This window comes from Phyllobates terribilis, unplaced genomic scaffold (genome assembly GCF_046119375.1).
Source record: "Phyllobates terribilis strain yellow unplaced genomic scaffold, ASM4611937v1 Scaffold_10__3_contigs__length_209671492, whole genome shotgun sequence".
Lineage (NCBI taxonomy): Eukaryota > Metazoa > Chordata > Amphibia > Anura > Dendrobatidae > Phyllobates > Phyllobates terribilis.
This window is the reverse complement of record NW_027362770.1, coordinates 147,150,209-147,222,297: the sequence shown is the minus strand read 5'-3', so window position 1 is coordinate 147,222,297 and position 72,089 is coordinate 147,150,209. Positions and strand designations below refer to the sequence as shown.

The window sequence follows — 72,089 nt, the reverse complement described above, 5'->3', positions numbered from 1 at the left end:
ATTAGGGTAATAGGATAAATTGCACCATGAAATTTGTTGTACAATTTCTCCTGAACACGCCTCTACCCCATATTTGGAGGCAAACCACTGTTTGGGTGCACGGCAGGGTTCAGAAGGGTAGGAGCGCCATTTGACTTTTTGAATGTAAAATTTGCTTGAATAATTAGCAGACGCCATGTTGCATTTGGGGAGCCCCTGATGTGCTTAAACAGAGGAAACCCCCCACAAGTGACACCATTTTGGAAACTAGACTCCTTAGGGAACTTATCTAGATGTGTGGTGAGCACCTTGAACCCCCAGGTGCTTCACAGAAGTTTATAATATTGAGCTGTAAAAATAAAGTTTTCACATTTTTCCCGCAAAAACGTTTTTCATCCCTTAATTTTGCATTATCATAAGGGTAATAGGATAAATTGCACCATGAAATTTGTTGTACAATTTCTCCTGAACACGCCTCTACCCCATATGTGGAGGCAAACCACTGTTTGGGTGCACGGCAGGGTTTGAAAGGGAAGGAGCGCCATTTGACTTTTTGAATGTAAAATTTGCTTGAATAATTAGCAGACGCCATGTTGCATTTGGGGAGCCCCTGATGTGCCTAAACAGAGGAAACCCCCCACAAGTGACACCATTTTGGAAACTAGACCCTTAGGAAACTTATCTAGATGTGTGGTGAGCACCTTGAACTCCCAGGTGCTTCACAGAAGTTTATAATATTGAGCTGTAAAAATAAAGTTTTCACATTTTTCCCGCAAAAACATTTTTCATCCTTTAATTTTGCACTATCATAAGGGTAATAGGATAATTTGCACCATGAAATTTGTTGTGCAATTTCTCTTGAACACGCCGATACCCCATATGTGAGGGGAAACCACTGTTTGGGCGCACGACAGGGTTTGAAAGGGAAGGAGCGCCATTTGACTTTTTGAATGTAAAATTTGTTTGAATAATTAGCAGACGCCATGTCGCATTTGGGGAGCCCCTAATGTGCCTAAACAGTGGAAACCCCCCACAAGTGCCACCATTTTGGAAATTAGACCCCTTAGGGAACTTATCTAGATGTGTGGTGAGCACCTTGCACCCCCAGGTGCTTCACAGAAGTTTATAATATTGAGCCGTAAAAATAAAATTTTCACATTTTTCCCACAAAAAATGTTTTTCATTCCCTAATTTTGCATTAGCATAAGGGTAATAGGATAAATTGCACCATGAAATTTGTTGTGCAATTTCTCCTGAGTAACTCGATACCCCATATGTGGGGGAAAACCACTGCTTTGGTGTACGGCAGGGTTCGGAAGAGAAAGGAGCGCTATGTTGGCTGCATAGGTTGTAGACACCATGTCACATTTGAAGAGTCGCTGACATGCCGAAACAGCAGAAACCCCCACAAGTGACCCCATTTTGTAAACTACACCTCTCAAGGAATTCATATAGGGAAGTAGTAAGTATCTTTTAATTTTTAAATTTATACCATTGGGCAGTGAAAAAAAACATAATTATATTTTTACCACAAAAAAATGTTTTACCCTCAGATTTTACATTTTCACACAGGGCAATGGGTAAAAATGGTGCCGAAATGTGTCACACAATTTCTTCTAAAAGTGGCAATACCCCATATGTGGCTGTATCGTACTGCTTAGCCATATGTTGAGATCTGGGGGGGACGGAGCGCTATTTGACAATTGGAGAACAAATTATTAAAGAATAGGCATTTGGATTTGGGAGCACAAAATTTTCTGAATTTCTTTTGGGGGGCAAGGGCCATTTCGCTTTTCCGGAGCCTTTCTGCTACCAGTAACTTGGAAGTCCCTTATATTTTTAACAGATGACGGACCTGGGTGGGGACTAGCTTTTTTTGAGGACTGAGTTGAAGCTTTTATTGGGAACATTTTACATAACATTTATCCGGCGCTCTAGGCTGAGCACTTACATCGGGGTTTCCATCTAAATTTCCAAGTGATATAATTCAGATGAAACCCCTGCGGGATCCATTCACTGTAATGAGGCAGCAGAGTTACTCTGGACTCCATCTGGCCTCTGTTTAGCGGTGTCCTTTTTTTCAGAAGTGCACAAAACTGTGGCCAACCGCACTTTTATGCACGCCTAAAAAAACTGACACTGTAGGATCACAGGCCAGATGGCATCCACAGCGGCCTATATCTGCCTCATTACAGGGAATCTTCCGTCATGGGTTCCGTCTGAATCACGTATTTCAGAGATTTACACGGAAACTCTGGTGTAAGTGCTCAGCGCAGAGCGCAGGATAAATGTGAGCAGAGCCTTACTGCGATCTTTGGGAGACATAATAAACAAATCAGTAGCAGGTGAAGAATTGGTTTTATTTATTTTTTACGCCGTTCCTCGTGTGGTATAAGTGATGAGATTACTTTATTCTTCGCGTCGGTGCGATTACAGAGATACCAGATTTATATCGGGTTTTTATGACTGACAGCTGTCACACACTAAGAGACGCTTTTTTTTGCAAAATCTAGTTTTTGCATCGCCATATTTTGAGAGCTATAATTTTTCCATATTTCGGCCGACAGAGTCATGTCATGGCTTGTTTTTTGCGGGACGAGTTGACATTTTTATTGGTACCATTTTTGGGTACGTGACATTTTTTGATCGCTTTCTATTCCGTTTTTTGGGAGGTAAAATTAACAAAAAACAACAATTCAGGAATTGTTTTTTGAGGGTTTTTTTTATGCCGTTCTGCGTGTGGTAAAAGTGATAAGGCAGCATTATTCTTCGGGTCAGTACATTTACAGCGATACTACACTTACTGTATATTTTTTTTATGTTTTGGCGCTTTTACACAATAAAACAATTTTATAGAAAAAATATTTTTTTTGCATCGCTTTATTCTGAGCGCTATAACTTTTTTATTCTTCGGCTGATGGAGCTGTATGGCGGCTTTTTTTTTGCAGAATAAGATGACGTTTTCAGCGGTACCATTTTTATTTCCAGTTTGCTTATTGTTCGCATTTTTTTCCACTTTTTGTTTGGCGATATGATGAAAAAGCATAGTTTTTTGCTCCGTTTTTTATTTATTTTTATTACGATGTGCACATAAGGAGTTGATTAGTGTGACAGTTTTATAGATCGGGTTGTTTCTGACGCGGCGATACCAAATATGTGTACTTTTTTTGTTTTTGCATAAATATATGGATTTATTGGTTTAATATTTTATTTATTTATTTTTATTTATTTATTTTGTGATTTTTTTTTAACAGTTTGAAAACATTTTTTTGACTTTTTTTTTTTTTACATTTTTACTTAGTCCCTGTATGGGACATTAATTTTTATTTTTCTAATCACTGATGTCATGCAATGTAATAGACATGTATTACATGACATGTCATCTTTGCTGACTGTTTCACAGTCAGTGTGTCCTGCCAGGCTTCAGCTACAGACTAAGCCTAGCAGGACACTATATATGGCAGATCTGGAGGCGGTCATGTGACCTCCAGCTGCCATAACAACGGAAGGTTCTGGAAGATATCAGGGGGCCGTCGGAGAGGTAAGTTGACGACCCCCTCTCCTCTCACTATCTTCTATATGCCGCGCTCACTATAGATCGCAGCATATAGAAGATAGCAAAGGGTTAACATCATTGGGACCTGATCCAATCAGGTCCCGATGATGTCCCCTGTCAGAGCTATCACTCTGCACCGGAACCGCCGCACTTGCAGGACCCTGGGGGTCCTGAGCGCTGCGGGACCACCCACCGTTTTTAAACGTCGGCGCTGCACAGAGCCCAGGCAGCGCCGACGTTTATGTACAGTGGGCAGTCCTGAACCGGTTAAACAACTGAATGAACATCATCCAAGCCCGGTGATTCCATAATTTTTGCCAGGGGTTGTAGAATGGAGTTTCTGTACAGAGGACGTCCTTATACACAGTACATTGTGCCTACAAATCATACAAATCATGGACCTCAGTGCAGCAGCTCAATCTTGTCATCTCTGTACTGAGACATATAGATTGGAGTTGCTGCAGGGTGTTTTATTATTTCTTGGCAGACATACAAGATTACAGCCACAATTCATGAAGAAACAAATTTTGCATGTCAGTATTAATAAAAGGTGAGAGGTAGAAAGCTGGGCCACTTTTTTTTTGTTAAATTAAAAAATTAGGTTTTTTTTTATATTATCAGTTTTCATAGTTTAAAAACTTACACAAAGCTCTGATTGTTCATGTTTGACAAAATGTTACTTTTCTTGTCTGCCCACCAGTCCTGGTCAGCACCAGCATTTTGAAGAGCGGGTGGACATTATCATAATTTACATCACAAAAGTGGCAAAAATGATCACATAAATGTTGTCTAGCTCGGCCCACTCTTCAGAAATGTCGGTGCTGTGGCTGGGACTGGTGGAAATACAGTAAAAGTCAAATTCGGGCAAAACTGAACCATCAGTGCTGTGTGTAATTATGTATGTCACAAAAAGTAACAATACATCCATCTGACTCGCCCCCTGGGCCGTGGGGCACTCGGAACCGGGCAATAGGGAGACGATGGGAGTAGTAGTGGCAACCCGGTTCCGTGGCTCAGGGTGGTCAGGCCAGTGGTAGTCCGTTATGTGCTATTGATTATGTCCGACTACGCCACCCGTGGATTTGCGGTCATTAGGAACCGCCGCTGCAAGGCAGACCGCTGGGGCTGATGATGTATGCAGCTGGGATGGTGTGACTCCCCACGGGAAGAGTGCGGCCCCAGGGCAGTGTAGTGGATGTTGGGAGTGATGGCAGTGAGAGTCCCAGTGCTGATAGTGCTGGAGGAGCAAGGAGCACGCAGACAACAGGTTGCAGTCCAGGGTCTTTACTAGAACAGGTAAATTGACCCACAAACAGTCCCAGCTAGGAGGGGACCTGGATGTCTGAGAGCAACGGGGAAATTGGCCCTGGTCAGGGTGAGGGTGTAGGCCTACCGTGCTTTCTGTGCTCCTTCTGGCTATCTCCTCGTTATAGGGTAACAGCCCACGTTTCCGAGCTTTCCGTGTATTCTCGCCTGTATGGCCTGCGACGTGGGTTCCTTTCTGCTCCCAGCCTTGTACGGCTTTGCTGGTCCCTTCTGTTGTGGCAAGGCCTCCAGGCTTCTTAGGCCAAGGAATATACAGTCCCCTGTGGACTGGTTATCTGCTGGAGAATGTGGAATCCTTCCAGCCTCAGACACCAAAGTCTGGTAAATTAAGTCGGTTATCTGCCAAAACAGGCTCTCTTCGCCTCTTGTCTCTGGCTTGTGGCTCTCCTACTGCCACACTTCCTCTTAGGGTGCAATACAACTGTCCCTCTCTGCTCTGGGACCTGAATCCTGAGACAGGTCGTCCAGCTCTCTCTAACCCTGCCCCCAGTACCAGCCTTTATAGGGGCAGCCTGCTCCCCCTACTGGCCTGAGACAGGAGGTACTGCATGCTAATGTTCCCCTGACTAGAGAACCTCCCCCTTGCTCTCAGACACAGCTTTATTACATTTTGTGGCATCCAGGCCAGGGTGACACATTCCCCCCTAGTAAAATTTAGTACTCCAGGACTAAACAGTAAATAAAGAATAACATGCATAACCATAAAACATTATCAGGAAAGTGACGCACAAATTGAGTTCTTAAGGTCACAGTGTGGTCTGTGACCGGGTGTCCATATCACCAGCACAATGGGGAGCCTTAACCAGGTGGGGGTCTGTCCTACCCCAAGTCCTTTACAGTCTTAGTTCATTCCTGGGTTAGGCTCCGAACGCAGTCCATACAAGGTCCCGGTTATAAAAAGTCCATAACCTGTGAGTCCTTACGGTAGCTGCAAGAAACTGAAACACAGAATTACCAAACATGCATGTAACTTGGCAAACATTTCAACATTTGGTAACAGGGTTATTTATAATTTTAGTGCACCCTATATTCTCCAGCGAGCGGGTATCTGCCCCTTTGTGCTCCTGGTTGACCTCCTTAACCCACTGTCTGGTGGTGGAACAACCTGGCTTTCCCCACTAGCGTTAGGGGTACAGCTACCAGCTGGGTGTACAGGTAGGGCAGGCAGCTGTCTGCGGGTCCTTTGGCTTACCGCAGGCATGGCAGGCTCACTGTCAGCAGAGGGTTGACTCTCCTGGGCTGCTGGCGCCGGCTCTTCTGCCTCTGGAACCGCTTGCTCCTCTTCACCTTCCGGCTCTGGTGTTGGTTGTTGTTGTGCCGGTTGCAGGAAATGCAGAACGGGTACCACTATGGCATCATTTATGCGAGTCCAGGACTGAGGGAACTCTCCGAGGACGGTGCTGATCATTTCTTCCTTGTCCTCTGCGGGTTCAAGGTTACTCTGATCCTCTTCTGCACTACGGAGTTGCTCCGGGCACCTTTTGAGGTGGTCTCTGGAGACGACACTAGTGGTTTCTCCCCCGTCCTTGGTGATTACGCACACCTTTGGGTTGACTTGGTCAGCCTGCAGTACGGTGTAGGGTTCCCTTTCCCACTGGTCGTCCAATTTATGTAGCCTTCTCTTCCGCTTCAGGACTTGCTCACCAGGTTCTAGGGGACCAGCAGGGGCGTGTTGGTTGAAGAGTTTTTCTTGCCTCTCTCTCACCTGGGCCAGGCTCTTCTCCACACTCTCCTGTACCTTCTTGTACTGCAGTTGCCTTTCCGTATCCCAGTCTGCATCCGGGGAGGTGTCCTCAGGAGTTAGGACTCCCATCACCAGGTCTACGGGCAGCTTACCTGGTCTGGCTCGCATCAGGTAAGCCAGGGTGCAGTTGGTAGCATTCACCTGGATATGATTGTATAAGTCTATCAGGTCCGGCAGTTTTTCTGGCCACAGGCTGCGTTCCTCCAGGGGCAACGTCTTCAGGAGATCAATAACTATATTGTTCATCTTCTCACACATCCCGTTGGTTTGTGGGTGGTAAGGCGTTGTCCGAATCTTCTTACAGCCATAGAGGTTGCAGAACTCCTGGAAGATTTCAGCCTCGAACGCTGGACCCTGGTCTGTCAGGACCTGTTCCGGATACCCGTGTGGACGGCAGAAGTATTGCTGGAAGGCTCTGGCCGCTGTTTGGGCTGTCAAGTCCTTTACCGGGACCACCACTAGAAAACGGGAATAGTGGTCCACGATTGTCAGGGCATAGATGTATCCGGACCGGCTGGGAGCCAATTTGACATGGTCCAGAGCTACCAGCTCAAGAGGCTGCGTGGTGACGATGGGCCTCAAGGGTGTCTTCTGGCTGGCACGGTCCTTCCTCCTTAGGTGACAAGGGCCACAGTCTCTGCACCATTTTTCTACAGCTCCTCTCATGCCGACCCAAAAGAACCTTCCTCTTAGCAGGAACTCCAGTTTCTTCCAACCAAAGTGTCCCGCTCTGTCATGGTAAGCCCCCAGGACCATAGCTGCATCCCGCCTTGGGACCACGACTTGCCAGGTCAGCTCGTGCGTCCGGTGGTTGACAATCCTTCTGCACAACTTGCCTTCGTAGAGGAACAGCTTGGTCTTCTCTTTCCATAGCTGCTTGGCTTCCTCTGGAGCATCCGGATCTATGCGGGCATCTTCCTGGGTCAGCAGATCTTTGACCAGGCGGATGGCAGGGTCACTATCTTGGGTCTCGGCCCAGCTGTGGTGAGGTAGGGGATTTATCATCACGGTTGTTAGATCCTCCTCCTTCACGCGGTGGGAGTATTGAGCGGCTCCATACCGGTGAAACGCGGGGAGTTCTTCCTCCTCCAGCTCTTCTGGGTCTTCGTCACCTTCAGGTAAGTGAGGCATCCTCGATAGGGCATCAGCGTTGGCATTGGCTTTGCCGGCCCGGTACTTGATCACGAAGTCATAGTTGGAGACACGGGCCATCCACCGCTGTTCCAGGGCACCCAGTCTCGCATTGTCCAGGTGTGTCAACGGGTTGTTGTTCGTGTACACGGTGAACTTTGCGGAGGCCAGGTAATGCTTGAAGCGTTCCGTCACGGCCCACACCACCGCCAAGAATTCAAGCTTGAAGGAGCTGTAATTCTCCGGGTTCCTCTCGGTGGGTCTCAGCTTCCGGCTGGCATACGCGATCACCCTTTCTCTGCCCTGTTGGTTTTGGGACAGTACTGCTCCCAGTCCCACATTACTGGCGTCCGTGTGGAGAATAAAAGGCTGGCCATAGTCAGGGTAGGCCAGAATCTCATCCCCTGTGAGGGCCATCTTTAGCTGGCGGAAGGACTCCTCTTCCGGTTTATCCCACATGAAGGGTGGCTTTTGACTTCTGGACTTAGACTGTCCGATCAGGAGGTCCTGCATAGGAGCTGCCATCTTAGTGAACCCAGGGATGAACCTTCGGTAGTAGCCTACCAACCCGAGGAACTGTCTCACCTCTTTGATGTTCGAGGGGCTTGGCCAGCTCTTGATTGCCGTGACCTTGTCAGGGTCGGGGGCTACTCCTTCCGCACTTACCACGTGCCCTAGGTACTGGACCTTCGGTTTCAGCAGGTGACACTTCGATGGTTTCACCTTCAGGCCATAGCCTGCCAGGGCTTCGAACACCTCGGCCAGGTGCTTTAGATGGTCCTCGTAGGTCTTTGAATAGACGATCACGTCGTCCAGGTAAAGGAGGACCGTCTCGAAGTTTCGGTGCCCTAGACAGCATTCCATCAGCCTCTGGAAGGTCCCTGGTGCATTGCAGAGCCCGAAGGGCATACAGTTGAACTCACTCAGCCCCATCGGGGTGGTGAAGGCGGTCTTCTCCTTGTCAGCCTCTGCCACAGGAACCTGCCAGTACCCGCTAGTAAGGTCCAAAGTAGAAAAGAAGTTAGCTGATTTTAGTGCGGCTAAAGACTCCTCTATTCTAGGCAGCGGATATGCGTCTTTGTGGGTGATACGGTTGATTTATCTATAGTCCACGCACATTCTCATGGTGCCATCTTTCTTTTTTACCAGAACCAGGGGGGCTGCCCAGGGGCTACAGCTATCTCTAATGACCCCAGCTTCTTTCATTTCCCGCAGCATACCCTTGGCATTCTGATAATGTGCAGGCCTGTGTCTCTCTTTTATTGGTGGGTGGCTTCCTGTGGGGATGTGGTGTTCTATCCCCTTTACTCTGCCGAAGTCTAGCGGGTGCTTACTAAAGACTCTCTCGTACTCCTGTACCACTCGGTAGACTCCTTGTTTTTGGTGCAGGGGAGTGGAGTCAGCACCCACATGGAGTTTCTGGCACCAGTCCTCCTTTTGTTTCTGGGAGCCATTACCCTCCGCCTGAGGAGATGGAGGCAAGGGTTCCACGGCCCTGATAGCTTTGTGTTCGACAACAAACAGTTTGGCAAGTGTAGCGTACCTGGGTAAGTGTACCTCTCTCTCCCTGTCTGAGTACACGGGATCTACCATGGCTTGGTAGTCTCTACCTCTCAACCCGATTGCAGTCCGACACCAGATCATCATTTCACTTTTGGGAGGCATGGAAATGGGGAATGGGTCACTCAGTCTTACGCTACCGATCTCACCTCCAGACAGTTCTACCTGCTGCCGTCTCATCAGGGCTTTTATCTCCTTGTTGAGGACTCTCTGTTGGCTGGAACTAGCATTCACCGCCACCTGTTGTAGAATTACAATTACCTCTGAAAGACAATTTTCAATCACGTTAGTACCCACAGTTATTTTAGGGTGACTTTCACGACGGTCAATGTCCACAATAATCACTCCCTGTGCCGGCAGTTCAACTTTACCAATTTTAATGGTCATCTCCTTGAACCCCATCTGCGGCACGGGCAAGCCATTACTGGCGATGATGCTCAAGTTACTGTCTGGATACCATGTGATATCAGCATCAGTCCAATACTGCTTAAAAAGTACATAAGGGATAGTGGTTACTTGCAACCCAGTATCCAGCAAGGCGCTCATGGGGATACCGTCCAGCACCACGGGTAAAACCGGGCGCCCCCCAACGTACTTATCGCGCCAATTATAAGGGCCTGGTGATCTTATGCCTGGGAGTTGGCCCTCTGCCCCAGGTTGGACCCGTTTAAATTACAGTACCTGGAAATGTGTCCGGGCTGGTTGCATCGACGGCAAATGGGCTGTCCATCCTCTGCGTAGCGGTCTGTGGGCCTCCCTCGGAACGACGGGATCCTCCTCTGTCGATGCCACGGGACATCCTTCGGACTTGAAGCCAGCTCGATGGGTCTTGACGGGTCCACTTGTAACGCCTGGACGGTCCTGGTCAACGCCGCGACGCTCCTGGTCAGCTCCTGGACTTGGTGATGCAGGTCTTTCGACGGGGCTTGGTTCAGGGCCTGTGCATCAGCCCCCACGGGGTCCATAGAGGAGGGTGCCGCCTCCTGGTGGTACGTGAGAGCAGGGCGCCGGGGGTTTATAGCGCCACTGGTTGCAGATTCACGGAGCACCCTTATGGCGCTGTCCTTAAATTGGGCAAAGGTCAGGTCGGGGTTCTGAAAGAACATGAGGCGCAGTTGGGCCCTGTGGGTGCTAGACAGCAGACCTTCTATGAATTGTTCTGTTAGCAGCTTATCCGTTTCCTGCACACTGCCAGGGTCAGTTTGTTGAATAGCCCTCAAGGCTTCCTGCAGATTTAGGGCATAGTCTCTGATGCTGTCCTGTGCCCGCTGCTTACATCCATAGAACCTCATTTTAATCTCAGCAGAGGTACGTGTGTCAAAGGTACCCCGCAGCCGGGCCAGAATACCCTTCACAGTCCTTTTCTCCTCAGTGGGCCATGATTTTACCTCCCTTTGGGCTGCGCCAGTTAACTGCGCTGTTAGTATGCTGACCTTCTGTTCCTCTGTCAGGGTGTAGACTTGGAACAAACTGTACAGCCTTTCCTTAAAGTCAGTTAGGGCATGGGGCTCCCCTGAGTACTTTGGCAGCCAGGCCGCTCCAGGGATGTAGGGCAGGGAAAAGGGCATCACCGCTGCTGCAGCTGCGCTGGTGGTAGTGGGCGCCTCTGTGTCCGACATCTTCCTCCCCCCTAGTTAAGCGTGGCTTACCTTCCGACGATCCTCTTCTGTAGGCCGCGGCTCCGCTGCTGCTGCTCTGGACGAGGACCTTGCGTCGCGTCCTAATGACGTCAGCGTCGCTCTCTCTCCCTTCCAGGACCTTGCGCAGCGTCGGTGCGTGGGGCGGAGCTTCGGATCTCGCGCGGTTTGGACGTCCACGCCCCTCTTCTTCCCGCGCGGCGTCCTGAAGATGGCGTCCGATGGCGGGAAAACGGCTGAAGATGGCGGGAACCGATGGAAGATGGCGGGAGATGGCTGGAAATGGCGGGAAACGGCTCCGGATGGCGGGAAACCTCTTTCCAGGTAAGTGCAAAGTCATTTTCAGGCGCGCAATACCCGTTTGTGGCAGGTTGGTTGTAATCCTGCCGACTACGCCAAAGCTGACTCACCCCCTGGGCCGTGGGGCACTCGGAACAGGGCAATAGGGAGACGATGGGAGTAGTAGTGGCAACCCGGTTCCGTGGCTCAGGGTGGTCAGGCCAGTGGTAGTCCGTTATGTGCTATTGATTATGTCCGACTACGCCACCCGTGGATTTGCGGTCATTAGGAACCGCCGCTGCAAGGCAGACCGCTGGGGCTGATGATGTATGCAGCTGGGATGGTGTGACTCCCCACGGTAAGAGTGTGGCCCCAGGGCAGTGTAGTGGATGTTGGGAGTGATGGTAGTGAGAGTCCCAGTGCTGATAGTGCTGGAGGATCAAGGAGCACGCAGACAACAGGTTGCAGTCCAGGGTCTTTACTAGAACAGGTAAATTGACCCACAAACAGTCCCAGCTAGGAGGGGACCTGGATGTGTGAGAGCAACCGGGAAATTGGCCCTGGTCAGGGTGAGGGTGTAGGCCTACCGTGCTTTCTGTGCTCCTTCTGGCTATCTCCTCGTTATAGGGTAACAGCCCACGTTTCCGAGCTTTCCGTGTATTCTCGCCTGTATGGCCTGCGACGTGGGTTCCTTTCTGCTCCCAGCCTTGTACGGCTTTGCTGGTCCCTTCTGTTGTGGCAGGGCCTCCAGGCTTCTTAGGCCAAGGAATATACAGTCCCCTGCGGACTGGTTATCTGCTGGAGAATGTGGAATCCTCCCAGCCTCAGACACCAAAGTCTGGTAAATTAAGTCCGTTATCTGCCAAGACAGGCTCTCTTCGCCTCTTGTCTCTGGCTTGTGGCTCTCCTACTGCCACACTTCCTCTTAGGGTGCAATACAACTGTCCCTCTCTGCTCTGGGACCTGAATCCTGAGACAGGTCGTCCAGCTCTCTCTAACCCTGCCCCCAGTACCAGCCTTTATAGGGGCAGCCTGCTCCCCCTACTGGCCTGAGACAGGAGGTACTGCATGCTAATGTTCCCCTGACTAGAGAACCTCCCCCTTGCTCTCAGACACAGCTTTATTACATTTTGTGGCATCCAGGCCAGGGTGAAACACATCCATTTATAATTCCTATGCCACTAGATTGGAATCTATGAGGAGCTCCTGGAATTAACTCCATTCTGGAGGTTTCAGTCATGAGCCGTCTAGATTGGATTTGATCCTATGAGGACATCGCTCCAGCAACTCCATTCTAGTCAGGTCAGCAATGAACTGTACAGAATAGAGGCTACAGGGAGATCATCTAAAAATCCACTCCGATCTAGACGGCTCACTAGTGAATCAGCTAGAATGCAGTTGCTAAAATAAGGTCCTCAAAAAATCCACTCCGATCCAATGTGGTAAATTATGAGGACTCTCTCGGCTGCGCTGTTACGTTTATCCCTGCGAGGCTCCGCCACTTTTTGAAAAACTGAATTCCAGTCACCTCAGCACCAAACTGTACAGAATGGAGGCTGCAGAGAGATCCTCAAAAAATCCACTCCGATCTAGATGGCTCACTAGTGAATCAGCTAGAATGGAGTTGCTCAAATGAGGTCCTCAAAAAATCCACTCCGATCTACACTGTGTTCCAAATTATTATGCAAAAAGTGTTTATGAGTGATAAGGTAAGAATTTTTTGTTTGTCAGTTAAACTCATGTGTGTCAGGGCTCTTTATATCACTGTAAGCAATTGCAGACACCTGTGCTAATTAGTTTGGCAGGTGTGTCCAATGAAAGGCAAGACTACTTAAGAAGGCTGTCCCACATTATTAAGCAGCCTACATTTTCTGCCAAAATGGGAAAGAAAAAGGATGTGTCGGCTGCTGAGAAGCAACAAATTGTGGAGTGTTTAGGTCAAGGCATGACTACAATCAACCTTGCCAAGACACTTCATCCTGATCATCGCACAATCAAGAAGTATGTAGCTGATTCACAGTACAGACGTGTGCGTGCTGATAAGGGAAAATTGAGGACTCTTTCCTACAGGCAATTACGTCAGGTTAAAAGAGCAGCAGCAAAAAAGCCTTGTCAGACAAGTTTTTGAAGCTGCTGGTGCCTCCAACGTCCCCCGAACAACAAGATGCAAGGTCCTTCAGAGGTTTGCAGCTGTTCGTAAGCCATCCTGTCGACCTCCTCTATCCACTGCACACAAGCAGAAACGGCTCCAGTGGGCCAAACAATACATGAAGACTAACTTCAAAACTGTTTTGTTCACGGATGAGTGCCGTGCAACGCTCGATGGTCCAGATGGATAGAGTGGAGGATGGCTAGTTGATGGACACCCCATGCAAACACGGCTACGGAGCCAACAAGGAGGAGGTGGAGTAATGTTTTGGGCTGGAATCATGGGGAGAGAGATTGTTGGCCCCTTTAGGATCCTTGAAGGGGTAAAGATGAACTCCATAATGTATGTTGAGTTTCTCAAACAGCACTTCCTGCCATGGTTCAAGAAGAAGAACCGTGCATTCCGCAGCAAGATCATTTTCATGCATGATAATGCACCGTCTCATGCTGCACATAACACATCTGCATCTCTGGCTGCTATGGGCATAAAAGGGGACAAACTTATGGTGTGGCCCCCATGCTCCCCTGACCTCAACCCCATTGAGAACTTCTGGAGCATCATCAAAAGGAGTGTCTATGATGGCGGGAGGCAGTTTATATCTAAGCAACAGCTCTGGGAGGGTATTCTTACATAGTTACATAGTTACATAGTTTATAAGGCCGAAAAAAGACAAGCGTCCATCCAGTTCAGCCAATTTCTTGTGCACTGCAGCTATTCCGCAGCGTTGATCCAGGGGAAGGCAACAAAAAAACATGCGGTATAGGCCAATTTACATCATTGAGGAAAAATTCACTTCCCGACACCAATCTGGCAGTCAGATTAAATCCCTGGATTAATTAACTAAGCATAAGATGTAATTTTATTGTTCTCAAGAAAGGCGTCCAGGCCTCTCTTGAACTCATTAAGTGAGTTGGACATCACCACTTCCTCTCCCAGAGAGTTCCAGAGTCTCACGGCTCTGACCGTAAAGAATCCCCTTCTATGCTGGTGCAGGAACCTCCTTTCCTCCAGACGCATAGTGTGCCCCCTCGTCTTTGTCACCATCCTTGGTACAAACAGGTCATGGGAGAGATCTCTGTACTGCCCCCTGATGTATTTATACATGTTTATGAGGTCTCCCCTAAGCCTACTTTTCTCCAACGTAAATAGGCTTAATTTTGACAACCTCTCTGGGTATTCTAGTCCCTCCATTCCCTTTATTACCTTAGTCGTCCTCATGCAAAACAATTGAAGCAGAAACCATCCAAAACCTGACAAATTCAATGGACGAGAGAGTTCAGAAGCTCCTTTCGAACAAGGGGTCCTATGTGCAAATGTAACATCACCTAGAATAAAGTTTTGAGTTGAAAACTGTTTGATTTCAGTTTGTAATAACCTGCTAATGCTTATAATTTCAAAAATGACCATTTTTTTGTTCTTTATTAAAATGAAAATGTTGAAAACTCTGCTGTGCATAATAATTTGGAACATGCATTTTGAGTGCAGTTTGAGTGTTTTATTTTTTTTTAAAATATACTGTTATCATAGGCAGTTTGTACAAAAACCTTTCAATTGTACTCTAATAGTTATTTGACTGGAAAATTACAATGACTGCAATTCATATAGGTAATTTGGGAAAATCCGAGAAAATATTATTTGCATAATAATTTGGAACACAGTGTAGATGGCTCACTAGTGAATCAGCTAGAAAGGAGTTGCTCAAATGAGGACCTCAAAAAATCCACTCCGATCTAGACAGCTCACTAGTGAATCAGCTAGAATGGAGTTGCTCAAATGAGGTCCTCAAAAAATCCACTCCAATACAATGTTGTAAATTATGAGGACTCTGTTGCTGCGCTCTGTTATGTTTCTCCCTGCAAAGCTCCTCTCACTCTTTGAAAAACTCGATTCCAGTCACCTCAGCACCAAACAGTACAGTTTGGAGGCTACAGGGAGATCCTCAAAATACCCACTCAGATCTAGACGGCTCACTAGTGAATCAGCTAGAATGGAGTTGCTCAAATGAGGTCCTCAAAAAATCCACTCCAATACAATGTTGTAAATTATGAGGACTGAGTTGCTGCGCTCTATTACGTTACTCCCCGCGAGGCTCTGCTCACTCTTTGAAAAAAATCGATTCCAGTCACCTCACCAGTGAACCGTCTAGAGTGGCGTTGCTAAAATGAGGTCCTCAAAAACATGTGACTACAGTGAGGCCTCAAAAATTCAACTCCGATCTAGTCACCTCACCAGTGAACCGTCTAGAGTGGAGATGCTGGAATGAGGACCATAAAATATCCACTCCGATCCAGTCACTTCAGTAGTGAGCCGCCTAGTGTGGAGCTGATAAAATGAGGCCTCAAAAAATCACCTCCAAACTAGACAGCTCAATGGTGAATCAGCTAGAATGGAGTTGATTGTTTGAGGACCACAAATAATCAACTCCAAACTAGATGCAACCATGGGAAGAGATTAAGTGTGCACCCGAAAAAATCTTCCCACCACTGCAGGCGGCTGTCAACGAAAGTTCCGCCACTACAGTCACGGCCCATCCCCCTCAGAGGTTACCTGGCGGCCATCTTTGTTAAGGGCAAGATTCATAAAGGACACATTGAATGAAATCATAGCTATAAAAAAACATAGACACCATCTGTATTATCGGGAGAACATAGGAATTAAGTATTAAACAGTGAGGTCGTGTGTTATACCGGTCCGCCAGCCATACTAATGGCTGTATAACATTGTACGCCTGTTAATCACGATGTTGACTTCACCCTTTGTTGCATATTTTGTCGAGAGACGTGAATTGCGTTATGAGGAAAGTGAAAAATGTTATGAAAATTAATATGTAACAATATAGACATCTAATATGAGCTGCAAACGCGAAGAAAGAAAGTTTGGTCCAAATCTTCCCCCGTCCCCACAGCCTCCAGCTGCTGCTCTGTGGATTGTGTCTGGCTGCCACATAGACAGGGAGGGATTGTCTGCAGCAGAGGCTGGGAGGGGGGGTTAATAACCACAGCTGCCATTTTCTGTATCATAGCAACACAGTTTTCTCATTTTTTTTCCAAGTTACACTCGCTTTGTAAACTTTCGAAACTTTTTCAAAACTTCTTTTTTTTAGGATCCCTGTTATCCGGCTGTGATGATGTTGCAGCCGGATGGTCATTCCTATAGGGACAAGATATTTGTATAGATTTACTTATTGCTAAAGAAAATCCCATAATGACGAGTGAAGTGAAGCAAAGGAAGAAAGGAGCTTCTCCGTGCACCAAGGACGCAGCGGGATCGGGGCAGCGGTCTGCGGATGAGAAGGCGAAGAAGGTCGGGGATCACTTTCCAGTTCCGGGCAGCAGATCCTCATATCTTGATTTCCGGACGGCGCTGTGCTCCTTGTGTCTGGCAGTGTGCGTCGCACTAACGTGGTGAGTGTGACGTATACCATGATCCTGCCATAGTCTATCTATAATAATGAGAGGGAGAATGTTTTAAGGCCTTTTTAACTGAGGAACTTAAATTATCAATACCGGGTGCCGCCTCTGGAGACCCCAAATTACTCTCCTGTTGCTCATATTCGGTTTCCAGCCCATCAATCTGCTGTTTGTGTCCTTCTAAGGCGCTTTTCAAATCTGCTTGTAATTTTTCAAAATCAGAAGCCACGCTCGGGAGGACTGCAATGGAAGATTTTAGCTTATCTACATCTTGGAATAACGCTTGTTGAGTTTTTTTCAGTGTCAATAGGGTTTCGGATCCTTCAGGGCTTCCTTGTTCATCAGACGAAGAAAGGGGCTTCAACCCAGTGATACCTTCTTCTACGGCATTCAATCTTCTGTTGAGTTCTTCGAAATTGGGCTGTAAAGTTCCTAGAGAAAACGATTGACTATTCAGCTCCTTCACTGAACCTTCCAGAGGTTTTAATCTCAGCTCAATGCCATCTCTGTTCGTCTTAATTTCTTTAAGTAAATCATTGTTAGCTGAGATGTAGTTACCCTCCATCTCTTTGACGGAAGATGAAATTTGCTCAAATTCATTGAGGACTTTGGCAAGTTCTTCTTTCAGGCTCGAATCTTCATTGCTCATAGTCTTCTCCATCATGTTCTTTACCACCACCATTTGTTCCTCCACATTTCTCTTTAAGTTCTCCTGTTCGTTCTTGAGAATCTGAATTTCATTACTGTTTGCGGTAACAGAGTTTACATTTAAGGCATTTTTCATTAACCAATCGACTCTTTAGATTTAAATGAGGATTTTAATTGAGAGACGAGATCCTTCAAGGCCTTCACATCTTCGTTAATTGCATTTAAGTCTCCTAAAGAAGCTATTTTGGCCTTCACATTGTTAATTTCCTCCTGGCTTGACTTCTGTACCTCGGTAAGATCAGATTGATCATCGTTTATTGAGTGGTTTCATTCTGTAAATTTTTCCTGCAAGGTTTTGTCAAAGAGGTCAAGATCCCGTTCTCCTTGGTCTTTTACATCTTGGATGACATTCGACAGATCTTTCTGCAGCTTCTTAAGGACGACACCAACAACATCCAGTTCCTTTTCGCAATTCTTGATAGAAGTGTCGTGTCTTTGCTGCTTTTCTTGAATATCTTTTGAGATAAATTCAACTCTTCCAACAGTTTTTTCAAGTAAATCGACCTGAAATGAAAAATTTGAGACTGTAAATTTCCTACAACTTGGGCAAAGATTTAATCTGCCCTAGCCCTGTATCTTAACACACTGATCCAGCCTTCCGCTGGTCACCAATACATATACTCTACCGGCCCCAGTTACCTGTGCCTAGGACTATTTTATTTACTTTTTTACTTCTTTTTTTTTTACTATGGGCCTAAAAACTCATAGGCAAATAGTTGCCAACTACCTGCCTGTTCTACCCGGCGTTGGCTCAGAGCGGTCACCAACTGCTCCTGCCAATGATTCAGCTGCTAAATGTCAACAGAATAGCTCTTCCAGTTTGCTCTGTTTACGGGGCATGACTGCCTACCTCATGCTGATTGACAGCCGACGCTCCGCAGTTAGGCAGTGGGGAGCTGGCTGTCAATCATCATGATGTCGGTAGTCACACCCCATAAACAGAGCAGAGTAGAAGAGAAGCCGCTGCTCTGTTGAAATTACGTCTGTGGACAGGTTTGTGACCGCTCTGTGCCGACAGAGATTGGAACCAAACAGATAGATAGCAACTACTGGCCTGTTAGTTCTTAACCCCAAAGTAAAAAAAAAATTAACCAGTCCCAGATAACCTCTTTAAATATTAGATAACAGAGCACAAGAAATGTTTCCACTTTTTTTTTTATTGCAGAAGCAAAATACTAAATTTAGAGTACTTAGCACAAGTTTTTTTTAAGCAACTCCCTAGGGCCTAGGCTCTCCTTTATCGAGGCTAATGTAATATAGTACACTTCTTACCTCTGGCAATGGTTAAAAGAATTAGAAAAATGGTTGCAGGGTTAGGAGATGGACAATAAGTGAATTAGTTTTTTTTTTTTTAATATTCATAGTTTTATACTGAACTGGATTGTCTCATCATGGAATATTGTGTCCCGTTCTGAACACCCCATTTTTAAAAAAAGACATTGAAAAACTGGAGCAAGTTCAGAGAAGAGCTACCAGGATGGTGAGCGGACTGCAAACTATGTCCTACGAGGAACGGGTAAAGGATCTGGGAATATATAGCTTGCAAAAGAGAGGAGACTTAATAAGCTGTCTACAAATTTCTGTATAGACAGTATAGAGGGATCATCCTTCTTCTCATTTGCACACAGACACGAGAAGCAATGGAATGAAACTGAAAGCAAGAAGATACAGATTAGATATTAGAGAAAAAACTTTTTGACAGTGAGGGTGATCAATGAGTGGAACAGGCGGCCACGAAAGGTGGTGAGTTCTCCTTCAATGGAAGTCTTCAAACAGAGGCTGGACAGACATCTGTCTGAGATGGTTTAGTGAATCCTGCATTGAGCAGGGGGTTGGACACGATGACCCTGGAGGTCCCTTCCAACTCTAACATTCTATGTTAAATTGGTAAAATTGGTAAAATTATAAAGGGCTTGTAATAACAAGTAACTATACAATTTATCTGTTATTAAGAATCTTCTCCATTCTCAAGAACAGAGGGATTTTTTCAAATCCTACAGTTTACTACACATTGTTTACTTATGTTTTCGGCCACCTCTGCTGTTATAAGTGTCCGGTCTCTTAGTCAAGGACAGTAGCGCTTGCAAGATCTATGCTTTAGAGGTTGCCCTCAAGCTGACCGGATCAGTCATCTAATTCTGCATGGGCAAAACTGCTACTGTTTGAAGTGTCAGAGACCACAGGGTTCTGGCCAGCAGCTCAGTCAACTGTTAATTATCAGGAGTCCAATGACCCACGGCAAACGGGAAACCAGGAGGCAGGAGAGAGGTGCGATTCTGAAGATGGATAGTGAGGAACATGCTACATTGTAAGAGGTGAAATCCACAGTGCAAGTGTGAAAATCGGCAGCAATGTTGTCTTGTATGGACCATAGCCCCTCACCTACCACCACTGGCAGTCACGAACAGTAGAGGACCCCTGTGCAAGAACAGTATATGAGCTCTTTTGCATTCCAATAGATCAACACAATGCACAATTCCACCTGCTTTGGAGGTGGAAATAGCCCACCTTACTTCTTGGGTCCCCGTGAGACAGCACCAATGATATGTCCGCCCCCCCAGGTCCTTCATACCCATTAGATAACTTGTTTGGCTGGCTAATAGCAGCCATCTTACAATAAACAAATGTTCGGCAGAGCGCTCCCATATTCCCTATGAGAGCGGCGCAACTAGGCTCATCGGCAGCGGCATACCCCCGCGCAGGGCCGTATTTGCCCTTAGGCACTTGTAGGCACGTGCCTAGGGCGCCGGAATTTTTTTTGTGTGTGTGTTTGTTTTTTTTGGTTTGTGCCCCGAGCCGGCCGGGTGGTTCCGCTCCCCCCCGGTCATCGCGCCCATAGGCGGATTATAATGAGGGCAATCCGGGGTGTCTATGGCCGGATTGCCCTCATTATATGTGCGGCGCTGCGACACATACTGGCAGACAGTGGCGGGGGGGCCCCCGGACCGCTCCCCCAGTAGCGGCGCACGGCCGCTGCTTCTTCTTCGGCCGGGCCAGCACTGCAGCAGTTAACTTCCCTGTGTGCTGGCCCGGTCGCGTCACAGCTAGGAGACACGGCCCTGTGCGCGGCCGTGTCTCCTAGCTGTGACGTCACGCAGTGCGCGCCCGGCCTGCAGTGCTGCACCGGAAAGGACTGGAGCCGGGGATGGTGAGTCTGTGTGTGTCTGTGTGTGTGTGAGAGTGTGTGTGTGTATGAGAGAGTGTGTGTGTGAGAGAGTGTGTGTGTGTGAGAGTGAGTGTGTGTATGTGTGATTGAGTGTGTGTGTGTGTGTGCAGGCAGATATCATTGGGTGATGTCTGTTTATATGTATTTTTGTGCTTCAAATGTGTTTATGCGTGTATGTAGATATCTGCATATCTTTGTGTGTGCGTGACTGCGTGCGGCCTCCCGCTGTCTCTGGGGGGGTGCCGTGCGGCCTCCCGCTGTGTATAGATGGCGCTGTGCGGCCTCCTGCTGTGTATAGATGGCGCTGTGCGGCCTCCTGATGTGTATAGATGGCACTGTGCGGCCTCCTGCTGTGTATAGATGGCTACGTGCGGCCTCCCGCTGTGTATAGATGGCTATGTGCGGCCTCCTGCTGTGTATAGATGGCTACGTGCGGCCTCCTGCTGTGTATAGATGGCTACATGTGGCCTCCTGATGTGTGTAGATGGCGCCGTGCGGCCTCCCGCTGTGTATAGATGGCGCCGTGCAGCCTCCTGCCGTGTATAGATGGCGCCGTGCGGCCTCCCGTCGTGTATAGATGGCTACGTGTGCTCAATATTGAGTCATACAATTAATGTAAGGTTATGTGCCCACGATGCAGAAATGCTTTGGATTTTTTTTTAGCGTTTCTGCATCTCCCTGGCAGGAAAAAACGCATGCGGATTGTGCATGCGAATTGAACATGCGGATTTTACATGCGGTTTTCTTGCCAGGGACATGCGGATGTGAAGCGTTCTTCACTTGCAATTCCGCATGTGGGTTGACAAGCGATTTTAGCATCACTTGGAAAGTGCTTGACAACTTGGTCACACTATATAAATCCATGCAGCCGGCATGGATTTATATAGTGTGACCGTAAAAGAATGGTAAAAAATAAAAAATAAATATATAATTACCTTCTGATGGCCTGCCAACGTCAGCGGTCGCGTGACCCGTCACATCACATGGTGTTAGGGAAGTGCCTTACTATGCTGAGCAGCGCAGAGCGGTGACCGGAAGCAGGAAGCAGCGGGACCGGAAGTCGGACCGCGCGGGGAGTGTGCACGTGGGCTGTGGTGAGCGGTGTGCGGCGTGGTCTGACTATGCTCGCGGCCCTCCGGCGAGGGAGCCAGGCGGAGGTGACCGAGTGGACCGGAGGCGACCGGAGGGACGAGCGCTAGAGAGCGCTGTGACAGCGTGCAGCGCCGGCCGGCGGAGGGCGCCAAGTGGTGGTGACCAGGAGGACCGGTAAGAGGCGACCGGAGGGACGAGCGCGCTGTGATAGCGTGCAGCGTCCCTAGAGGAGGTGAGTGAGGGGCAGGAGGCCCTACTGAACCCAGTGTGTGCTGTACTGTATTATATTTGTATCTGTATTGTAATTGTATTGTATTCCCCAGTCCATATTTAATTGATCACCCCCGTCCATATTTAAATTGTTCCCCCTGATCACCCCCCATCCATATTTAACTGATCCCCCTGACCACATTTAAATTGACCCCCCGTCCTCATTTAATTGATCCCCGACCACCCCCCGTCCATATTAAAGTGATCCCCCTGACCACATTTAACTGATTGACCCCCCCAGTCCATAATCGATTGATCCCCCTTGTCCTATTTAATAGATTCCCCTTGTCCACTTTTACTGATCCCCAGTCCCTATCTATTTGCCTTATCCCCGCCATATTTAATTAACCCCTGTCCATAATTAATTGATTGATTTCCCAGTCCACAATTAATTATTTCCCCAGTCCATATTTATTGATATTATTGATACTTAGTGATCCCCAGTCCTTAGTTAATTAACCCACCGTCCATACCTATTTATTTGCTTTACCCCTTATCCTATTTAATTAACCCCCAGACCATAATTAATTGATTGATTCCCTAGTCCACAATTAATTATTTCCCCTGTCCATACTTATTGATCCCCAGTCCATAGTTAATTGACACACCGTCCATACTTAATTAATCCACCTGACCCACTCAGCTGATTTCCCCGTCCATACTTAATTGATACTTAATTGATCCCCCGTCCATACTTAACTGATCCCGCGCCGATATCTAATCAATACACTTGAACATCCCTAATTGATCCCCGTCCATACACCTATATAAAAATAATTGTGTTTTGTACTTGTACATATATAATGACTGTATCCCCATATTTAGAATGACGTCCATGTTGGCCGGAGCCGTGCAGTGTACATCTTGCGCAATGTATGCATTCCCTGAGCTACCGCTCAGGGATCCATACCGCTGCGAGAGATGTGAGCATATCGTGCACTTGGAAGCCCAAATCCTGGATCTAAGTGCTCAGATAGCGGTACTGAGGAGCATCGACAACATGGAACGGACTTTGCTGCTCACCGAGCAGACACTCAATGGGTCAACACTGGGGGTGGAGCATAGTGGGGAAGTGCAGGCTGAACAGGCAGGGAGCTGGGTAACAGTTAGAAGGGATAGAGGGAAGAAGTATAGGAAGGCTGGTTCAGAACCGGCATTATTGGAGCACGACAGATCCTCTGACCGCCGGGGGAGTGTATGCTCCAGTAATGAGGGGGAGGGGGGAAGTGTAGGGCAGGCTAGACAGGTCCTGGTAGTGGGTGACTCTATTATTAGGGTGACAGCCAGGGCAATCTGTCACAAAGACCGGGATTGCCGAACGGTGTGCTGCCTCCCTGGCGCTCGAGTCCGGCACATCGCGGATCGGGTTGACAGGTTACTGGGAGGGGCTGGCGAAGACCCAGCGGTCATGGTCCACATTGGCACCAATGACAAAGTGAGTGGTAGATGGAGGGTCCTTAAAAATGATTTCAGGGATCTAGGTAGGAAGCTTAGGGCAAGGACCTCCAAGGTAGTTTTCTCAGAAATACTACCAATCCCGTGAGCCACACAGGAGCGCCAACGGGAGGTGAGGGAGGTGAATAAGTGGCTAAAGAGTTGGTGTAAGGCAGAAGGGATTGGGTTCATGGATAACTGGGCCGACTTCGCGGTCGGCTACAGGCTCTACCGTAGGGACGGGCTGCACCTCAATGGGGAGGGTGCAGCCGTGCTGGGGAAGAAGATGGCTATTTGGTTGGAGGGGTATTTAAACTAGAGACGGGGGGGGGAAACCAAGGAAATAGGTGGGATGTGAGGCAAGCAAGGGGGAAGGGGATAAGTGAATATAATGAGGGTGGAGAGGGGGGTGGGGATAGCACAGTTAGAACATTAGAGAAGAGTAGGATGCTAAATAACCCCAAAATTTTATCTTGCATGCTGACCAACGCAAGAAGCCTGACCAATAAGGCGGATGAGCTACGGGCGCTTATATCGGAGGAGAGGTATGACATCGTAGGTATAACAGAGACTTGGCTAGACGATAGCTACGACTTGGCGGTAAATTTATTAGATTATAGTTTATTTAGAAGGGACCGGAAACAGGGGAAAGGCGGAGGAGTCTGCTTATATGTAAAGTCATATCTAAAGCCCAGACTAAGGGAAGATATAGGAGAGGGAGAAGAGGGGGTCGAGTCCATGTGGGTAGAGATAGAGGGAACTAAAAATGATAATAAAATATTACTGGGGGTCTGCTATAAGCCACCCAATATAACAGAGGAGAATGAGAAACTGCTATTAGGACAAATAGACAAAGTAGCAAAAAATAATGAAGTGATTGTAATGGGGGATTTCAACTACCCGGATATTGACTGGGAAACAGAAACCTGTAGATCTCAGAAAGGAAAAAGGTTCTTGACAAATATTAAGGATAATTATCTCTCCCAACTAGTGCAGGAACCAACGAGAGGGAAGGCCGTGTTGGACTTAATATTGACTAATAGGCCTGATAGAATAACTGAGGTACAGATAGGGGGGCACCTAGGTAATAGCGACCATAATATTATCAATTTCAAAATACCCTTCAGTAGGATGATCAATAAGGGAACAACTAAAACATTAAACTTTAGGAGGGCGAAGTTTGATCAGCTGATAGAAAACCTTCAACTTATTGACTGGGACAAAGTTCTTAATCAATGGAATACGAATAGTAAATGGGAAACCTTCAAAAGAATTCTGAATACTCAGAGCGAGAGATATATACCGTATGGAAATAAAAGGGCCAGAAATAAGAGGAAACCAATATGGTTGAACAAGAACGTAAAAGGGGCGTTAAATAGCAAAAAAGAGGCATTCAAGAGATTAAAACAGGAAAACAGTAAGGAGGCACTAATGTGTTACAAGGAAAAAACGAGAACCTGTAAAAAACAAATAAAAATAGCGAAGGAGGAAACAGAGAGACGTATTGCTAGGGAAAGTAGATCAAATCCCAAACTGTTCTTTACGTATATAAATAGTAAAAGGATTAAATCGGATAATATTGGACCGATAAAAAGTGATGAAGGCAAAATCATAGAGAAAGATGAGGATAAAGCTAATCTATTAAATAAATTTTTTTTGTCAACTTTCACAAAGGAAAAAGAACTAACAGGCGAAATGAGAAGGGACAAGCTTAATCCTCCACTAAGTATGACAAATCTAACCCAAGCTGGGGTACAGAAACGCCTCAGTAACATTAAAATAAACAAATCACCAGGACCTGATGGCATACACCCACGGGTACTAAGGGAACTAAGTAATGTGATAGACAGACCGTTATATCTTATATTTAAGGACTCTGTTGAGACTGGGTCTGTGCCACTTGATTGGCGACAGGCGAATGTAGTGCCAATATTCAAAAAGGGAGCAAAAAAGTGACGCCGGAAACTATCGGCCGGTGAGTCTGACGTCCGTTGTGGGCAAAATTTTTGAAGGCTTTATTAATGAGGAAATTATGGAGCATCTTGATGCTAATAATCTATTAACCCTGAACCAACATGGATTCATGAGGAATCGCTCCTGCCAAACAAACCTGATTGACTTCTACGAGGAGGTTAGCTCTCGAGTAGATCAGGGGGAACCAGTGGATGTCGTGTATCTCGACTTCTCAAAAGCGTTCGATAGCGTGCCACATAATAGGTTGGTATACAAAATGAGAATGATGGGGCTGGGGGAAAATGTCTGCAAGTGGGTAGCTAACTGGCTAAAGGATAGAAGGCAGAGGGTGGTTATAAATGGAATATACTCAGATTGGGTAAGCGTCACTAGTGGGGTACCACAGGGGTCTGTACTAGGCCCAATGTTATTTAATATCTTTATTAACGACATAGTCAACGGGATAAATAGTAAAATATCAATATTTGCAGATGACACAAAGTTATGTAAAACAATTAATACAAAAGAGGACAGTGCAGACCTACAGAGGGATTTGGATAAACTGGGTAGGTGGAGCATTAAATGGCAAATGAGGTTTAACGAGGAGAAATGGAAGGAAAAATGGAAGTCACCAGTACTCACTGAATGGGAAATCATTGGGGAATTCAGAGATGGAGAAGGACTTGGGCATCTTGATTGATAGCAAACTAAATTGGAGTGCCCAAAGTCAGGCCGCTGCTGTAAGGGCAAACAGGGTAATGGGATGTATCAGAAGAGGTATAGCTGCAAAGGATGAGAACATTGTTCTTCCACTGTACAAAGCACTGGTCAGACCACACTTGGAATACTGTGCTCAGTTATGGGCCCCAATATATAGAAAGGATATAAATGAGCTTGAAAAGGTACAAAGGAGGACAACAAAATTAATAAAGGGAACGGAGGGACTGCAATACCCAGAGAGGTTGGCAAAACTAGGACTATTCAGCCTGGAAAAGAGAAGGTTGAGGGGGACATAATAAATGTGTACAAATATGTTAGGGGACAGTATAGAGACCTTGCCCGGGATTTGTTCAAAAGGAGGGATATTACGGTAACAAGAGGGCATTCACTAAGACTGGAAGAGAAAAGGTTTCAGCACCAGCATAGGAAGGGGTTCTTTACGGTAAGAGCAGTGAGAATATGGAATTCACTGAGTGAGGAGACGGTAATGTCGGATTCACTAAACCAGTTCAAGCGGGGACTGGATGCATTTCTAGATACCAGGCAGATTTCAGCATATACTTAAAAATAGAATAAAATAGTAAGTTGATACAGGGATTTATTCTGACTGCTGGTTTCAGAGTCGGGAGGGAATTTTTCCTCAGGTGAAGATTGGCCAAAGGATCAGGCATGTTAAAATCCAACATGTCTGATAATTTATTTATCTAAGATCTGCTGTTAAAAAAAGAGCAGTTGAGAACCCCCCCAAAATTTATGAAAATTAGAGATTTTTGACTATGTACACCCGTGTCAACATCTTACTTTCTAGTTACTCCTCTCTACTTAGAAGGTGTAATTATCACTCTTAGTCTTCTATCTCCCATTTAGTGTGATTTACCGGCTGTAATGCTTAAGGTTTTCCATATTTTCTATATTTCTGTGCGGACAACCAGAAAATATTCCCAAGCCAAACAGTAACCAATAAAAGTCCAAGTTCCGATAACAAATGGGACTACTTAAGGGCCATAGGAAAAATATTGAGGATGTAGTCCTAGTTGCCCCATGAGCACACTCTCGTTATGGGACTATACAGGAAGAGTTGTCCACAGTGGCAGCTTTTAACCAGGCAAGTTCTCTCTCCTTTTGCACAGCTTCGATCCTCAAGGGAGTTCTGTTAGGTCACAGGCTGTTTACGTGCCTTATACTAGTCCAGCTGCTCTCAGAACAATCAGCAGGTTTCCCTGTCCAGCCATGTGGCCACTGCCGCTCACTGCTTTAGTGTGCTCCTTTTTCTTAAATATTCTCCTCTTCCAGCACCACAGCACCCATCGAACACTATGAAGCTCAACACAGCATCAGTGTCAGGCCCATGCTAGCAACTGGCACCTCCTCCATCCACTCTGGAGCTTGGAATTTCAGTTTTCGGGAACTACCGGGCAAGCAAAAGGGAGAGAGAACAGGCTGACAAACACCATGGACATAAAGAACAGGAAAAGGGGTACACAAAGAACATTTCCCTGGCAACAAAGACACGGCTCGTACATAGTTTGGTCTCTTCTGTGATGCAAAACTTGGACGATAAAAAAGCAAGACAACAGAATCGACGCCTTCGAAATGTGGTGCTGGAGAAGGATGTTATCAGCACCATGGATGGTGAGAAGAACAAACAAATCAATATTGGACCAAATCAAGTCAGACATGTCACTCAAAGCAAGGATCACCAAGCTACGACTTGCCTACTTTGGACACATCATAAGAGAGCAATCACTGGAGAAGGACATTATGGTCGGAAGAAGGAACAAGGTGGAGAGGAAGACCAGCAACCCGATGACTTGATACTATCAAGATAACGGCGGCGAAGACCCTGGTGGACCAATCTAGGCTTGCACCAGATCACTCTTCCTACCCAGCGTTCATCCATCGAGTCGCCATGGCTCGAGTTCAAGCCGAAGGCCATTAATAAAGAAAAATGACCGATGACATTCATCACCGGGCTCTTGCTCCTCTATCACAAGCCAACATCTCTCCTTCCTGCCCTTTCCAAGTTATATTTTTTAAAAATGGACAACTATGATACAAGGTTCAAGCAACAAGAAGTATGAAACAGATGCAAAAAAATACTGTAGCTGAAGACGCAAAATAAGAGTTTACTAAGAGGAAGACTGAGGGTAAGATCTAAGTTGTCTCGAAAGCCTTCATCTGTAATCTACACATCTCGCCAATTAAAAACATATCATACAACTGTACCTACTATTTCTAGAGGAAAACTTGCAAATGACATTGGGATTTCTCACTCTGGAGGACCCAGATCCACGCACAATTACTGTCTATTTTAATAAGACTTGTGTAACATTTAATTTCTCCTATGGTGGAGCTGCAGGGGAATTGAACACTTGCTGCCAAGTTTACTGACTTATTAATGCTGATTGATGGCGGTCTCAATTACTGGACACCCAGTAAATATTTTTTTCATAATGGAATGGTCTAAATTTCTAGGGTCATCTACAGAAGAAGCAAGAGCTCTCAAGTCTCTGGAAAGGGTATAGGGCTAGAAAAATGTCCATGACTGCCGAAGTAGCAAGCATAGCCCTTACAAGATATCTTAATAGCCTCCATACCGTACATGTTGATATCCACGGATCCGGTCGACAGTCTAATGCATATGGAGGCTTCCCAACTCTCCCTTGACAGGTGATGCATGAGAAGATAAGGATCCAACATACTCGATTTTGGACTGCCAATCCTTTTGTTCTTTGCAAGATAATCCACTGCCAGAGGAGCCGCTCTCATAGAGGACACAAGAGCGCGCACTCTGGAAAAGTCGAAAGAGATAGCTGAATAATTGCCCGAGCCATCGTTCAGCCGGCTGCCATCTATTATGTGTGGGGTCCCTAAAGATGACTCAGAGTTGACACTGGCCTTGCCATTTCTTAAACCCTAAGATCGTATCTTTAGTGTACGCCATAACTTCATGATTGTCGGGGTCTGGCTTCGGGCACTGACGGCAGTCCCAAGAAGGAAGTAACTGAGGACCCCTTGGTTCTCTGCCCAGTGGGGCTCCCATCCACCAGCTGCAACACAGCCCCATTCAAGTGAATAGACAAGGTGCCAGAGGCTGCTATGCCCCCTTCAGTCTAAGTATTGGTCTAGACCCCATTCATAGTTTCATAGTTATAAGGTCTAAGGTAGACTTAAGTCCATCGAGGTTAACCTATAACCTAACATATTGATCCAGACGAAGGCGAAAGATACATGGGGCAGACAGGAGGTGATCATATGCTATAGTGCTTAGCATAGTGCTTTATGATCTGAATGTAAGAAAGGGGCAAATTAAAAAAGCCATTTATTTTTTCAAAAACATCATATTGCCCATGCCGAGAGTTTGGAAGGTATATTGCCGACATTAGACCAGCTATGATAGAATTTATCTTCACGGCTAGTGGACTATATGGAAATCGTTGAAGTTTCATTTAGTTTGCTACAACCAGAACTTTATAACGATTCACAATCATTTAATTATTATTACCAACTATATCAAATGTAAAAAAGGAAAAACATTTTGCTCTCCTTTTAGTGATCATAATAGGAAAAGATGTAGATGACAGAGGACATCCCGTTGGCCTATGGTCTTTAAACTACTGGAAGGGGGAACTATTTTTTAAACAATGTTTGAGAACAGAAAAATGGTTTGACGTCTAAACTTCTGTGTGTCATGTCAAATCATAAACTGAGATTTTAGGGTTTTTTAACGCTTTGGGGGTGACACATATGTGATAACGTATTTATGAGCTGCCGAGCTAACACTATAAAACCTATAAAATCTGAAATAACCGAATTGATTAGATTTTAGGTTCAGAGAACTTGTGGTGCCAGTTTGATTTTGTTTAATAACCGGACAATAAAAACTTCTGTACAAAAGCAAATTACCTAATGACCAAGGCTGATGGGGTACGTAGCTCACAGGAGAACTATTTAGGTGTATGCGGAAGGAAAAATGACGACGAGAAACTGAGTTTAGTTCTTTGCCGTCTGTGAGCTACAATCAAATTACTAACGGAGGGATTTCTTATTTATAAAATATATCCTAGACAGATAGATAGATGATAGATAGATAGATGATAGATAGATAGATGAAAGATAGATGATAGATAATAGATAGATGATAGATAGATGATAGATAGATAATAGATAGATAGATAGATATATAGATAGATGATAGATAGATAGATAGATGATAGATAGATAGATAGATGATAGATAGATAGATAGATAGATAATAGATAGATAGATATATAGATAGATGATAGATAGATAATAGATAGATAGATAGATGATAGATAGATAGATGATAGATAGATAGATGATAGATAGATGATAGATAGATGATAGATAGATAGATAGATAGATGATAGATAGATAGATGATAGATAATAGATAGATAATAGATGATAGATAGATAGATGATAGATAGATAGATGATAGATAGATGATAGATAGATAATAGATAGATAGATAATAGATAGATGATAGATAGATAATAGATAGATGATAGATAGATAGATATATGATAGATGATAGATAGATATATGATAGATAGATGATAGATAGATAATAGATAGATAGATAATTGATAGATGATAGATGATAGATAGATGATAGATAGATGATAGATAGATAATAGATGATAGATAGATAGATGATAGATAATAGATAGATAATAGATAGATAGATAGATAATAGATAGATAGATAGATAATAGATGATAGATAGATAATAGATAGATGATAGATAAATAATAGATAGATAATAGATAGATGATAGATAGATATATGATAGATAGATAATAGATAGATAGATAATTGATAGATGATAGATGATAGATAGATGAAAGATAGATAATAGATAGATAATAGATAGATGATAGATAATAGATAGAAAGATAATAGATAGATGATAGATAGATAGATAGATAATAGATAGATAGATAGATAATAGATAGATAGATAATAGATGATAGATAGATAATAGATAGATAGATGATAGATAGATGATAGATAGATGATAGATAGATAATAGATAGATAGATAATAAATGATAGATAGATAGATGATAGATAGATAATAGATAGATACTAGATAGATAATGGATAGATAATAGATAGATAATAGATAGATAATAGATAGATAGATAGATGATAGATAGATAATAGATAGATAATAGATAGATAGATGATAGATAGATGATAGATAAATGATAGATAGATAGATAATAGATAGATGATAGATAGATGATAGATAATAGATAGATAATAGATGATAGATAGATGATAGATAGATATGAAATACATAGATGGTGGGGGTGAGTGATCCCGGTAGATGGCACAGAGGATTGCTGGGATGGCCGGCGGTGATTTGTGTATTATCAGCCTCTTGCGCTTTCTTTCCGGTCCGCAGGAATCCGGCATTATGTGAGGACACGCATGCTCAGCTGAATCCCTTTTGTTGTTTTTTATTTCTCACAGAACAGCTCGCCTGGTGATCCTCCGCACAGAACTGCTAACTCAGAATATTCTGCTGTCGCGGATCTCTTTCCTCCACAGTGGTGTCCATGACAACAGGCCAAGGGACAATTGCTATAGTAACGGGCCCCGGCAAACTTTACCCACCGCTTCCAAAACTTCTCCGAATTGCCTTCTTACCATCACCCAACATTGTCCGATGATAAATATAAACGCTGCGCTGTGTGACCCTGCCGAGTTTATTTTGACTTATTTTATTATTATTTTTTTTATCTTAATTCCAAAAAATATAATCCACATATTTAAAGTTTGATAAATCAAATTTTTTTAATGAAAAAAAAAATAAGAATTTCATTCTAAGAAAGGATGAACTTGATTGACTTTTGTCTTTTTTTTTCAACCTATAACTATGTGTGTTTTCCATTTTGTTATGGAAATTAAAGTCTTTGGCAGAAAAAAAGAAAAGACAAAAAAAAGGAAAGAAAAAAAGATTAAAAAAGGAAAGAAAACATAAGAAATAGATATAGATAGGTAGAAATGATAAAAAAATGTACAAAAAAATGCATAAAAATGGAATATTTTGGCTTATGAGTAAATTACTTTTTTTTTTAATTACCCACTTTTATCTAAAAAAAGCAAAAACAAAAAAACCCAGATTTTATTTTTTTCAGATTTTATTATTCTTTTCCATAAATGTTCTGAACAGTAAACACATTGGAGGGACGACTTTGTGTGAAACTTTTTGTAAGGAGCGAAGTCACCGACCGCAGCTGTGAAATTACCATTCGGCTGAATAATTATCAGACGGGAAAAGGATGAGCCGTACAATGAAATATAGTGATCTAAAGAAAGTCATTAAACAGATTATACCGATGGCCGCCTACTGTGCCCCGTCACAGGGAGAAGGAGAGCACCAGCACTTGTTGCTTCCATTACTTTATGAGAGCGCCCCAAAAAGGCCTAAAGTGCTCACCCAAAAATGTGAATATACTCAAGATTAGCCTTATTGTGTGTATATATATATATACATATATATGTGTGTGTGTGTATATATGTGTATATATATATGTGTGTATATATGTGTATATATATATGTGCGTGTGTAGATATATATCTACACACACACATGCGAATAGAGCATGTTTATCTGTGAGTAAATATATATAAGTGTGTGTACAAGTCAACTTTTTGAACACCTATCTACAGATTATATATACCATATATATATTCTGTAGATACAGTAGATGTTCAAAAAGTTGACTTTTTGTTTAAATTAGTACTTTACTCCCCCCAAAAAATATATATCGGCTTTTCTTTCAGTCTACAGTCAGGTGTGTATATATATATATATATATATATATATATATATATATATATATATATATATATATATACAGTGCTGGTCAAAAGTATTGGCACCCCTGCAATTCTGTCAGATAATGCTCAGTTTCTTCCTGAAAATGATTGCAATCACAAATTCTTTGGTATTATTATCTTCATTTAATTTGCTTGCAAGGAAAAAACACAAAAGAGAATGAAGCAAAAATCAAATCATTGATCATTTCACACAAAACTCCAAAAATGGGCCAGACAAAAGTATTGGCACCGTCAGCCTAATACTTGGTTGCACAACCTTTAGCCAAAATAACTGCGAACAACCGCTTTCGGTAACCATCAATGAGTTTCTTACAATGCTCTGCTGGAATTGTAGACCATTCTTCTTTGGCAAACTGCTCCAGGTCCCTGATATTGGTAGGGTGCCTTCTCCAAACTGCCATTTTGAGATCTCTCCACAGGTGTTCTATGGGATTTAGGTCTGGACTCATTGCTGGCCACCTTAGAAGTCTCCAGTGCTTTCTCTCAAACCATTTTATAGTGCTTTTGGAAGTGTGTTTTGGGTCATTGTCCTGCTGGAAGACCCATGACCTCTGAGAGAGACCCAGCTTTCTCACACTGGGCCCTACATTATGCTGCAAAATTTGTTGGTAGTCTTCAGACTTCATAATGCCATGCACACGGTCAAGCAGTCCAGTGCCAGAGGCAGCAAAGCAACCCCAAAACATCAGGGAACCTCCACCATGTTTGACTGTAGGGACCATGTTCTTTTCTTTGAATGCCTCTTTTTTTTCCTGTACACTCTATGTTGATGCTTTTTCCCAAAAAGTTCTACTTTTGTCTCATCTGACCAGAGAACATTCTTCCAAAACGTTTTAGGCTTTCTCAGGTAAGTTTTGGCAAACTCCAGCCTGGCTTTTTAATGTCTCAGGGTAAGAAGTGGGGTCTTCCTGGGTATCCTACCATACAGTCCCTTTTCATTCAGACGTCGACAGATAGTACGGGTTGACACTGTTGTACCCTCGGACTGCAGGGCAGCTTGAACTTGTTTGGATGTTAGTCGAGGTTCTTTATCCACCATCTGCACAATCTTGCGTTGAAATCTCTCGTCAATTTTTCTTTTCCATCCACATCTAGGGAGGTTAGCCACAGTGCCATGGGCTTTAAACTTCTTGATGACACTGCACACGGAAGACACAGGAACATTCAGGTCTTTGGAGATGGACTTGTAGCCTTGAGATTGCTCATGCTTCCTCACAATTTGGTTTCTCAAGTCCTCAGACAGTTCTTTGGTCTTCTTTCTTTTCTCCATGCTTAATGTGGTACACACAAGGACACAGGACAGAGGTTGAGTCAACTTTAATCCATGTTAACTGGCTGCAAGTGTGATTTAGTTATTGCCAACACCTGTTAGGTGCTTCAGGTAAGTTACAGGTGCTGTTAATTACACGAATTAGAGACGCATCACATGATTTTTCAAAGGGTGCCAATACTTTTGTCCACCCCCATTTTTAGGTTTGGTGTGGAATTATATCCAATTTGGCTTTAGGACAATTCTTTTTGTGTTTTTTTCATTGAAGACAAATTAAATGAAGATAATAATACCAAAGAATTTGTGATTGCAATCATTTTCAGGAAGTAACTGAGTATTATCTGACAGAATTGCAGGGGTGCCAATACTTTTGGCCAGCACTGTATATATTTTTGTTAGTTTTTAAGTATTCGTAGAAGGAAGAGTAAAAAATGAGTCGTCCATAATTGGGGAAAAAAAACTATCAAAGGCTCAAAACTCTGTATTTAGGTTTGTAGTGCAAGTCTATAGGGTCACTGTGGATGTGGGGTGGTGAATGGCATGAAAGTGTATGGACTTTTCACTGGGTCATTGTAAGTATAGATGGGATTCTTTCTTCAAAAAATTGTAAAATTGGGGGGAAAATATAATATGTCAGCAACGTTAATGTAATACTTTACATATTCTTCTAAGTACACTTGATATAGCTATTAAACTAGTAGCACAGGGATAATAAGAAATATATAACTATTGGGGGGAGGGTAGCTTATCAATATCAGATATTAACCATAACCACTAGTACAAATAAATGATTTAACATTAAATATTAAATGGTAATTTTAGATTCTATACGGTATAAAAATATATCTCTTTTCAATTCCTTTTTTAAATTTACTATATATTTCTATTCCAATTATATCCAACGAAAGAGGATTGATCCCAGGCAACAGGTGGATTAAGATGAAAAAGTTAAAAAAAAGTTACTACTAAACAATAATAATAACTTAAAAAATGGCTTAACTATTTCATTAATATATACAAGGATCTAAAAAAGTTTACAGCCGTTACTGTAAAAAGTAATTCATAGAATACCAACATGTTTCACAAAATTGTCCGCCAGGATCCACAAAAAAGTTTATAGGCATTACTGTAGAAATACATTTTAGAGAAAAGATAAAATAAATAAATAAAAAATATATATATATATAAATATATATATTTTTTTTTTTACATATATATATATTTTTTTTTTACACACACACATTATATATATGTATATTTTTATATCTTTTTTATATCTTTATTTAAATATATAAATATATATATAAAGATAACTATATAAATAAATATATATAAAAAATATACCATTATGTATATATTTTATTATTTTATATATACATATATATTTATTTTGTATTATTCAATTTTATATATATATATTATTTATATACATATCTAATTATTTTATATACAAATATAATTATTTATTTTATTTATACATATAATTTTTTTTATTTAAGAATTGTATGTATATATATATATATATATGTATATATATATATATAAAATATAATATAATATAAAAATAAATTCTAGTATACCCTAGCCACCACGTGCCCCCTGGTAAGCTGGTATTAGTTGGGTTTTATACATGCCTTCAAGTATTTTTTTTTAATAATTCAAAAAACAATATTGAAAAAAAAAAAGTTTCCCAGGAAAAGTGGGTAATGAAAGTAGCCCCGGAGCGCAACTGGTTAACTAAGCCCAAACTTTCACTAACCTGTGGAATCCATGTCTGGTTCCTCCAATAACCCACAATGCATGATCTTCCCATGGGCAGAACAGAAGACCAAAATCCTAGGGGATGTGAGACCCCCTATCTCAAGTGAAGGAAGCAAGGAGTGAGAATGAACACTTGGTAAATCCAGCAGGGCAGAGACAGACCAGTCACAATGTTTGCTGATGTTGCATGAGAAAAAGCATCATTTTATAAGAGCCCTGATGGGAGACATGTCATTGATAGGCCAGGCTGCCTGATGAATGGCTGGTAGTCAGATGGGGATGTGGCAAGGCTCTCTGTGAAGCCCATTGTGGTGCTGTTTTGAATAATAAAGACTTTGCTCTAAAAAGGGGGGCTTAAATCTACGCAATCCCAGCACTTCAACCCCCCTCTTTTTCTATTATAAAACCTCTTTTTTTATTACTTATACTTCCACAGACTCGTCCTTGCCTTCTTTCCATAAAGCCATGTTTGCCCTACACAAATCAACACTAAAAAAAACCCTGTATCACCGGATACTCGCTGCCATTAATAAGACAAAAAAAAAAAGTGCCGAAAATGTAATAATTCACGCCGGGCGCCGAATATCTGCACATTACAAGTATACAGCAAAATGCAACATAAAAAGTACAAAAGTAAAAAGAGTGAAAAGTTCTATTTACAAACTTTGAGAAATGTTTTTGAGATTCCGGGGACTTCTTCTCCCGGGTCTTTGTGGCAGGTGATAATCTCGGTTTGGCACATTTTTGAAGGTAGCAGAGGTTTTTTTTTAAGACTTGGAATTCGATGTTAGAAGTGAAAAGCCAGGGCTTTGGGGCGATGATAAAGTGGCTGTTTTTTTGTTTTTTTTTAGGAAGGAAAATCTGTGATTAGAATATGAATAGAACTCCAACGGGGAAAGAGAAAAGAGATTACAGATGAATTGCTTTCACCGTGTATACTGGCAATGCTCCCTCCTCCGCAAACAGCAAACTATACCAGAGCTACACAGGAAACAAGGCAGCTCTCACTAAATCACTTTCCCTTACTAGAGATTTCGACGTACGATTTACTAGTCACTATTAGTACTATAATAATAATAATATTCATCAGTCCTTGTACCGATTGCAAAACCCTAGTTGGCATTCCTAATTAAACGAAAAAAAAAAGCTTATTTCTCCAATGTATTTTTTTTTTTCAGGTCGGGGCTTCCTCTCCTGTGGAAAATTTCATGCACATGGTATTATTTTGGATGTGGCCGGGTGCCCATACTCCACCTTTTTCTAAAGAGACGCATAGAGAATATTTAATTTCACTTTATTATGAAGTTATTGCCCCATAAATGGATTGGTTGGTCCCATATAGCATTACTGTGTGCATGATTTTTTTTTAACCAAGATACAGATATGTTAATCATACCGACACCTTCGAAATGTGGTGCTGGAGAAGGATATTATGAACACCATGGACGACAAGAAGAAGAAACAAATCAATTTTGGGACAAATTAAGTCAGACATGTCACCCAAGGCAAGGATCACTAAGCTACGACTCGCCTACTTTGGACACGTCATATGAAGAGAGCAATCACTGGAGAAGGACATCATGGTGGGAAGAAGAGAAGGAACAAGGCGAAAAGGAAGAAAAGAAACCCGATGGCTTAATACTTTCAAGATAACGGTGGAGAAGACCCTGGTGGACATATCTAGGCTTGCATAAGATTGAGCTTCTTATAGATCGTTCATCCATCAAGAAGCCATGGCTCGAAATTGAGCCAAAGGCTGTTAAAAAAAAACCATAAAATGATATTGATGGAACTTGGATGTGTTTTGCAACTCTCCCCTCCTTGCAGAGCCATAAACAGGCCAAGACAATATGTAATGGGGCCTCCAACCATAAAGCAATTCACATTTAGTGTCAGCGAATACAGTCATCTCCAGTCACTTATATGGGATTGTCACCGAAATAGTGACCACCATAGACTATGACTAAAGCCACCTATAGACATCAAACCTACCAAAAAAGATAGGGGCCTCCCAAGTGTCCCTGACACTAGATGAGGAGGAAACTGGGATCAGATGGATGGATGCCAACATTTTAGCTAGGACGTTAGCCGTTGTCCAACCAAAGCGTGTGGCAGCGGCTTCGCTACATCTCCCTACTGGAATGCACCCTCGACTAAGCTTAGCATCCATGTTTGGCCGGCTGTTTTATAATGTGAATAGTCAAGTAGTTACAGTTGATGATTTTGGTGATATTTGGAAACTTCTACACTGCTCAAAAAAATGAAGGGAACACTCAAACAACACATCCTAGATCTGAATGAATAAAATATTCTCATTGAATTCTTTGTTGTGTACAAAGTTGAATGTGCTGACAACAAAATCACACAAAAATCATCAATGGAAATCAAATTTATTAATCAATGGAGGCCTGGATTTGGAGTCACCCCTAAAATTAAAGTGGAAAAACACACTACAGACTGATCCAACTTTGATGTAATGTCCTTAAAACAAGTCAAAATGAGGCTCAGTATTGTGTGTGGCCTCAACGTGCCTGTATGACCTCCCTACAACGCCTGGGCATGCTCCTGATGAGGTTGCGGATGGTCTCCTGATGGATCTCCTCCCAGACCTGGACTAAAGCACATGACGTTGGTGGAAGGAGCGAGACATGATGTCCCAGATGTGCTCAATCGGATTCAGGTCTGGGGAACGGACGGGCCAGTCCAGAGCTTCAATGCCTTCATCTTGCAGAAACTGCTGACACACTCCAGCCACATGAGGTCTGGCATTGTCCTGCATTAGGAGGAACCCAGGGCCAACAGCACCAGCATATGGTCTCACAAGGGGTCTGAGGATCTCATCTCGGTACCTAATCGCAGTCAGGCTACCTCTGGCAAGCACATGGAGGGCTGTGCGGCCCGCCAAAGAAATGCCACTCCACACCATTACTGACCCACTGCCAAACTGGTCATGCTGAAGGATGTTGCAGGCAGCAGATCGCTCTCCACAACGTCTCCAGACTCCGTCACGTCTGTCACATGTGCTCAGTGTGAACCTGCTTTCATCTGTGAAGAGCACAGGGCTCCAGTGGTGACTTTGCCAATCCTGGTGTTCTGGCAAATGCCAAGCGTCCTGCACGGTGTTGGGCTGTGAGCACAACCCCCATCTGTGGAGTCAGTCTCTAACCGTTTGTGCAGACACATGAACATTTGTGGCCTGCTGGAGGTCATTTTGCAGGGCTCTGGCAGTGCTCCTCCTGTTCCTCCTTGCACAAAGGCGGTGGTAGCGGTCCTGCTGCTGGGTTGTTGCCCTCCTACGGCCCCCTACATGTCTCCTGGTGTACTGGCCTGTCTCCTGCTAGCGCCTCCAGCCTCTGGACACTACGCTGACAGACACAGCAAACCTTCTTGCCACAGCTCGCATTGATGTGCCATCCTGGATGGGCTGCACAACCTGAGCAACTTCTGTGGGTTGTAGAGTCCGTCTTATGCTACCACGAGTGTGAAAGCACAACCAACATTCAAAAGTGACCAAAACATCAGCCAGAAAGCATTGGTACTGAGATGTGGTCTGTGGTCCCCACCTGCACAACCACTCCTTTATTGAGGGTGTCTTGATAATTGCTAATAATTTCCATCTATTGTCTATTCCATTTGCACAACAGCATGTGAAATTGATTGACAATCAGTGTTGCTTCCTAAGTGGACAGTTTGATTTCACAGAAGTTTGATATCCTTGGAGTTATATTCTGTTGTTTAAGTGTTCCCTTTATTTTTTGAGCAGTGTATATAGCTCAGAACAAAGACACTAAAATAATATGAGGATTTTGTAGGACTTGAAAATGGATGACCTTTCACGCAAACCCACCGATCAGCTGATTGAAGGTGCAACGAGGAGCTGAAAAAGGCACAGCTCCGTACATATATACATGAATGGTGAAGAACATGCAGAACCATTAATGGCTGTGCCACCTCCAGGATGCCACAGCACCTTCGCTCACCAGATCTGTCAGACCGCTACCGATCTGATATTGATAACTTGTTCTAAGGATAGGTCGTCTAAACTTGTGTCTCTCAACAACATTTTAGGAAATATCCAGTTGTAGAACAATAGTCAAGATAGAAGAGCTCAATTCTAATTAGTGTCCTTCTGGAGCAATAAGACCTTAAGCTGGTGCTATAAGAGGTTCTGCAGTCACATGATGCACTCTTGGTCACCAGTAGTCCGTCGTGCCACTTACCGTATGAACAACCCACTAGTTAAATTTTTTTAGTATTACTGAATGGGCTTCAATAGACGTTGTATAGAAGGACTATGCATGAGGAGTCACCAGCACCATACATAGAGGTTGGGGTGACCAATAGCAAATATTTAAGGTTTATTCCCCAAATCACAAGTTATCCCCTATCAAAAGGATAGGGGATAACTTAAAACATCAAATCTTTTTGTCTCATCTCCTATCTCCTTTCCATTTTATACATATGTTTGCTAAAGGCCCCCATACACATTAGACTAACGTCAACTAAACCTACCGATATCGGAGGATTTTAGCCAACAGTGTAATGTGTATGAGGGGGCCTCCAATAGATGTTGGGGAGAGAAGGATCCGGCATCTATGATTTTGGACTGCTGATCCTTTTGTTCTTGGCAAGATAAGCCATCGCCAGTCGAATCTGACGGCAGCTTTCTCATAGAGGAGAAAGGAGCACTAGTGGCTCCTATTTTCGGAGCAGTCACGAGAAAGAGCTGTAGGCCAAACGATTGGCCAAACCAACCCCTTTATTTATTTTTTTTATAATAACCCAATGTTGGTATCATGTCTAGTTACAACAGGAAGTGTGTCCTCTGTCTGTAGGTCTCCTTAAGTCATTATCACTTTCCTACTAATGACGTGGTGTTAAAGTGATGCCACTGCCTGGGGCTCATTAGGATCTCATTAAGGCTGACAGGTGCAGGCATGAAGCCTGACCTCAGTCATTCTCCAGGGCAGGGGCTCGGCCACTTCTTTTTCCACATTACTGTAGGTGATGCCAAAACCTTTAAGCCAATTACTGCAAATAAAGGAGAGGCGTCGGACTATATCGGACCAGATCTTTTCTTCCCTGGAGTCAATGAATGAATGGAGAAGACCTTTCCCCTTATTATAGTGCAACAATCAAACAACAAGTGCAACAATCAAACAAGCAACTGACCATTGCACATGGGACCAGGGCATGGTGGCCATATACTAATTCATCCTAAACTACTATGAAATAATCTTTGTATCTATCCATTGTTTGACAGACTGTCTATCTATACTCCTCAAAAATGAAATTGCAGCACCAAGAAGGAAAAGTCATGGAATTATGGAAATCACAGGATGGATAGACATGTTACTGATCTACTGATCTGAATAATGAAAAAAAATGTTTTCAAAACATCTAAATTTATTAATGGTAGCAGGTTTAGGTCACCAAGCCGGCGGCTCACTGTAGCATGAGCAACACGAGGTCTGGCATTGTTGTGTTGAAGACTTCTCTTGGGACACCTTGGAGAAATGGCCATACAACTAGTTCCATGATTGAGTCATTCTGTCTTGCAAGCAAAATTGGACGTCACATATCAAGACTAAGGTCAAACAGCGTCTACACAAAGCATCAGAAGATGTTTGCATGACATTGGGCTACGGGCCAGATGTCTGGCTACAGGTGTCCATTGACAGAACGTCATCGCTCTCAAAGGTTATCACGTTGCAGAGCAAGTCGGCAATGGAGACTGGAATAGAGGTCTGTCCTCTTCAGCAATGAGTTCAGCTTTTATTTTGGATGCAATTATACCCCAAGATTGGTCTGGAGACCACGTGTACAACGCATTGAAGAGGTCTTCACAAGGAAACGTCACTCAGTTCCTACTCCCAGGATTAGGGTGACCCCTCTAGTCTCTATTCCAGGTACAACAACAGCTCTGTGTTGCATTGATTTGGTCTTGGAACCAGTGGTGCGGCCATTTCTTTAAAGTGTCCCAGGAGCCGTTTCTCAACATGACACCAGGCCGCATGTTGTTTATACTACTGTGAGCAGCCAGTGTGGCCTATATGTGCTACCATGGGGTGCAGAGTCTCCATACTTGTTTCCCATCGAAAACAACTGGGACATCATTGGTGGTTAATTGTAAAAGGAGCTGCCAGCAGCAGATCTTGCTGATTTGCCCAAGTGCATTCAGCACGGCTGAACATTCCTCAGACGACCATTAATAACCTCACTGATAGCACGTGAATAAATTGAGAGGTTCTGAATTTTTTTTTTTCATTATTTGCAGATCATTAAGATGTCTATCCATCCTGGAGGTTTGCCAATTCTCCGGTGTTACGTCCATGTCTGAACCCTCTCTTACAACCACTGCTTTTGCCCCCAGGCAGTGCTACGCTTGCACTGCTGATGGCATTGGGGGATGCAGGCGCGGTTTTGTTTTAGATTAGGCTGGCTGGAACTTGTGGTCCCACCCAGGCAGGGTGTCTATGTCTTGCTATTTAACCCCCCCCCGTCAGCCACTTCTTGGTGCCAGTTATAGTTTGTTACTACCTTGGTCTGGTGCTTTGCCTGGCCCTTGTATCATGAAACTTCTGGGCCTTGATTCTGGCGTACAACACCTTGAAATGGCATTAAATCTTTGCTCAATTCTGAACTGGGCAAAAAAAAGTGCAACTTTTGCAATTTTTGACATGGTAGGTCAATCCTTCTTCCGGGGAGCATACTGGTAATTTGTGTCTTGTATTGGTATCCTAGGTAAGGTGTGCAGCACTTACAAGCTCTTAGCTATAGAGCTTGCAAGCGCTGCTCTGAGACTTGCAGGACAGGAGAGCGCACAGTTCTGGCCCCTGCAAAGGCCTTGGATAACTTGTCCACATCTACATATGATGCTCAGCGAGAGGGATCCCTATATATTACATCACTATTATGCCCGATAATAGCCCTAAAGTATAGATTAACAAAGCAAATATATTCTCTCACATGGATGGGATTAGCTTTTTTTTTAATATACATCTTCTTTAATATGATGTAGCATCTCTATTTACATATTAGGTTTGAGGGTCCATTTAATGGGAGATCAGGGGTCTTCAAGGCCTCTTTACCAAATCAATGCAGTTGAAGTACAGGAGGCAATCAACTGATCATGCAGGATCTCCTCCATTGGGCGTTAAAGAAGCAGCTAAATACTCTCTTTCTTGGACTCACTCTGTATGAGACTGCCTTGGGTTGCTGAATAAATGAAAAAACACAAATATGTTAAATTGCCTGGAGTCCAAGTAGTGTGGTTCATTTGTCAACAAACACGTTTCGAAGCTTGAAACTTCTTCATGAGGACAAACCCAAGATCAATGCGTTTCGAAGTTTGAACCGTCTTCATCAGGACAAACCTAAGATCAATGCGTTTCGAAGTTTGAAACTTCTTCATCAGGACTAACCACGATCAAGTGTTTCGAAGTTTGAAACGTCTTCATCAAGACAAACCACGATCAATGCGTTTCGAAATTTGAAACGTCTTCATCTGGACAAACCCATGATCAATGCGTTTCGAAGTTTGAAACGTCTTCATCAGGACAAACCATGATCAATGCATTGCGAAGTTTGAAACTTCTTAATCAGGACAAACCCACGATCAATGTGTTTCGAAGTTTGAAACTTCTTCATCAGGACAAACCACGATCAATGCGTTTCGAAGTTTGAAACTTCTTCATCAGGACAAACCACGATCAATGCGTTGCGAAGTTTGAAACGTTTTCAGCAAGACAAACCCACAATCAATTCGTTTCGAAATTTGAAATTTCGGCATCAGGACAAACCCACGATTAACGCGTTTCGAAGTTTGAAACTTCTTCATCAGGACAAACCAAGATTGTGGTTTTTCCTGATGAAGAAGTTTTAAACTTTGAAACGCGCTGACAAACTGCATTACTTGGATTCCTGTCTTCTCATCATCTTGCAACAGCAGTGCAGGTTAAACTATTTGTTTCCGATATTTCTTTGATTTCTCCTCTTCTCCTTGAAAGAGCTGTAAGCCTCTTCAATGGTTGTATGTACACAATTGACCAGGTGAGCAAGATAGTGCAATTTTATTCATACATTTTACCCAGATAAGACCCTATTGCGCTTTTTGTCATTCTCTATTTTTTTTAATTGGGTTGCTGAAAGGTTCTGTTGTCCTGATAGGTGGCAATCTCAAAAGGTCATGTTATAGAGCATACCTTCTGACAAATATTTTGGTCATCCGGACTCTTCCTGGCAGTCACTCGCACCTCCATGCAGACAGGCTTCTAAACTTCGAAAAATGACTAGTTATCAGTAATCTAATGTTCGCATCATTTTTAGTTTTGTTTTTTTTTAGCTTGTTTCCTAATCTGATACCAGACTTTGAAATTATAAAATTCTAGCTATATGTAACCACCACTAGGGGGAGCGGATTGAAAACACAAGTCCTATTGAACTAAATGATAAATCTGTTTACAGTCTGTGAACCCTGCAGCTAGCCAAAATATTGTCAGTTAAAGAGGACCTGTCGGCTCTTGTGACATGTCTTGGTAAATGCTTGTGTTCTCTACTAAATTTTGGAGCATTTTTCCCTTTTTTTTCCAAATTTATGACTAAGTTGACAGATGTTCAATCAGCTCTCACAGTGGCAGACTGTAGAAAGTCACATCCCCTTTGAAGGCATGATTTTCTAGGAAGAGTAACAGAGGAACAAAGTTATTAGAAAAAGACAATATGAGAAGGGACAGATAAGATTCTGATAAGATTGGAGATTGGACCAGACTACATCAGACTCCCAACAGACAATGTCATCAGGCTGGAGGCAAAACTCCAACCCCAGCACTCGTCTGATCTCCGATGGTCTTTGCTTCCTTCCCAGCAGCGATGACATGCTGTACATACCAATGACCGCAGCAGGCAATTGACGCGCCCCTGGGCCTGTGCTGTGCAGGGGGATACCCGGAGCCGGATTGCTGGGGGTTGTAGTCCTCCGTGGCGGTGACCCGGTCCGTGCCCAGGGCGGTCAAACCAGTGGCAGTCTTAGGTAATAACAATGTCCGACTACGCCACCCGTGGATTGCGGTCAGTGGGGACCGCTGCTGCGCTGCTGACCGCTGAGGCTGATGTTGTTTGCGCAGCCGAGTATGGGATAACTCCCCACAGGAGAAGTATTGCCTCAGGGCAGCTAGTGTGGATGATGGGAGTGATGGTGTGAGCGTCCCAGTAGTAATGGTGCTGGTGCGGCGATGAAACACAGAGACGTGTGGTGCAGTTCAGGGTCTTTACTGATGGTATAAAGCAGACCCTCCCGGGAGTACTGGTTAGCAGTAGGGGCCTGGTCAGTCTGTGAGCAAGCAGGATCTCCCCTGGCCAGGTGGAGTTGTAGGCCTCCCTGACTATCTGCATTCTTTCCTGGCTACCTTGCTCTATGCGGGTAGAAGTAGCCCACGTCCCTGAGTATACCGTGTGGTGCTCACCCGTATGGCCAGTGACTTGGGGCCTTCCGTTAGCCTCCGCTTCGCGATGGCGGCGCTGGTCCCTTGCTTGTGACTGTGCCTCCGGGCTTCTAAGGCCAGAGGACATGGAATCCCCTGCCTGTTGGATTCTGCTGCTGCACCTGGATGTCCCCACAGCATCAGACTCCGTGTCCGGGTTTAGTGTCTTCAACCAGGGCGAACTCTGCTCAGCTCCAGCCCCTGGTACTCGCTCCTGCTCCTACAGAGCTCCTGTTGTCACTTTCCCTGTGTCTGCTGTCCTCCAGACCTGACTGCGTCTCTGTCTGGGACTTCACTCCAGGCTCTGACTGCACTAATCCCGCCCCAGACCCAGTTTATAAGGGCAGATTCCTCCCCTCCCAGGTCTGGGTGGGCCGTGTTGCATGCTTAGTGCTCCTGACCAGAGAAACCTCCCACTTGCTTTCAGACATAATATCTCTATTACTGTGGTAACCAGACCCCTGGGGTGCCACATTCCCCCCTAGTAAATTTTAGTACTCCGGGACTAAACACATTTTTAAAGAAACATAAATGCAGGGTATAACAATAACACAATAACATATTTACAAGAAGCTTTAGTTCTTTAAAGGTCACGGCGTGTCCGCAACTGGGTGTCCATATCACCCAAGGTGAAGCTTTAAGCGAAGTAGGGGACCTGTCCAAAGCAAACCCCTTGCGTTGGCCCTGCAAGGCTGAAGCTAGCTACTTTGGGCCGCAAGTAGGCCACGCCAGACAGGTTTTCTCTTCCGCGGCCGTCTTCGCAAGAGGCACAATGTGCAACTATCTACAAGAATTGTTCCGGTTATCCAGTGTCCATAACCTGTTAGTCCAAATAAATCTGCAGGGTAACTGAGAAACATAATTAATAACAGGCAACAACAAAAACCATCAACATTTCTCAATAAACAGGTAAATTTACAGTGCATTACTTTAGATTTTCCAGCGAGCGAGCATCTGACCTCTAGTGACTCTAGTGGACCTACGGAGCTCACTAACTGGTCCTGCACTACAGGGTGTAGGAGGTGTTATGGGCAAGCTGGGCAGCCGTCTGCGCACTCTTTGGCTCACTAGGGGCACGGCAGGCCCACTACTAGCAGAGGGTTGATTCTCCTGTGCTGCTTGTATGGATTCTTCTGCCTCTTGGGCTGGCCGCTCTTCCAGCTCTACCTGGTCTTCTGTAGGCACTTGAGGGGCTGGCTGAAAAAAGGTGAGGACGGGCACCACGATAGCGTTGTTTACTTGTGTCCAGGACCGGGGAAAGTCTCCGAGTACGGTGCTGATCATTTCCTCCTTTTCCTCTACAGGATGAGGGTCTTCCTGATCTTCATCCGTGCTTTGCAACTTCTCGGGGCACTTTTTCAGGTGGTCTCTGGAGACAGTGGCTGTGGTCTCTCCTCCATCCTTGCTGATGACGTACACCTTTGGATTATTGTGGCTTGAGGGCAGTACGGTGTACGGGTCCTTTTCCCACTGGTCGTCCAACTTATGGAGCCATTTTCTTTTTAAGACCTGCTCTCCAGGTACCAGGGGAACAGCGGGAGCATATTGGTTATCAGTCCTCTCCTGCCTTTCTCTTGATTGACAGAGACTTCGCTCGACGCTCTCCTGTACTTTCCGGTACTGCTGCTGCCGTTCTGTATCCCAGTCTGTCTCTGGCGAGGTGTCCTCGGGTATCAGGACTCCCATATCCAGGTCAACAGGCAGCTTACCAGGTCTTGCTCGCATTAGGTAAGCCGGGGTACAGTTGGTGGAACCTACCGGGATGTGGTTATACAGGTCCACCAGATCGGGCAGTTTCTCAGGCCACAGACTGCGTTCTTCCAGGGCAATGTTTTTAGCAGATCTATCACCACCTGGTTCATCTTCTCGCAGAGTCCATGTTAGAACCTTGCTCTTAGGTTTTTTCCTTTGCTGGTCACATGACCTCGTTGGTCTATTTAATCCTGCTCCGCCCTTCTGGCTTTGCTGGACTTCATTGTATAACTACTTTCTAGCTAGCCTGTGCTCTGTATCTAACTCTGTTAGTTTGCTTGGTCTACGGACCTCTATGTTCTATATATTTTGTTTGTTCGTCTGTCTGCTACTATTTCTGTTAGGAGGTGTCCCATTTTCCTCCCAGTCCTTAGTACTTGTAGGGATTCCTTCCCCACATCTATAGGTCTCCATACAGACTAGCTTAGGACTTTAGCAGGTCTGATCGCAGGATCAGGTCCCCTGTTACATCGTAGGGATAAAGCTGAGTTCTATCGTAGGGACAGATCTCCTCTCTTTCCTTAGCTCTGGTAGCAGAACATAACAGTAAGTCCAGCCTGCAAATTCTCTAAGGAAAGATTTTTCTGTTCCATCATGGTGTCGGTTCTGGATTTGGCTAAATGCCTGCAGGGACTCTCTCTGGAGGTGGCCGAGCTCCGTCAGCACGTGAGTAACTGTCCTGGAGCACATTTCTTGGAGCCTAAGGTATGTTTGCCGGATTTATTTTTTGGTGAACACCGAGAATTTTTTTCATTTAAAAATGCTTGCTTATTGTATTTTCGTTTGAGACCCAAGTCCTCTGGGGATGAATCCCAGCGCATAGGGTTCATAATGTCACTTTTGCGCAAAGAGCCTCAGGAGTGGGCCTTTTCTTTGCAACCTAGTGATACATGCTTCAGATCAGTGGATAGTTTTTTTTCTGCTTTGGGACTATTATATGATGATCCTGACCGTGTCGCATCAGCTGAGACTGAGTTAAGATGTTTGAGACAGGGATCAGGTAATGTGGAAAAATATTGTACTCATTTCCGTCGTTGGTCTACTCAAACAGGGTGGAACGATTCTGCTCTGAAAAGTCTATTTCTTGCTGGGCTCAATGAAAGGGTTAAAGACCTGCTAATTGCTTATCCTACACCTGAAGATTTGCAACAGGCTATGCAATTAGCTATACGGGTGGATAGGAGACTGCGTGCAAGGGTTAATGAGAGCAAATCCTCTGCTATGTCAGTTTCTGGTTATGAGAATGTGTGTACTAACAGTGGTGAATCGATGGAGATTGGATCGGTGGCACCTCGCTCTCAAGAAAAAGACCGTCGATTTTCTGAAGGCTTGTGTTTCTATTGCGGAAAATCTGGTCATTTGATTAAAGGCTGTGAGCTTCGTATGAAGAAAGAAAAAAAAATGGTCAGTCATGCCCGTATTGCCTGTTTAAATTCCAAGGGTGTATTTTTAGCTGCTTCCACGATTGCTCAGGAAAAATTAATGGAATTTCGGGTGTTTGTTGATTGTGGGTCTACTCTGAATGTAATTGATGGGGGATTCTTGGAAAGACTCAATTTAAAACCGGAACCTTTATCATCCCCCATTGCTGTGGTTTCTGTGGATGGTTCCCCTTTGAAGAATATTACTCTCAAGGTCTGTGAATTTCCTCTCACTATTAATGGTGTTCACCATGAGAAATTGGATTTGGTAGTTTTGAATAACTTGCCTTCTCCAGTAATATTGGGATTGCCCTGGTTAAAATTTCACAATCCTGTACTGGATTGGTCTACCAATGAAATTAAATCCTGGAGCCATAAATGTTATGACAAGTGTTGTAACGGGCGTATTGCAGCTTTGGATAGGGAAGAATTGCCTGTTCCTATTCAGGATTTTTGGAGAGTTTTTTCTGAGAAGGAATCGCAGGTTTTGCCTCCCCATAGAGACTATGATTGTTCTATTGAATTTGTCCCTGGAGCGACTCTTCCTAAAAGTCGTTTATTTAACCTTACTATTCCTGAGAGGAAGGCTTTGGATGAATATATACAGACAAGTTTGGCCGCCGGTCACATTAGGCCCTCAGTCTCCTGTGGCGGTTGGATTTTTTTTTGTAAAAAAAAAAGGACGGCGGTTTACGTCCTTGTCTGGATTTTCGTGAGATTAACAAAATTACTGTACGCAATCCTTACCCACTGCCATTGATTCCTGATCTGTTTAACCAGTTAATGGGGGCCAAGTGGTTCTCTAAAATTGACCTTAAGGGGGCATACAATCTGTTGCACATGAAGGAGGGTGACGAATGGAAGACTGCTTTTAACACTCCTGTGGGTCATTTTGAGAATCTGGTTATGCCTTTTGGTCTTACTAATGCTCCTGCATTTTTTCAGAATCTTATTAATGACATCCTTAGACCTTTGATCGGCAAAAATGTGGTTGTGTATTTGGATGACATTTTGATTTATTCGCCGGATCTGGAGTCTCATTGGCGGAGAGTACGTGAGGTATTACAATTGTTAATGGACAATTCGCTTTTTGCTAAGCTGGAGAAATGTGAGTTCGCTGTACAGAGAATTAGTTTTTTGGGTTACATTATCTCCAGCGAAGGTTTTGAGATGGACCCGGTTAAAGTTCAAGCTGTACAGGAATGGCCTAGGCCTATTGGTTTGAAATCGATACAGAGGTTTTTAGGTTTCGCCAATTATTACAGAAAATTCATAAAAAATTTTTCTAGTATTGTCAAACCTCTTACCGATCTCACCAGGAAAGGTGCTGATGCGGTTCAGTGGTCTTCTGAGGCCATTGAAGCTTTTGTGTATCTCAAGGAGAGGTTCACCTCTGCTCCCATCCTTATGCAGCCTGATGTGACTAAGCCGTTTTTGGTTGAGGTTGATGCTTCTTCGGTGGGGGTTGGCGCAGTATTGTCTCAGGATAACGGGGATGGATTACATCCCTGTGCCTTTTTTTCAAAAAATTTTTTCGGAGACTGAACTGAATTACGATATTGGTAATCGGGAATTATTGGCTATTAAACTCGCATTTGAACACTGGCGCCACTTCTTGGAAGGTGCGGAATTTCCCGTTCAGGTTCTTACGGATCATAAAAATCTGATATATCTTGATGCTGCCAAGCACCTGAATGCCCGTCAGGCTAGGTGGGCACTGTTTTTCTCGCGGTTTATTTTCTCCGTTACTTAGATCCCTGGTACTAAGAATGTTAAGGCGGATGCCTTGTCTCGCAGTTTTTCTCCCATAGTCGGTGCTGAGAAAGAGGAGAACATTTTACAAGAAGGTGTTGTGATAGCTGCTTTGGACTCCGTTTTGGAAGATGAGATTCTTAAAGCACAGGAGAATGCCCCATCTAACACTCCTCATGGGAGGTTGTTTGTGCCTGGGACCTTTAGGAGAGATTTGTTTGTTGAGTGTCACGAATCTCGGTTGGCAGGTCATCCCGGAATCTCTGAGACCAAGAGACTGGTGGGTCGCAGTTTTTGGTGGCCTGGATGGCAGAAGGAAGTCATTAAGTGGGTGCGTCAATGTACTATATGTGCTAGATCTAAGTCCTCACATACTCCTGCTGCGGGGTTGCTTTGTCCTTTGGAGGTTCCCAGTGCTCCTTGGACACATTTGGCTATGGACTTTATAACTGACCTTCCCCCCTCTGAGGGTTTTACTGTCATCTGGGTGGTCGTGGACCGTTTTAGCAAGATGTGTCACTTGGTTCCCTTCGTCAAACTGCCCTGCGCTAAAACTCTCGCTAAGGCCTTTGTCAAGGAAATTGTCAGACTTCATGGCGTTCCTACTGACATTGTTTCTGATAGGGGTCCTCAGTTCGTGGCTCGTTTTTGGCGTGCTTTTTGTGACAGGTTGGGAGTTCATCTGTTGTTCTCGTCCAGATATCATCCTGAATCTAATGGCCAGACAGAAAGGAAAAACCAGGATGTTGAGCAGTTCTTGCGTTGTTTTGTGGCAGACAATCAAGAGGGGTGGTCTGAGTTTCTGCCATTTGCTGAATTTGCTCTGAACAATCATACATCTTCTTCTGCTGGTTGTTCGCCTTTTTTTTGTTGTTCTGGGAGACATCCGTCGTTTGGGTCGTTCTCCAAGTTGGGATCTGCCGCGCCTGAGGAGGAGAATTTTTCCGGTGATTTGGAGAGAGTTTGGACGGATGTGCGTGGTAATCTTCAGGAGGCCAACAGAAAATCTAAAGACTACTTTGATAGGAAACGACAGGAGGTTTTGTTCGCTGTTGGTGACATGGTTTGGTTGTCCTCTAGGAATCTGCGGTTGAGGATTCCTTCTAAGAAATTGGGTCCCAAGTTTGTAGGGCCCTTTAAGGTGCTTCAGGTTGTCAACCAATCTGCTGTTAGGTTGGAGGTTCCTACCTCCTGGAGAATTAATCCGGTATTTCATGTCTCTCTGTTAAAAAAAGCTGTTGTGTCGGATGGTGACGCCTCTGCCTCTGTTCCTCCGGTGGTGGAGGACGGGGAATATGAAATTTCTCGCATCCTTAACTCTAGACGGTATAGAGGTAGTTTGCAGTATCTGGTGGCCTGGAAAGGTTTCGGACCCGAGGATAACTCTTGGGTGAGGTCAGATGATGTTTCCGCGTCCAGACTTATTAGAGCGTTTCACAGGAGATTTCCTGATAAGCCTGGTCCTAGGGGATCCGGAGGATCCTCTTAGAAGGGGGGGTACTGTTAGAACCTTGCTCTTAGGTTTTTTCCTTTGCTGGTCACATGACCTCGTTGGTCTATTTAATCCTGCTCCGCCCTTCTGGCTTTGCTGGACTTCATTGTATAACTACTTTCTAGCTAGCCTGTGCTCTGTATCTAACTCTGTTAGTTTGCTTGGTCTACGGACCTCTATGTTCTATATATTTTGTTTGTTCGTCTGTCTGCTACTATTTCTGTAGGAGGTGTCCCATTTTCCTCCCAGTCCTTAGTACTTGTAGGGATTCCTTCCCCACATCTATAGGTCTCCATACAGACTAGCTTAGGACTTTAGCAGGTCTGATCGCAGGATCAGGTCCCCTGTTACATCGTAGGGATAAAGCTGAGTTCTATCGTAGGGACAGATCTCCTCTCTTTCCTTAGCTCTGGTAGCAGAACATAACAGTCCATTGGTTTGGGGGTGATAGGGTGTTGTTCTTATCTTCTTGCAGCCATACAGGTTGCAGAACTCCTGGAAGACCTCCGCTTCGAAGGCTGGTCCTTGGTCCGTCAGCACTTGGTCCGGGTACCAGTGTGGGCGGCAGAAGTGCAGCTGGAAGGCTCTGGCTGCTGTTTGTGCTGTTAAGTCTTTGACGGGGACCACCACTAGGAATCGGGAGTAGTGATCCACGATAGTTAGGGCGTAGACATACCCGCTTCTGCTTGGAGCCAGTTTAACATGGTCCAGAGCGACCAGTTAAAGCAGCTGCCTGGTGATGATGGGCTGCAGGGGAGTCCTCTGGCTGGCACGGTCCCTTCTTCTTATATTGCACGGGCCACAGTCTCTACACCACTCTCAATGGCTCCTCTCATGCCTATCCAGTAGAACCGTTCACGCAGCAGGAACTCCAGCTTCTTCCATCCGAAGTGCCCTGCCCCATTGTGGTAGGCCTCCAGCACCATAGCTGCGTCCCGTCTCGGTACCACCACCTGCCAGATCAGTTCATGTGTCCGGGAATTGACCATTCTGCGGCACAACTTCTCCTTGTAGAGAAACAGTCTGCTCTTCTCCGTCCACAGTTGCTTGGTCTCTTCCGGAGCGTCTGGGTCCAGGCGGGCGTCAGCCTGGGTCAACATCTCCTTCACCAGACGGACCGCGGGGTCACTGTCTTGCGTCTCCGCCCAGTAGTAATGGGGTAAGGGGTTGAACGTAGCGGATCGCTGGCCCCTCACACGGTGGGAATACTGGGTAATCCCATGACGGTGAAACGCAGGGAGTTCGATCTCTTCTAATTCTTATGGATCCTCCCCTTCGTCCGGTAGGTTTGGCATCCTGGACAGGGCGTCCGCATTGGTATTGGAGCGCCCTGCCCGGTATTTGATTGTGAACTCAAAATTGGACAAGCGGGCCATCCATCTCTGCTCAAGGGCACCCAGTCTTGCAGTGTCCAGGTGTGTCAACGGGTTGTTGTCCGTGTACATGGTGAACCTGGAAGAGGCAAGGTAATGCTTGAAACGTTCGGTTACTGCCCACACCACTGCCAGGAACTCTAGCTTGAACAAGCTGTAATTCTCAGGGTTTCTTTCCGTGGGTCGCAGTTTTCGGCTGGCGTAAGCAATTACCCGTTCTCTCCCCTGCTGGATCTGGGACAGTACGGCTCCTAGCCCGATGTTGCTTGCGTCCGTGTGGAGGATAAAGGGCTGGCTGTAATCAGGGTACGCCAGGATTTCATCCCCCGTGAGGGCCATCTTCAGCTGGCGGAAGGACTCCTCTTCCAGCTTTTCCCATTTGAAGGGTGGCTTCTGGTTTTTGGCCTTCCTGGACTGGCCTATCAGGAGGTCCTGCATAGGAGCTGCCTTCTTGGTAAAACCGGGAATGAATCTTCGGTAGTAGCCTACCAACCCGAGGAACTGCCGCACTTCCTTTATGCTGGATGGTCTTGGCCAGTCCTTAATCACGGTGATCTTGTCAGGGTCGGGGGCCACTCCGTCAGCACTCACCACGTGTCCCAGGTACTGTACCTTTGGCTTCAGTAGATGACACTTTGAGGGTTTTACCTTTAGGCCATAGTTTGCCAGGGCTTCAAACACTTCTGCCAGGTGTTCCAGATGGTCCTCATAGGTCTTGGAATAGACGATGACGTCGTCCAGGTATAGTAGGACCGTCTCGAAGTTCCGGTGTCCCAGACAGCATTCCATCAACCGTTGGAAGGTTCCTGGTGCGTTGCAGAGACCGAACGGCATACAGTTAAATTCGCTGAGTCCCATCGGGGTGGTGAATGCGGTCTTCTCCCGGTCCGCCTCTGCTACAGGAACCTGCCAGTACCCGCAAGTGAGATCCAAAGTAGAGAAGAAGTTAGCAGATTTTAATGCAGCTAAGGACTCTTCTATCCTTGGTAACGGGTACGCATCTTTGTGTGTGATACGGTTGACCTTTCTGTAGTCTACACACATTCTCATGGTGTTGTCTTTCTTTTTCACTAAGACTAGTGGAGCTGCCCAGGGGCTACAGCTGTCCCTAATTACCCCAGCCTCCTTCATGTCTTTTAGCATCCCCTTGGCGTGTTGATAGTGTGCAGGGGGTACGGGTCGGTATCTCTCCTTTATGGGAGGATGGTCTCCCGTGGGGATGTGATGTTCTACCCCCTTTACTCGCCCGAAGTCTAGCGGGTGTTTACTAAACACTCTCTCGTACTCTTGAACCACCCGATAGACTCCCTGTTTTTGGTGTGAGGGAGTGGAGTCAGTACCCAAATGCAGTTGCTGACACCAGTCCTCCATTGTTTTCTTAGAGCCGTTACCTTCCTCTGGTTGAGATGGAGGCAAGGGTTCCATGGCCTGTACAGAGTTCTGGTTGATGGTGAACAATTTGGCTAGCGTGGCATACCGGGGCAGGTATACTTCTCTCTCCCCGATATTTATGATGCGGACGGGCACCCTCCCATGGCGTACATCGACCACCCCCCGTGCTGTCAAAATGGTGGGCCTACTGTCTGAGTAGACGGGTTCTACCATTGCTTGGTAGTCTCTACCTCTCAGACCAATAGCTGCCCGGCACCAAATCATTATCTCACTTTTCGGGGGCATGGCAATAGGGAACGGGTCACACATTCTCACGCTACCTATCTCACCACCAGAAAGTTCCACCTGTTGCCGTTTCATCAGTGCCCGGATCTCTTTTTGGAGGACACGCTGCTGGCTGGAACTGGCGTTCTTGGCAACCTGTTGCAAAATAAGAATCACCTCTGCAAGACAGTTTTCAATTACATTAGTACCTAGGGTTATCTTTGGGTGACTCTCGCGACAGTCAATGTCCACAATGATCAGTCCTTGTGCCGGCAGTTCAACTTTACCGACCTTGATGGTCACCTCTTTAAATCCTATCTGTGGCACGGGCTGACCATTGCTGGCTATAATGCTCAGGTCATCATCTGGGTAGCGGGTTATGTAAGAGTCATTCCAGTACCGCTTGAAGAGCACGTACGGGATGGTGGTGACCTGCGACCCGGTGTCTAGTAGGGCACTCATAGGAATGCCATCCAGTACCACAGGCAAGACCGGACATCCCCCTACGTATTTGTCACGCCAGTTTGATGGGCCTGATGATCTTAAGCCTGGGGGTTGGCCCTCTACCCCAGGTTGTGCCCGTTTAAATGACAGCACCTTGCCATATGTCCGGGTTGATTGCAGCGGCGGCAGATGGGTCGTCCGTCCTCGTTATATCTGTCACTGGGTCTTCCTCTGGCCGGTGGGGTCCTCCTCAGTCAGCGCCACGGGATGTCCTCCGGTCCGGATGCCAGCTGGATCTTTCCTGGAGAAGAGACCTATAAAGACTGCACAGTTCTGGTTAGCGCGGCAACGCTCTTAGTCAGCTCTTGGACCTGATGGTGCAGGTCTGTTGCCGGGTCATTGTTCAAAGCCTGCGCATCAGCTCCCACAGGCCCTGCAGACAAGGGCGCCGCGTCCTGGTGATAAGTGATAGCAGGGCGCCTGTGGGTCACAGCGCCACCTGGTGCCGGTTCTCGGAGCACCCGGATGGCTCTGTCCTTGAACTGTGCAAAGTCCAGGTCAGGGTCCTGTAAGGCCATTGCCCGCAACTGGGTTCGGTGGGCATTGCACAGTAGACCCTCAATAAATTGTTCGGTCAACAGCTTGTCTTCATTTCCCACGCTGTCAGGGTCTGCCTGCTTAATGGCTCTCAGGGCCTCTTGTAGGTTTAGAGCATAGTCTCTTATACTTTCATGTGCCCGTTGTTTGCACCCGTAAAATCGTAGTTTTATCTCGGCTGAGGTTCGGGTGTCAAATGTGTCTTTCAGCCGGGCTAGTATTTCTCTGACAGTCCTCTTCTTCCCAGGTGACCAGGACTTTACCTCCCTTTGGGCTGCCCCGATTAACTGGGCCACGAGAATGCTCACTTTTTGCTCTTCTGTGAGGGGGTATACTTGGAAGAGGCTATCAAGTCTTTCCTTAAAGTCACTCAGGGTATGTGACTCCCCTGAGTACTGGGGTAGCCAGGTTGCCCCCGGGATATAGGGCATGGTGAAAGGCATGACCGCAGCAGCGGTTGCGCTGGCGGCCGGTGTGGCGGTGGAGCTCCCCTCGGTGTCCAACATCTTTCTTCCCCCCCTAGTGGACCGTGGCCTACCTTGCGATGCTCTTCTTCCGTAGGCCGCGGCTCGGCAGTCGATCGTCGGGGTTGAGGACCTGGCGTCGCGCTCCGATGACGTCAGCGTCGCTCTTCCTCCCTTCCAGGACCTTACGCAGCGTCGGAGCGTGGGGCGGAGCTTCGGATCTCGCGCGCTTTCGGCGTCCACGCCCCTCTTCTTCCCGTGCGGCGTCCCAAAGATGGCGTCCGAAGGCGGGAAGCAGCTGCGGATGGCGGGAAGACGGCAGAAGATGGCGGGAAACGGTCCAAGATGGCGTCCGATGGTGGGAAACGACTCCGGACGGCGGGAAACTTCACCACAGGTAAGTATAAAAGTCTTTTTCAGGCACGCAGTACCCGGTGGTTGCGGGCACGAAATCCTGCCGACTACGCGAAAGTTGACGCGCCCCCTGGGCCTGTGCTGTGCAGGGGGATACCCGGAGCCGGATCGCTGGGGGTTGTAGTCCTCCGTGGCGGTGACCCGGTCCATGCCCAGGGCGGTCAAACCAGTGGCAGTCTTAGGTAATAACAATGTCCGACTACGCCACCCGTGGATTGCGGTCAGTGGGGACCGCCGCTGCGCTGCTGACCGCTGAGGCTGATGTTGTTTGCGCAGCCGAGTATGGGATAACTCCCCACGGGAGAAGTATTGCCTCAGGGCAGCTAGTGTGGATGATGGGAGTGATGGTGTGAGCGTCCCAGTAGTAATGGTGCTGGTGCGGCGATGAAACACAGAGACGTGTGGTGCAGTTCAGGGTCTTTACTGATGGTATAAAGCAGACCCTCTCGGGAGTACTGGTTAGCAGTAGGGGCCTGGTCAGTCTGTGAGCAAGCAGGATCTCCCCTGGCCAGGTGGAGTTGTAGGCCTCCCCGACTATCTGCACTCTTTCCTGGCTACCTTGCTCTATGCGGGTAGAAGTAGCCCACGTCCCTGAGTATACCGTGTGGTGCTCACCCGTATGGCCAGTGACTTGGGGCCTTCCGTTAGCCTCCGCTTCACGATGGCGGTGCTGGTCCCTTGCTTGTGACCGTGCCTTGGGGTTTCTAAGGCCAGAGGACATGGAATCCCCTGCCGGTTGGATTCTGCTGCTGGACCTGGATGTCCCCACAGCCTCGGACTCCATGTCCGGGTTTAGTGTCTTCAACCAGGGCGAACTCTGCTCAGCTCCAGCCCCTGGTACTCGCTCCTGCTCCTACAGAGCTCCTGTTGTCACTTTCCCTGTGTCTGCTGTCCTCCAGACCTGACTGCGTTTATAAGGGCAGATTCCTCCCCTCCCAGGTCTGGGTGGGCAGTGTTGCATGCTTAGGGCTCCTGACCAGAGAAACCTCCCACCTGCTTTCAGACATAATATCTCTATTACTGTGGTAACCAGACCCCTGGGGTGCCAAACAATCACTAACCTCTCCGGTGATGCTAGCACGTTTGACAAGAGACCGCTGAAGCCAGTGATTGGCTGCAGTGGTTACATGGATGTACGTGATGTCATCACTTAAGGGAAGCACACAATGAACAGCAAGGACCACTGGAATGTGGGCAATTACATTTCACATGATTGAATAAAAAATTAATTTTACATTTTCCTATTTCATCAAATTTCACGCTTTTAGAAAAATTTTATTAAAAAAAAATCCCAAATAATCACATCAATGTGCGGCTCCTATTTCAGGAGACTTCAGAATAAACAGTCATGTGTGTGGATAAGAAATAACACAATTTCTTCCGCTATATCCTAGATTTTCAGACGTTTTCTCCCCTGTAGGGTCTCCTTGTCTCTGAGCTAGTGGGTAGAGATAAGCTGCTAAGATGTCTTCGTTTTATAGCACACAAAGACGCGAGAGATTCTTGCTCTCATATCTCTAAGCAGAGCATGTTCGGAAGCAGTAGCAGCAGCATGGAGGACATTTATACAGAAGTACTGAGCAGTGAAGCTGTGAACTCAGCTTTGGGTATACATTCCACTCCTATTAGAAAACTGCCACATGGTCTGCTTGTGTCCGTTCTTCTCGCCCCCAGTAGGAAGCTGCTAAGATGTCTTCCTTTTATAGCACACACAGACACAAGAAATTCCAGTTTCCTGTCTCTTAGTAGAACATGTTCAGAAGCAGCAGCAGCAGCATGGAGGACATCATACCGCAGTACTGAGAAGTGTAGCTGTGAACTCAGCTTTGGGCTTACATACAACGCCTATTAGAAAACTGTCACATGATCTGTTTGTCTCTGCTTCTCAACCCCAGTATGAAGCTGTAATCTAATCCCTCAGTGAGCTATCAATAATAATAATCTTTTTATTTATATGGCGCCAACATATTCCGCAGCGCTTTACAATTCAGACAATTTACAGACATTATCGGTGCTGTCCTCATTGGGGCTCACAATCTAGATTCCCTATCAGTATGTCTTTGGAGTGTGGGAGGAAAACGGAGAACCCGGAGGAAACCCACACAAACACGGGGAGAACATACCAACTCCTTGCAGATGTTGTCCTTGGTGGGATTTGAAACCAGGACCCCAGCGCTGCAAGGCTGCAGGGCTAACCACTGAGCCACCATGCTGCCATGAATGTGGATGACCAAACTTGATTTTAACTGTTTTTTCATAGAAGCAAGAAATGGCTCATAAATGGAGAAAGAAGCACAATACTCTCATAAGATATATTACAAACTTTCTTATATTGATTTGTACTATTGATTTGTGCAAAGTAGAGCATGCTCTCTAAAGTAGAGCAGGTTCAGAATTAGTTGCAGCATGGAGAACATTATACAGAAGTACTGAGCAGTGTAGCTGTGAAATCAGCTTTGGGTTTACATACAACTCCTACTAGAAAATTGCCACATGGTCTGTTTGTGTCTGAGCTTCTCATCCCCAGTAGGAAGCCGTAATCGGATCCCTCAGTGAGCTATCAATGCATTCTACTTTGACCAAACTTGATTTAAACTGTTTTTTTTTTTTTCACAGAAGGAAGAAATGGCTCATAAGTGGAGAAAGAAGCACAATTCTCTAAGATGTATTACAAAGTTACTTATATTGATTTATGCAAAGTTTGTTGAAACAACAGTGGCCAATGATCCTGTAATATGGAGGTCGAAAATCTTAAAAACTGGAAGTTTGTGGTTGAACTGTAACCCCAAAGCCGATCATGATAGAGCCATAGCGGCTGCCACCGTCCAACTGCAGGGTTATGGGGTCAGATCCAGCTGTCACAATATTGCAACAAGTCATTGCTGTTAATATTGAATAGCTCTAGGCTTCTCTTCTGAAATCCATCAGGCCGCTATTCATCAAGGGACAGAGATTTACTCCACAGGAGAATCACCGGCCGGGGACTCGCCTCCAACTCCCACTGAGACAATCTAGCAAGTTCAGAGGAATATGAAGAGCATGTTAGGCAAGTGCTGCAGACACGTATGGCCGACTGTGCACCGGTCCTGGGAAAAGTGATCACACAGTCGCTAGGGGGAGATGAGAAGACTCTGTGCCTATTGTTACACTTCATACTCCACCACCAAAGAGCGTGGGGGGGGGAAACACTACACGAGGGTCCGTGACATTGCCTTGTGTCCCTGATTGAGATCTTTAGTATATTTTATTATACGGCTCTTATGGAGGAAACAAATCTACAAGGAAAGGATCCCATCGTTTATGAAAAATTTTGGTCAGCGACTAAAAGTCTTTTGCATCTAGTGACCTCTACAGGTTATAAGATGATATTGCATTCCATCCTTTTAGTGGGTATTATAATTGCCACCCTAAAAAGATAATTATTGGGCACCGCAACAATGCAGACTTGTACGAGATGCACTATAAAATTGGAATTGTAAAATCAACGGGAATATAGAGCTACAGTAAAACCAGAATTACAGTTCCATGAAACGTCCACCTTACTCTTATCTTTATAGGGATTTAGATCCTTCTCTTTACATGAAGAGCTACTAATTCTCTTTCAGAGTTGAAAGCGATAAAAGTGTGTCTCCTGCCATTACCACTAGATGGAGCTAAATGCATATGCTTACTTTAGTGGTGGCTGCAGGCAATCACTATGATTGTGTGATGGGAAGCAGCTCAGCGCAGGGGCTATCGCACCTTAGTCCTCAATAGTTGTACTACTGGGTTGAGACTTGAGGTCTCTATGCAGAGGTCGCATCTTTGGATACACATTCAGCTGAAGTGTATTGCGGAGCAGAGACCCATCAGGTCCGTGCGTTGCAGTACACGCTGCCGGCCAATCAGAGGCCAGCAGCTGACGTCGGCGTGCATGCAATTGGGGATGCATGGCAGTGACGTCATGCGCTCCCATTGCTTGTATGTTGAAGTCAGCTGCCGGCCTCCGTAGAGAACACCGCATGGCGGAGGAGAGAGCGAAGGGGAGCAGAATGGTTCATTTTTTTCTATGCATTAAAGAACAGTGGCAGAATATGGGAACATGTATACCAGGATGGAGGATATATATACCAGGATGGAGGGTATATATACCAGGATGGGGCCAGTGAAGGAAACATATATACCAGGATAGAGGACATAAATATATATATATATATATATATATATATATATATATATATATATATATATATATATATATATATATATATATATAATATACAGTACAGACCAAAAGTTTGGACACACCTTCTCATTTAAAGATTTTTCTGTATTTTCACGACTATGAAAATTGTACATTCACATTGAAGGCATCAAAACTATGAAATAACACATGTGGAATTATATACTTAACAAAAAAGTGTGACACAACTGAAAATATGTCTTATATTCTAGGTTCTTCAAAGTAGCCACCTTTTGCTTTGATGACTACTTTGCACACTTTTGGCATTCTCTTGATGAGCTTCAAGAGGTAGTCACCGGAAATGGTCTTCCAACAATCTTGAAGGAGTTCCCAGAGATACTTAGCACTTGTTGGCCCTTTTGCCTTCACTCTGCGGTCCAGCTCACCCCAAACCATCTCGATTGGGTTCAGGTCTGGTGACTGTGGAGGCCAGGTCATCTGGCGTAGCACCCCATCACTCTCCTTCTTGGTCAAATAGCCCTTACACAGCCTGGAGGTGCGTTTGGGGTCATTGTCCTGTTGAAAAATAAATGATGGTCCAACTAAACGCAAACCGGATGGAATAGCATGCCGCTGCAAGATGCTGTGGTAGCCATGCTGGTTCAGTATGCCTTCAATTTTGAATAAATCCCCAAAAGTGTCACCAGAAAAACACCCCCACACCATCACACCTCCTCCTCCATGCTTCACGGTGGGAACCAGGCATGTAGAGTCCATCCGTTCACCTTTTCTTTCAGTGAAAGACACGGTGGTTGGAACCAGAGATCTCAAATTTGGACTCATCAGACCAAAGCACAGATTTGCACTGGTCTAATGTCCATTCCTTGTGTTCTTTAGCCCAAACAAGTCTCTTCCGCTTGTTGCCTGTCCTTAGTAGTGGTTTCCTAGCAGCTATTTTACCATGAAGGCCTGCTGCACAAAGTCTCCTCTTATCAGTTGCTGGAGAGATGTGTCTGCTGCTAGAACTCTGTGTGGCATTGACCTGGTCTCTAATCTGAGCTGCTGTTAACCTGCGATTTCTGAGGCTGGTGACTTGGATAAACTTATCCTCAGAAGCAGAGGTGACTCTTGGTCTTCCTTTCCTGGGGCGGTCTTCATGTGAGCCAGTTTCTTTGTAGCACTTGAAGTTTTTTGCAATTGCACTTGAGGACACTTTCAAAGTTTTCCCAATTTTTCGGACTGACTGACCTTCATTTCTTAAAGTAATGATGGCCACTCGTTTTTCTTTACTTAGCTGCTTTTTTCTTGCCATAATACAAATTCTAACAGTCTATTCAGTAGGACTATCAGCTGTGTATCCACCAGACTTCTGCACAACACAACTGATGGTCCCAACCCCATTTATAAGGCAAGAAATCCCACTTATTAAACCTGACAGGGCACACCTGTGAAGTGAAAACCTTTTCCGGTGACTACCTCTTGAAGCTCATCAAGAGAATGCCAAGAGTGTGCAAAGCAGTCATCAAAGCAAAAGGTGGCTACTTTGAAGAACCTAGAATATAAGACATATTTTCAGTTGTTTCACACTTTTTTGTTAAGTATATAATTCCACATGTGTTAATTCATAGTTTTGATGCCTTCAGTGTGAATGTACAATTTTCATAGTCATCAAAATACAGAAAAATCTTTAAATGAGAAGGTGTGTCCAAACTTTTGGTCTGTACTGTATATATACATACACACACACACACCTGGATGGGGCCAGGATGAGGGGCATACTTACCAGGAAGGAGGGCATATACACACTTTATATATATTTATACATTATACACACAGTCATGAGCAGAAAGGGTAACAATGTTCTGAACTTTTGCCTTTCGGGCTCCATATCTCACCATCCATTACGGCTTCGAACGTTAGACTACCATCATTTTAAAGACAATCATCTTGGCTATCTCATACATAAATTTGACTTTCAACTATTTAGCATATGATTAGTTATGCAGATTCTTGTCATGTCACTGCAATGTTACGGTTTTGCAGCTAAAAATCTAAATTGTAATTTTTATTAGCATTTTGTAAATCCACCTTTGGCTTTCAGCACTGGCCGAATCCTTCTGGGCATGCTGTCCATCGGATTCAAGTATGACTGATCCCAGGTCTTTTCTACACGTTCCCAAAGTTGGTCCGTACTGGTTGACTCACTTGGGTATGTATACAGCTTTTTCTTCAACTCTACGCACAAGTGTTCGATTGGGTTGAGGTCTGGGGACTGTGGGGGCTAATCCAGCACCTCTACTTCATTGTCATTGAACCATTTCTTCACCAATCTCGACGTATGCTTCGGGTCGTTGGAACACGGTCGTCCTTTTCATACCCATAGTACTTGTAGCTTGTCTTGTAGGATACTCACATATAGCTCAGCATTGAGACCACCATCGATCCTGGTCAGGTATCCAATGCCTTTGACTGTGAAACAAACACATATCATCGGGCTTCCTCCACCGAACTTGACAGTTCCTTCAGTTTCTCGGACCGTTAGCCCCTTTTTCCCTTGTTTCTTCCAGACCCATTCGCCCCCATCAGAGCCAAGTCTCTTGACTTTCATCTCATCGCTCCAAATCACCCATTTCCAATCTTCTACTGTTCTCCTTTCGTACTTTTTTTTCAAACTCAAGCCGGCGCTTCTTATGACGATATTGAAGTCTAGGCTTCTTTACTTTTTTTCGGGACACCATTCCAGACTTATGTAACATGCGTTGCATGGTGCTTGTATGGACGTCTATGATCTCACTATTACGAAGCATACGAGCCACTTCCATTGCCATGTTTGTGGCGCCAGAACTGATAGATCTTGTGATGAGCCGACTTGTTGACTCCGATATTTTGCCTGGACGTCCACCTCTTGGCTTTTGAATGGATAGACGGACTTCAGTTCTTATTCTTCCATCTGTCATGACTTTCACATGATGCAGTTTGACGATTTTCTTGGCCGAGAGATCGCTATCGATGAGCTGGATGATGCGGTTTCTCTTTTCTTGAGAAATCTTCATGGATGCTCCTCAATTCGAACCAGTGACCTTTCGCTTGGGAATCAACCTGATAACACACTAAGCTATTAGGGAATGTGAGGACAGGTTGTAATTTGTAGAATACAAGAAGAAAAAGATTTTTCCACCACCAGGAGCAAAACAGTAACAATGCAATGACATGACAAGAATCTGCATAACTAATCATATGCTAAAGAGTTGTAAGTCAAATTTATGTATGAGATAGCCAAGAGGATTGTCTATAAAATGATGGTAGTCTCACGTTGGAAGCCGTAGTGGATGGTGAGATATGGAGCCCGAAAGGCAAAAGTTCAGAACATTGTTACCCTTTTGCTCGTCACTGTATATCAGTATGGGGGACTTATATAACAGGATGAGGGATATATATATACCAGGATGGAGGGGGAGGGCGCTCCAAATCTTACATTGGGGCCCATCGTACTCTAGTTACGCCACTGCGAACCACTGTACTTTAGTAAAAGTGGACGGGGCTGAGCTGTAGAGGGCATGGACACGCGGGGTCCGACAGATTCATTGCTCATAGCTGGAGTAGAATTCAGATTGTGGCACATGGGCAACCCAAAAAAGCCGGATTTTGGTAAGAACTTACCTGTAAAATCCTTTTCAGCGAAGGAAGGAAGGGAGACACAGATTCTCTACTTCGTGGGTAGGCGGAGCCCCATAGGATAGTCACCTCAGATTGGAAAAAGACGACCGGCCCCTCCAGTATATAGGCTCCTCCTACTCCCATGTTCATCAGTCCGTACACAAGCTAAGGAAGAGCAGACCAACCAGCAGAACAACATACCCCCTTCTGAAATTTCAGAAATGAGAGAAAACAGGTTATGTAATAGAAACACACAGTCTTAGGCATACCCCATTGGACCTGACAACTGTGTAGAGCTGGCGAAACTGGAAGGAGAGCCGTAGAGCGCTAAACCCAGTCCAGAAGATCGACATCAGGAAGGAGACGCGCTGCATCTAGAAACACAAAAAAACACTTCTGCCATGGGAGGGTGCTGTGTCTCCCTTCCTTCCTTCGCTGAAAAGGATTTTACAGGTAAGTTCTTACCAAAATCCGGCTTTCAGCAGCAGAAGGGAAGGAAGGGAGACACAGATTATCTACTTCGTGGGACGTCCTAAAGCAGTACCTACTTAAGGGTGGGAAATAGAGGCAGAAGCTTCCATACCCCAAAACTTAGGCAAGAGCGCAAACCGCGCTAAATAACGGAAAACTAAGTAAAGGGATAACTTAAATTACCGCCGCCTGCAGGACCCTGCGTCCCAGGGCCGCATCGGCTGAAGCACTTACGTCCACCTTATAAAACTTAGTAAAGGTGTGAACGGAGCGCCAGGTGGCCGCCCGGCAGAGCTGCGCTGCCGAGGCCCCCTGACGAAAAGCCCACGATAAGCCAATGGCTCTCGTGGAATGAGCTTTAACTTTAACCAGACAAGGCTCGCCCTTGAGCCGGTACGCTTCCAGGATAGCTGAACGGATCCACCGAGCTATCGTGTCTTTGGAAGCACGTTGACCACGCCGACGACCTGCCGGAATTATAAAAAGAGAGTCCGACTTCCGAAAACCTTGAGTGATCGTAAGATAGAACTTCAATGCCCGCACTAAGTCCAACGAGTGCAAGGCCCGCTCCCTTGGATTCTTAGGTCCTGGACAAAGAGAAGGCAACACAATGTCCTGATTAATGTGGAATTGTGACACTACCTTAGGCAAAAAATCTTCACGAGTACGAAGCACCACGCGATCCGGAAAAAATTCCAGAAAAGGAGGTGAGCAAGAAAGTGCTGCCAATTCCGATACCCTTCTCAAAGAGGTGACTGCCACCAAGAAGGCCACCTTCCAAGAAAGTAGTGAAAGTTTAGCAGAATCCATAGGCTCAAAAGGCCTATGCTGAAGGGCTTCCAGGACTAGATTAAGCCGCCATGGAGCCACAACTGCCCTCCGTGGCGGAAACTGACGTGCGACTCCGCGAAAAAAAGAGCGCACATCCCTGCGAGAGGCAATAGCCTTCCTAAAAAGTGCGGAAAGAGCAGAATACTGTCCCCGCACCGTACTAACTGCCAAACCCCTGGCCAGACTAGTTTGCAGAAAGGCCAAGAAGTTGGGGATGGAAAAAAACCCTCGGGTTTCTTGAGGATCCAGAACACCATGAATAGAAAGACTCCCAAGTTCTGTGATAAATCCTGGACGTAGCTGGACTCCGGGCCGCCCGCAAGGTAGCAATGACCTCGGGCGAAAAACCGCGACGGGTCAAGATCTCGGTCTCAAGAGCCACGCCGTCAAACGAAGGGACCTCAGGTCCGGATGACGAATAAGCCGAGTGAGCAAGTCCGGGAAAGGGGCAGCGGAAACGGAGGTGCCGCCTGAAGAGACACCAGTGTCGAATACCATGTCCTCCGCGGCCAGTCTGGTGTGATCAGAATTATTGATACCCTTTCGAGTTTGATCCGTCGGATCACCAGAGGTAGTAAGGATATCGGCGGAAACGCATAGATAAGCTTGAACTGACCCCACGGGGCCACTAGAGCATCCACCGCCACCGCCTCCGGGTCCCTGTACCTGGACATGAACGTCGGAACCCTGGCGTTCAGCCTGGATGCCATCAAGTCCACCTGAGGAGTCCCCCAACGGGAACACAGCAGAGAAAACACTTCTGGATGGAGACTCCATTCCCCAGGGTCCACTTGCTCGCGACTGAGGAAGTCCGCCGAGATATTCAACACCCCTGGAATGTGAATTGCAGAGATTGCTGGAACTTTGGACTCGGCCCAGACCAGGATCCGAGAGACCTCCGACATGAGACTGGAACTCCTCGTCCCGCCTTGGTGGTTGATGTATGCGACAGCTGTAGCGTTGTCCGACTGGATCCGGACCGGTAGACCGCTCAATAAGACCGTCCAATGTTGGAGGCAGAGAAATATTGCTCTCAACTCCAAAATGTTGATCGGGAGAGACGACTCCTTTGGCGACCAGACTCCCTGAATCCAGAGGTTGTTCCAAACGCCCCCCCCAGCCTGTCCGGCTGGCATCGGTTGTCACCACCGACCATCTCGGAGGAAGGAAGGATTTCCCCACGGATAGAGTCTCCGGACGTAACCACCATCCAAGAGATTCTCACACCCTGCGGGAGATAATGACCGAGCGATCCAGAGAAGTTAGCGATCGATCCCAATGGGTCAGAATAAGGCTCTGGAGATCCCGGGAATGAAATTGTGCAAATGGTACTGCTTCCATAGTTGCCACCATTTGACCCAGAAGGCGCATGCATTCCCGAAGGGACATTGACAGCGCCGACCTCATAGCCTGGACCAGAAGACGAAGGTTCGTCTGCTTGACCGGAGGCAGGGACACAACTGCCCGAACAGTATCGAACTGCATCCCCAGGAAAAGAATGGACTGTGCTGGCTCCAATGACGATTTCTTCCAATTGATCAGCCACCCGAAGTCCATCAAGTACTGAAGGGAGAGATCGCGAGCCGCTATTGCCTCCTCCACTGTGGGTGACACTATGAACAGGTCGTCCAGGTAGGGGAGGATCGTAACCCCCTGTCTTCGAAGAAGCGCCATGAGAGGAGTCAGAATTTTAGTAAAAACCCTGGGAGCTGAGGCCAACCCGAAAGGCAGGGCCACAAACTGGTAATGGGTTTGACCTATAGCGAAAAGCAAGAAACGCTGGTGAGCCCTGCCGATAGGGATATGCAAATAGGCGTCGCGGATGTCTATGGACACCAAGAAATCGTACTGCGACAGGGTCGCTATCACCAATCGAAGAGACTCCATGCGGAACTTCGGTGTCCGGACGTAAATATTCAAATCCCTGAGATCCAGCACCGGACGAAACTTGTCCTCCTTTTTGGGGACCACAAAAAGGTTGGAATAAAAACCCTTTCCCTGGTTTCTGGAGGAACCTGAACCACCACACCCTGCTGTAGGAGAAAGTCGACCTCCTGAAACAGTGCGGCAGCCAGTCTTGGCACGGACGGAATGCCCGTCAGACGAAACCTGTCTGGAGGCAGCGAATGAAACTCTATGAAATAGCCTGCCGACATAACCCGTGTCACCCAGGCGTCTGCTATGTGGGATACCCAGATCGACCCGAATTGTAGCAGACGACCTCCCACTGGAGAGCCCTCGGGGGGATCCCTGGCGTCAGTCAGCCTTAGCGGACTTTTTATCAACCTCCCGTCTGTCCTGACGGGACCGTTGCTTCCAAGGAGTACAAGATTTCTGGGTGGATCTGCCGGAGGATGAGGGACGACCCAATCTCCAAGAAGGCTGACTGAATCGTCCCCTGGCCCGAAAGGACCGAAGACCTCTGCCGGGCCCTGTCCTGCTGGCTGTGGATGCCACTGCCTTTTTCCCAGGCAGAGTAACATCCTTAGCTTTAGCTTTGGCAATTAGTTCCGAAAGATCTGAACCAAAGAGCTGACCGCCCTTATATGCCAGACTAAGCAATCCCTGTTTGGATACTGCATCCCCGGTCCACTGTTTAAGCCACAGAGCTCTTCTAATCGTGACTGCCGAAGCCTGAGCCCTGGACAGAATTGAAGCAGTGTCCAGTACTGCATCTCTGCCATAACACATAGCTTCTTCCATTTGCTGAAAAAGCTTTTCCACTTCTGAGCGCGAAGTCCCATCCTGCCACGCCGCACGCAGCTGATCCAACCACCGCAGAGAAGCCTCACCGGCCCACATGGCCCCCAAGGCCGCTCGGAAACCATGACCCGCGGCTTCATAGATGGATTTCGCCGCTGACTCCGATCTTCTGTCCAAAGGATCCTGAAGATTGTCTTAGCTGACCAAGTCTTCCCTGCTTCCTGTTAAAGGGAGAGCCAGAGATATATCCACCTCAGGAGAGGGAACCCAATTAGTAACCATCTCCTTGGCACAGGGATATAGGGCATCAAAAAAACGCGTTCCTCGGAAGCGTTTATCCGGACACTGACGCTCCTTCTCCACCACTTCGTTAAGTTCCTCATGCGCAGGTAATGTAGAACGAACACGGCGCGTCTTCTGATACAGACGGCCCGACCTAGACGGTCTTGTCAGCTCTTCAGACAGCTCTAATACTTCCCGCATGTCCTTAATAAGCCCATCTACGCGACCAGAAAGAGAAACAGAGCGATCCTGTTGATCCTCCTCTTCGGACTCAGAAATTTCATCAACCGAATCTGTTGGTGAATCCGAAGCCTCTGATGCGCTCTGCGAGGGAGACAATGCCATCATAGTCTTGCGGCGCTTTTTACCTCGTGGCATTGGGTGTGATCTAGCTGACACCCACTGTCCCAGGAGACTAGAGAGACTATCAATGGAGCGAGTGAGCGCCTCCACCTTAACATCACTGAGCGTTGAACTTGATGTAGTAGAAGGCCTGAGTGTATCAGAGGCGTGCGACTGAACCTGAAACGGATCAGGAGACCGATCCGCACTCCCAGGCCCCTGATCCGACATGCCACCCACACCAGATGCCAGGATGTACAACAAGGATGGCAAAAAAGTGTGAAAGCTGCACAGCCTGTTTTCAAAACTCACTTTTTTATTTTTTTATTTATTTTTTTTTTTTTTTATATATATATATATGCGACAGGCTCTGAAGGGTTAAAGCTCACCCTTAGAAAAGAGCTACCCCAGAAATGCCAAGCAAAAAATCAATAGGGGGAAACTCCCTTAAACACCATGTGTTTACCCTAAAGTTCCACTTTTTCAGAAGGGATTAACATCACAGCAACTATAATACTACACAGCCTAAAAGGTCAGTGAAGTAAATAGCTTTAGGAGAGAAAGCGGCAGTGCTCACGAGGACTCCTAATAGGTAGCCTGGAGAGACCGCACTGACAAAGAACCCCTGCCAGAGACAGAGGGGGTACTGCGGCGACCGCTCCTCCTAAGTGTGTGGACGGACGGGGAGCAGAGAGCAGGAGACGCCGCTGGACGCCGGAGGGAGAAGCAGGGACCGCCAGCGCACGCTCAACCAAGCGCTTCCTGCCTAAGTAATGACAGCAGGAAGCCAGGAGACGCTAAGCCCCGCCCCACTAGGCCACGCCCCGCTTCCCCCCCCCCCCCCGCCTTATTCAAACAACAAAAATGAGGGCAGAAAACTTCCTACCTCTATGAAGGCAGGAAGCAAGTCAATAAAAGCAAGAAAACGTGCGCCAATACAGGGAGCTTCCTGCCTCAATGAAGGCAGGAAGCAAAAACGAAAAAGCATGCGCAAATAAAAAATAAAAATTACTGGCCTCCGTCTCTGCTCCCCAGTCAAGGCAGCGTCTGAAATAGACAAGAAACACACAGGCAGTACACTTGCCGTAGCCGTCAAAGATACTCTTTAGACCAAAGAGCACTTACCCGGCTGAACGCCACAGGGATCCTCAGGGATGTGTGGCGCCATGGCCCTTTGCTCCCCCTATGGCGGAGCACGCAGGGACCCTCTCAGATGTGTGGTGTGCGCCTCCGCCAGGGAGAGCCCTGTATCCCCCGGGGCGGGCAGGCATAAATGGGAACCTCCTCAAGGGGTACACAGAGCTGCCAGGGGAGGGTCAGGGGTCTCAGCAGCGCCGAGACCCCCAGAGACCTCTAGACCACGGGGGGTCCAGGACTCGCTGGATATAAAATAACTCTTCTGAGGAGCTGCCGAAGCAGCGACTATTCTCTGAGACCTCAGATAAAAAGACTGATGAACATGGGAGTAGGAGGAGCCTATATACTGGAGGGGCCGGTCGTCTTTTTCCAATCTGATGTGACTATCCTATGGGGCTCCGCCTACCCACGAAGTAGAGAATCTGTGTCTCCCTTCCTTCCCTTCTGCTGCTGAAATAGGGCAGAATAATTATCCCTCCTCTCAACATGCAACGTAAATGTACAGCAGATGTCGGGTGTGCATGTACGGGAGCCGGCTACTAAATAAAAATAATAAAAATGATAGCTATGCATGCAAAGAAAGATGAAAAACAAGCCCTCAAATGGCTCCATCAATTAAAATAATAAATACATTTATTATAAAATAAAAAACGACACAAATCAAGTATGTCAGGTGTGCATGTATGGAGCTGGCTAATAAAAGTGACGACTATCAATGCAAAAAAAAAAAAAAGACCTTCATTTTTTTTTTTTCAATTGACGTAGGCGTTTGATTAGAAAAAGGCAACAATCGAGAGGAGACAGCCGGTGTATGAGCTGCCATCTCTCCACTCACTGGCCCGAAACGGGAGATAGGGGACCACTGTTTTGGAGACAGGGTGACATTTTTGCCATATCCTTTGGATCTCTTTTGAGACATTCCCTTTAACTGAGTGCAAGAGATTTCCTGTATACAAATGTGAAGTGTCGCAACTGGCACAGAAACATGGCTAATTTCGTTTAAAAAAAAAGAAAAAGAGCGCCACACCTGTCCACTGGTTGTGTGAGGTATTGCACTTATTCTTTTATTGGAGCTGCAATACAGACACAAACTTACAGCAGGTGTGGCGCCATTTCTTGAATATGGCAGCAATTTTTTTCTAATCCTGTACAACCCCCTTTAAAATTTCAAGTAAATCCCACGCATTTTAGGAGGAGCCATTGTTCCTGGCGGTAAAGCAGTCATTGCTCATTTTCTCCCATTTAACCAGTAAAGTGCACATATCGGGCATTCTTCGCTGTTTGCTCACAAACTTCCACTTTGACGGATCCTAATTAAACTTGAAACGCTGCAATAAATCTCTTTAATGATCGCTGCCTTTCCCAGGAATCGTCCCAAAACCCTCCTGAGAGGGAGAAGCTGCAGCTTTAAATTGGGCGACTGATTTAGGGTTTTGTTTTCAGAGCCTTGTAAAGTGAACTGCGAGCCACATGTGGTACAACCTGATAAGTCCGCTGTGCGGGGGGATAAGGGGGCAATCGCGGCTGTAAAGAACTTTCTACATTTACAACTAATGCATGGATGCGGCTTTAATAAATCCCCCCATTATAGACACATTCTCGCCCGACACCTGGAGACGTTACGTTCCTTTCACCACT

At 45.6% G+C, this 72,089-nt stretch overlaps 1 pseudogene; it reads right to left on the bottom strand.

The window, feature by feature from the left end:
- Positions 1–15,968: 15,968 nt before the first annotated feature.
- Positions 15,969–36,296, bottom strand: LOC141164540 (cytoskeleton-associated protein 4-like; annotated as a pseudogene).
- Positions 36,297–72,089: the final 35,793 nt, after the last annotated feature.